This window comes from Ovis aries, chromosome 14 (assembly GCF_016772045.2).
Source record: "Ovis aries strain OAR_USU_Benz2616 breed Rambouillet chromosome 14, ARS-UI_Ramb_v3.0, whole genome shotgun sequence".
NCBI lineage: Eukaryota > Metazoa > Chordata > Mammalia > Artiodactyla > Bovidae > Ovis > Ovis aries.
Window position 1 is genome coordinate 42,077,037 of NC_056067.1, and position 72,089 is coordinate 42,149,125.

At 45.8% G+C, this 72,089-nt stretch overlaps 1 long non-coding RNA gene and 1 pseudogene across 1 annotated transcript; one reads left to right on the plus strand and one right to left on the minus strand.

The window, feature by feature from the left end:
* Positions 1-11,417: 11,417 nt before the first annotated feature.
* On the minus strand, positions 11,418-12,682 carry LOC101116757 (UDP-glucuronic acid decarboxylase 1-like; annotated as a pseudogene).
* Positions 12,683-23,748: 11,066 nt separating this feature from the next.
* LOC132657684 (uncharacterized) lies at positions 23,749-57,404 on the plus strand. Its single transcript, XR_009596192.1, has 7 exons — positions 23,749-23,802; positions 24,231-24,426; positions 29,253-29,403; positions 32,447-32,599; positions 33,369-33,535; positions 34,218-34,266; positions 53,799-57,404. It is a non-coding gene; the product is annotated as an uncharacterized LOC132657684 (long non-coding RNA).
* The last annotated feature ends 14,685 nt before the right edge of the window (positions 57,405-72,089 follow it).

Genomic DNA, 72,089 nt, shown 5'->3' on the forward strand with positions numbered 1-72,089 from the left:
CATTTTCAGACACACAGCAATTATTCATAGTCAAGTTATCCTACCCAAGCTTATCAAGAATTTAAACGGAAAAATATGTACATGTGCCTTCCTGTGGCAGCACTCTATAGATACACGGGGAAAGTCAGGAAAAAACGTTATTGGTCCAAGAGGAAACTTGAAACCGTTGGCTTTTAATACGCAGCAGTTTCCACGAGACTAATATCGCCATCCTGTGAACCTGCCAGCAGATAGAAGTTACCACGTTATTGTGGTCTGTTCCTGAGGACAAATAAAGTATGCCGCTCTTTAGTGTTGTGTAGAGCACGCCACGCTCTAGACAGAAGTGTTTCAAGTCAACACAATATGAAAAAATTCAAAATAAAATGAAAAGTGTCTGAAAACAAACCAACATAAATATACAGCAGTCCTGTTAATTATGATTATTTATGATCCTAAGAACTGGCATCATTACTGTGGTTTCCTTTCCAAAATCTCACAAACTTGTTACTATACAGCAGTTTCGGAGTTCTATAGGCTTAAAAAGGTGGCGTGCTGGAGGCGGAAGTCATTTGGGGCCGGGACCACGTGTGTCCCGGCTGGGGCACCGGCTTGCACACGTCCATACATGTGTGTGATGCTGACACACAGTAAAATCCTCTTGGACCTTGCAATGTCCCCTGCCCCCAACATTAAACTGCTGGTAATGCGTTACAGGCGTCTCTGATGAGCACCACCAATCTATTAAGCAAAGTGCTCCAGTCGCCGGCAAGGGGCCTGAAGAATAATCCAGAAATCCGCCCCCTTGGGGGAAAACAGCCTAAGGAACATCACCGACAACACTGAATATTTCATCAGGGATGACAGGACTTTTCTCTTCCTGGTCCCCCACCCCCAACCCCTCCATCACCCTGCCTGCCAGGGCCCCCCCCCTACTTTCCCAATTTTTTCTCCACTCACTTGACAACTAGTCACGGCCACATCACCGCCGTCCCGCTGTCCTTGCAAGCTGACCTCTGTAGTGTGCGGTGCCCAGTGGTCATGCTGTCCTCGTCTCTCTCCAACCACGTCTGACAGGAGACGAGGCGATCACCGCAGCGGCTGCTGGCACCTGAGACGCCCTGGGACTACACAGGTAAACCAGGGAGCCCGTGTTGTCTCTGGACCAGCAACAGAGGGGATGACATGACACCTCCAGCCAGGAGCCCACGTCCGAATATTCAAAAGTTTCATCATGCGGGTGATGAAGGCGGCCCTCCCAGCCTTCCACGATGAGGTGTGCACGAGGCAAGGCTGGGGGGAGGGGCGTCAGGAAGGAGCACCGGCCCTGTCCTCAATCCAGGGTGAAGAAAAGCTCAGATGTAACAGGGCAGTGATGGCAAGTCCAGTGGGGGGTGTAGCGGAGGGAGGTGGTACTGACCCCACCCACTCTTGGAGCCCCTCCCGGCACACTCCAGCCCCCAGACATGCCTGCAGCCACGTGGGAGCTCAAGGCCACACCTGCCGACTGCCTAGACCCAAGGACACAAAGCAGGGAAATCATTCCTTTAAAAAAGGAGATGATGGTTTTTTGAGTTGCTATATTCTCTCGCAACTCCTTTTTGGCGAAGTGTCGGAGTGCAGAAAAACATGAAGTATTTTGACTGAAATAAACGCTTGCATGGAAAACAGAGAGCCCTGGGGAGTATTCTGAGACTTGAAGAACGTCATACTATTTTAAGCAGGTGACAGTAATGTCATCGTCTGAGAGGTTAGGGTGTTTTCTCTAGACTTGCAAGAGAAGAGAGTAAGTTTGCAGCAAATAAAGTCAAGAAACACACTTCCCAGTTGCACGGATCACTCACAGGCTGCCAGGACAGGCGTCCCCCGCCCCCACCCAGATCTCTCCCTTGGAGGGAGCTAACCAGTCCTGTCAGGGAGAGAGCATTTACTGGCTCCAAGCAGAAAACCAAATAAAATACAAACACGCTTTCAAATCACTCTGGTTTTTCCAACTTTCATTACACCACCCGCATCAACACGACTGCAAGCTGTTTGTTAAAAAAAAAAAAAAAAAAACTGTCTCAGCATCCACTGTGGTTATTGTGGGCCGGGATCTGGGGCAAATCTGGACGGCATATTCCACGTAACCCTGAGCTTAATTTCACGTAACCCTGGGCTTAACTCTTACTCCACGCCATCCTCTCCTCCTTTTCCGTTCCTGCCTTGGTAACACTTAATAGTCAATAGTATCTGGTTGCTACCTACTCGAACGGCAGGCGCTGATGGAAGTCTTTCCTTCTTACACAGCGCTAAAATATACACAGAGTCTTGTGGGAATTTTTCTGGAAGGCCTCGCTAGAACTTTGTCTGCTTCACCCTGTTACAGATCAGGGTTCTTGGCCTTCCCCAATCAATAGAAATTGCTTGGAGTCCAGATAAGAAATTCAGGCAAGGCTTTATTGGGGGCCCTGCTGGAGCAGCAGGGGTGAGAACAAACTCCCGAGGAGGGGCAAACTGGTTCCTTACACAGGGTGAGGGTAGGGGCGTGTCCAGGGGTCAAGTCGGAGGGGTGGCTTTAGGTGTTATGTTCAGAGAGTATGGGCAATACTCTGTTTTTGCTCCCAGCTCTTCAAAAGCGGCAGTTGGGGTTTTTGTCTCTTTGTATCTCTTTGTTATTTTTAGCCCCATACAGTTTCTTTGTATTTTGCAGCTAGAGGACAGCTATGTCCAGGTGCAAGGGTTGCAGCACTATATGCAGCGAAGGGGCCCAGGGCCCAGGTCTGCCTCCACCCCATGCTTCTTGACGTCATTCTGTAGGTGAGAACGGCTCCGGGGAGAGGGAGACAAAATGGGTGGCTGTCCCATTCTCTGTTCTCTTGGGTTCCGTGCTGAGGTCAGACACCCCTCCTGCCCCAGGAGCTGGGGAGGGTGAGGATGCTCACGTCTCCACCCCCGACCTTCCGTGCACAGGTGTAACTTGTCTCACAGGGAGACAGAGCATCCACTCCAGCAGCCATACAGCAGCGCCTAGGGACACGAGGAACAGAGGAGAAGCAAAGGGAGGTGACTGAGTTGGGTCCTGTGCCTCTGAGCTCAGGAACACCCTGAAGATGCTGGGGGACAGGTTGGCAGGAGTCTGGGAGCACTCCTCTACCAGCAAAACGGCTGCTACTGCTGATGCATGAGAACCTGAAATCCTTGAGGCAGGACCAAGCTTGCATGCCCGTGAGGACAACGCAGTCCTCCCCAGGTGAGCACCAGCAACCTCCCTCTTGGGCCACACCCAAGTCCCTGGGCCCCGTTCCTACCCAGCCTTCCCAGGCCCATCCCCCCTTGGCTGATGGACCAGTCCCTGAAATGGGTTCACGTGGATGGGCTGCAACGCTGGAGTCCCTGACGGGGTCATTGTTGAACTGGAAGCCCCTGGGGCTTCTCTGGGATGCAGAGCAGCCCCCACCTCTCGATCAAAGCCCCCCAGGTGGGTGTCCCTCCAGCCTTGGGATGAATCTCTTTCTCTTTTCTGGAGTACCCAGTGACACCATTGACATGACTACAGGAACCATATTATGTGAACTATGAATGCTTCTAACCACTAGGACCTCACTACGTGTGTGCCTAGGGCTGACTCTAAGAGGGATGGTGGTGGGGAGTGCGCGGGGGCGGGGTGGGGGGGGCGGGGGGGGGCTGGGGGTGGGGCCCAAGACCCAGCCAGGGCACTACACATTCAGACCTCCGCCTCCTGAGGCAGGAAAGATGGGGCAGGGCCCAAGATAACCTCCTCAGGCGTAGGCATTAGGCAGAAGGCAAAGCTGCCTCCTTGTTTTGCACTTAATGAGGCCCTGAGGAACGGAAGAACGGTATGGAAAACAGAAACGTGGTAGCAGCTGAACAAGAAACTGACCGTGAGACACAAAGAGAACAGACTTATGGACAAAGCAGAGCGGGGAGGCAAGGAGCATGGGACGTATGGAGAGAGTAATATGGAAACTTACATTACCATACATAAAACAGACAGCTAGTAGGAATTTGCTGTAGGACTCAGGGAACTCACACCCAGGCTCTGAGACAACCTAGAGGCGGGGGATGGGGAGGGAGATGGGAGGGAGGTTCAAGAGGGAGGGGACTTATCTATGTGTGTGTCATGGGGATGATGTGTGATTCTGCCGGATTCATGCTGATGTAAAAAAAGAAGAGAAACTCTGACCATGAAAACCGTGGAGAAGGCACAGGTTGCTGATGATTCTGTACCACCTTTCATGTGTGGGGCTTCACTAGCAAAGGAGAGTTTGAGGGAAAACAGCTCTTAGAGCAGCGCCTGGCAGCGACTTCAGGAGAAGGGAGCAGAGGACCAGGAGATGAGGCCACCTGGCTCCATCCAGGCCACACCTCTCCTCTCCTTCAGTGAATGTTCCAACCACGCCACACCTCTCCCCTCCTCTCAATGAATACTCCACCCCTGACCAAAAAGGCCACCCGTTCAAAGGGCTAAAAATAAGATAAAAATAGATGAAAAAACCCTTGCTCACGAGGACCTCACCCTCACTTTTGCCTCAATAAGCTGCTTCATTTTTCTCTTTGTGCCTCAGCCTCAGTGGGTTTTTTTCTTCTTCTTCTTTGCGTTCCTCATCCAAATTCTTCTTGGACAAGTTGAACAAGACCCTGGACTTTTGATAAAGCTTTTCCTCTATCACCCCCAGGAAGCTCATTCTGGGATGACTCTCCCCAAGCGGGTGCAGAGTGGAACTGTTAGACCCTTCCTGTATTTGATTTCTTATTTTTCTTTCTTTTTGCTTTGTTTTGAGGGGGTTTGTTGTTGTTCTTTAAAACTGTAGAGGCTGCAGATGCTATCTCTTTTTAAAATATTTATTTATTTGGTTGCACCAGGTCTTAGCTACAGCCTCTTTAGTTGTGGCATGTGGGATTTGGTTCCCTGACCCAGGACTGAACCTGTGCCCCCTGTATTGGGAGCCCTGAGTCTTAGCCACTGAACCACCAGGAAAGTCCCAGTTGGTTGGTTTTAAAAGCGGTGTTTCTGTGGTCTGTTTATTTAGAGTCAGACGTAAGCTGTGCGTAAGTTGTAGCTATGTGCATGTCACAAGCTCATGAAGAAAAGGCGCCTGGGAAAGTTTAAAGCAGGTTTTGTCGACCCTGGTCCCATGAACTCTTTGGCTCAGGTGATTCTTTACTGTGTGGAGCTGCTCTGTGCATCGTAGCTACTTAGGCAGCATCCTCAGCCTCTGCCCTCCCAACGCCGGAGCCGTTCATCTCCTAGTTGTGACAATCAAAAACACCTCCAGACAATGTCAAATGTCCCTTGGGGGTGAGGTTCCAGTGGGGGCTGCCAAATGACACCATTTGAGAACCACTGCTCTAAATGTGTGCAGTCAAGACTAGAACCCAGATGGTCTAGAAGCCCTAGTCCTTCCCCTGATGCCCTGGGGGAAGGGCGAGGGCAGGGCTCAGCCTCCAGGCACTCACCCCCAACCCTACTCCCCTGCTATCATCATCCCAGCCTCCACCACCCTGATGCCGCTCAGAGCCCATAACCCCACCCCCACCACAGAAACAGGGTTTTCCTCTGAAGGAAGCTAGCCTTCCAAGGAGCAGTGAAGGAATGAGGCAAAGGCGTTGATAACCCATCTGCTGTCTTTAAAGCTGGGCCGCACAGTTTCACCCAGCATGCCAGGATGACAGGGCTTAGGTGGTAACGACTTCAGGATGCAGTGCCATTCTACTGCTGCTGTGGACTCCCGCTCCCCACCCACGAGGTGGTGAAGGCATCTTCTGCCACACAGCCCAGTCATCAGGCCAGGAGGGGGAACTCGTCAGAGCAGAGTCCATAGGACCCTCCTTGTGCTGTGCGGCCTGGGTCCCAGAGGGGCGCCAGGAAGGTGGACCTGAGACTCACAGTATTCAGTCTAGAGCAGAGGGGAATTTCAGACTCATCTGTGAAAAAAAAAAAAAAAATCCAAACCCTGGCCAAGACTTCAGCCCCAAATCTCTCACAAGGTTGTGGGAGCAGCCCCCACCCCCACCCCACACCCTGACCAGCCAGGTGCCCAGGGTGGGCCAACTGCCCTGGTTCCCCCAGAGAACACTCTGCTCCCAGCCCAGAATGCCACTCATGGCTTTTCTCCCCACGTGGGGCTGTGAGATGGATTTTTATCCCAGTTACTCAGAGCATCCTCCTGGACTGTCTGCCAGTCTGAGCTCATGGCTTTGATCAGAAGGGTGAGCTCAGAACCAAATGTGCTGGTGAAGGGAGCAGCCCACCCAGGCCTCTCGGGGGGACACAGTTGGATAGAGACACCAAAGATAAGGACAAGGCAGCCAGCCACCTCCAGGCAGGGACATGAACAGGTACAAGGGCCCTGGGGCAGGGCCGAGAGTTGTGTATTCCAAGTACAGAAGGACGATCCTGTAGCTGGAATAGAGACAGTTGTCCATCACGTGAGAACTTGCAGGGCATGGTCAAGGAGAGGTTTTCTTTTAAATGAATCAAAAGTCACTGTAAGGGTTTGAGCAGGTAGGAAGGACGCTCTGTTGTCAAAAAGACCACCTAGGCCCCAATAAGCAAAAAGACTCTGAGTGGGAAAGAGTAGATGCAGGGTGACTGGTGCTCAGGTACCAGGGGAGGCGGAGAGACATGGGCATGATAGGGATGAGCTTGGAGAGCAGGGGCAGGCGGTGAGGGCTTTGCAGAGGAGAGAAGAGTCAAGCATGGCACTGCAGTCTGCCACAGTGATGCTGTATGAAAACCCCTAAACTCAGGGGCTTCAGACAGTAAGCATTTAATTAGTTAACAAATCAGAACTGAGCGATTTAGGCTGAGCTTGGCGGGATGGTTCTTCTGGTCTTAACAATGCTCACTCTGACATCTGGAGGTTGGTTAGCTATTGGCTGGGCAAGCAGGCCAGCTGGCTCTCCTCCTCCAGCAGCCTAGCCCAGGCATGGCCTAATGAGGAAGGCCGAGGCAGAAGTGTGGACGAGTCCTGTCGAAAAACATCTTCATGCCTCTGCTTCTATCTTATTTGTTAACACCCTTTGGTGGGAGCAGATAGAAACAGCAGCACCTTGAAGATAGACAGCAAAGGATAAGGACTAAGGCCACTTCTGCAATTGATCTGCCAGGGGTGGCTGTAGGCTGGCCTAACTGAGCTGCTGGAGCTACCGAGAGAAGAATGCACTGGGAGTTTCAGGAATTCTGCTTTGGCTTAGGAGTATGTATGGCAGCTGCTGGCTCAGATGATAAAGAATCTGCCTGCAGTACAGGAGGCCCGCGTTCGACCCCTGGGTCAGGAAGATCCCCTGGAAAAGGGAACGGCAACCCACTCTGGTATTCTTGCCTGGAGAATTCCACAGACAGAGGAGCTTGGCGGGCTATAGTTCATGAAGTCGCAAAGAGTTGGACACAGCTGAGCAACTGACTAACACCAAGGGCAGCTGTAAGTTCCCTAAAGCACTCAGTAAGGGCTCATGGGAGCTGCCCAATGCTGACGGGCAATTCTCTCATTTTTAAACAAAAGCCACCAAGCTGGAATTCCAAAACTTCAAGACCACAAAACCTACTGATGAGCCAGCTTGGCAGAGACAGGCCTCCTCCGTCAACTATGTCCACCATTGTGTCTCCTCTGCGGAATGATGGAAAGTCTACCCTGAGAGACTCTGATTTTATGCTGATCGTTAACTAAGAATATTTCTCTCCAGAGATTTATTACATTAATGAGCTCTGAAATTACTCAGAGCAATTAAGTATATTGTTTTGAAACTCTTTAGAAATCATCAAAACACACTGGTTGTTTTTCAGGGAAACATAAATAAGGGATGCAGTTGGTACCCAGACAAACCCAGCCAGCTTGCCTCCCACTGGCTTTGGAAGTCCCTAGCTCCCGGCTCCTAAGGTAGACACAGGCCTATCCCGCAGAGAGAGACTCTGCCTCCCAAACATAGTGGTAATTTCTTTCTGAAGAAAGGACTGGACTCTGAGTCCAAGTGGCCAGACCTTGGATGGCTCTGCTCCCTGGGGCCAGTATGAGAGCCAGGGCTTGTCCTGCAAACTGCTCCGCACTCACACACAAGAAGCAGAAAGAGCTGAAAGCCACTCACGTGGGTTCAGAAGGCCTCTTGTTCCCAATAGCTGAGTGGTTTCTACATCCCTTGCTCATCTAACACAGACCTATAGGAGCCACTGCCCCTCAACTGCCCGTGACACAAATGGGTCTTCAGCTGGGGCCCCTGAATTGCACACATGACTCACTCCTCCGTAACAAGTCACCATCATCACAATCACTTTCACAGCCGCTTCCCAGGCCAGATGGAGAAGGGCAGGAGCCAAGAGAAGTCCTCGGGTTTCAAGCTGCCTGACTCACACACAGACCACGCCCCTCACTGGCTGTCTCACATCACGCCAGGACTCTATTCACGCAGCATAGGGCCCAGAACTTGGTCCTCCTAAACACCTTGTAACGATAGTTTAGCAATTTGCCAACATTCTCTCATTTACTTTGTTGTTGCTGTTGGAGTATAATTGCTTTACAACAATTACTTTCTGCTCTACCACAAAGTAAATCAACTACACGCGCTCCCTCTTGCACCTCCCTCTCAGCTCCCCCATCCCAGCCGTCTAGGTCACCACAGAGCACCGAGCTGAGCTCCCTGCGCTTTCCAGCAGCTTCCCACTAGCTTTGCATTTTACACATGGCAGTGTGTATATGCCAATCCCAATCTCCCGTTTCATCCCACCCTCTCCTTACCCCACCCCACTCCTTGTCTGAATGTCAGTTCTACACGTCTGCATCCCTATCCCCATCCTGAAAACAGGTTCATCTGCGGAATCTAGAAAAATGTTACAGATGAATCTCTCATTTACTTTTCACAACTATGAGATGGGAGACACTATTTTCCCCTGTTTTACAAATAAGGAAACTGAGACACATGGAAGGGAAGTGTTTTGCCTAAGTCAGCTGTAGGCTTGGAATTTCTATAAATAAACTTGAGGGTCCTCTCCCCACACAGGGAGGCTGTCCTTATATGGACCATGTCGTGGGCTTCTGGTCAATTCAGCCAATGGAAGCCCCCCGAAGAGAGCAGGAGGGTTAGGAAAAGTGGGACCACTCATTCTCCCAGCTCTCTCCTGGCAGGGATGCTCCTTACTGGTGACCTCCTCTCTGCTCCTCTCTGTTTGCAGGTTCCAGGATGCTCTGTCCCCCAACACTCAGGTCTGGACTTCCCCCTCCCACACCCACAGACTCCTAAGTCCCACCTGCTCCTTTACAAATTGTCCTCTTGTTAAACTCCTCTAATTTGCACCCTGTGAGTGTGCCATCTGTCTCCTGCTGGGCCCAAACTCCCAAGTCTGTATTCTAGGGACTCTGGAGAATTGCGTAGGTTCTGGGCCCCAGAAAACAAGAGTGTTGACAGGAGCAAAACAAAATCATCTGTACGTTTTTCACTTTTGAGGCTAAAATGAAGACCAGGAAGGTCCCAGCTCTCTAAGCCCTTTGACTGGGCTTCCAGCTTCCTGCTGGATGATAGGGGTCAGAGGAGCCCTGTTACAACCACCAGCACAGACCCTGGGAGGCCATGGACACAGCCAGAGTCCTGGCTACTTAGATAACAGCCCAGGACAGTTCCAGCACCTCCTGTCAGCTCTGCTGTAAGCTCTGTGGTCCAGGAAGAAGGCCAATACTATGTGCAGAGGATAAGGGGAGACCCAAAACCCCAGATCTGGGGAGCAATCAGCCAGCAAGCTCTTCCTAGAAGCCTACCTGCCAGGAAACTAGCGGACCTTTCAGAACCTCCAAGTCCCAAGTTCAACTGAGTGTGGCCTGCTCACTCTGGGCCCAGGATGGCCAGAGGCCATTGCGTTTAGAAGGGAGGAGACCTCTCTCTCTTACTCCCCTGCAGACAGACCCCTCCCCACAACACCGAGGGGAAGGCTCTGCCCTGGAGCTTAGAAAGATAGCAATATCCTGAGAGACTGGGGTCCCAGGACAGGGGCGGGAATGGGCTGTTTTCTTTGTGTCTTTGCTCCCCTCCCCATCACCCTCTGGTGCCAATCACATCCATCTTCAGGTAAACATAAAATACACATCTGTTAGTTTCTAGCACCATGAAGGGCCCAGATCGAATCCCTTTGCCTACATGGAGCTGGGCAAGGGAGTCCTCACTGAGTCCACTCAGACTTGCTAAGATGCCTCGTGCCGCCGTGTCCACCCCGAAAAACGCCATGAAGAGAACAAAACCTTCATAGTCTCACATATACCCACCTGCCTTCTAATGCCTGCAGGCCTGGACACAGCTCACTTTCCAGACATTCCAAATAACAGTCAAAACAAAGAAACTCACCGGCTTCCCTGGTGGCCCAGTGGTCAAGAGTCCATCTGCCAATGCAGGAGACTCAGGTTCGATCCCTGATCTGGGAAGATCCCGTATACCACAGAGGAACTAAGCTCATGCGCCACAACTATTGAGCCTGTGCCCTAGAGCCCATGAGCTTCAGCTACTGAAGCCCAAGTGCCCAGAGCCTGTGCTCCGCAACAAGAGAAGCCACAGCAATGAGCCCTTGCACCGGCACTAGAGCGTAGCCCCCGCTCACCACAGCTAGAGACAAGCACCAACAGCAACGAGGACCCAGCACAGTCAAAAATAAAAGAAAACAATAAAATTATATATTAAAACTTAAAAAAAAATTACAGACTAGCGGGACAATAACAGCCATCAGAGACCATCTGCACCATTATACAGATGGTGCAGACTTTTTCCCAATGTTTTATTCAAATGGTATATTTAACCACTGTTAACCAAGAATATTAACTTCATCCCACCCACCCCACCCCCATATGCAGCATGACATAGTAGTGATTTCAAATATCCTTAATCGTGATAACCAACAAAAACATTCAAAGTCAAGTTTGCAACTAAGAACTAGACCTTGGAGAAATTCTGCATTAGAAGAAACGTCACAAAGCTCTCGAGCAGAATTCTTTTCTCTGCCTGAGAATTAATGAGGTATGCCACCCACCTGATATTACTCCTGGTCTGCTTTTTCTCCTCTATGCATAGAATAGCGTCTCATTTATAAGTACCCACTTCATAAATAAATCGGCATTTTCACCTCATTTAATGTTCCTTTTCAGCTTCACAAAGAAATCAGTAAATAAAACTGTCGACGACAGTCACGACATAGGCTATCACGGTAAGATAAAAAAAACTTGAAAAAGTGCAGAGATGCATCGACGCTCTTTTACGTAAAAAGATTTTCAAAAGTGCAAGGCAAAATCTGCAGGTTTTTTAGGGTAGTTTTTGGGCACATCCATTTCTTAAAGCAAGCTTCAGTATGAATTCCAGTTTTTTCTTCATAACACCTGTTTTAGTTAGTCTTTCTTTAAAAAAAAAAAAAAGGAATTCCTGGCAAGTGTGAAATAGGGCATCTATGGTCCTGAAAGGTGAGGTTTTCAGTTATGGCTTGCCTGTCCTGTTTTCATCCTTGCTGGCTTTGGTGTGGGGATGTCCTGGTTATTTGCATGGTATTCGAGTTCTGGAAGTAGAAGATGGCTTTGTTTAACCCTTCCTCCAGCGGGACCTCTGGCTCCTACCCCAGCATCAGCTTCGCTTCCTTGATGTCTGGTTTCCTTCTCTGGGGGTCGTCCTGGGTTTCAGAAAGAAACTGAATTTTACTCCCACTGCCAACAGGGTTTTGATGAGCCGAGCAAATTCTAGGATGGTGTGTTCTTCCGGGTTCCCCAGGTTGACGGGACTGCTGACGTTGCTGTCCATGAGCGCCACGAGGCCGTGCACCAGGTCACTGACGTACTGGAAGACCCTCGTCTGTGATCCGGATCTGTACACTGTGAGCGGTTCCCCCTGCAGTGCCTGCAGGATGAAGTTGCTGACCACCCGGCCATCGTTCATGTGCATTCGGGGCCCGAAGGTGTTGAAGATCCTGGCTACGTGCACCTCCATGCCCTCCTGCTTCATGGAAGCATAGCACATGATCTCTGTGACTCGCTCCCTTCATTGTAGTAGGCTCAGGGTCCTATGGGATTCACGTGGCCCTTGTAATCCTCAGTTTGTGGGTGGACTTCAGGGTCTCCATACACCTCTGAGGTGAAGGCCAGGAACAGACGAGCCCCAACTTGCTTTGCCAGCCCCAGCATGTTCAGTGTCCCAAAGGTGTTGGTCTTTAGTGTCTGGATGGGGTTGTACATGTAATTGGGAGGGGAGGCAGGAGAGGCCAGGTGGTAGATCTGATCCACTTCAACGTACAGCTGCTCCAACATGTCATGGTTGATCAGCTCAAAGTTTGCTTGGCCAATCCAATGCTCCATGTTCCCTTCCTGCCCATGAAGAAGTTGTCCACCACGGTCACTTCGTGACCATCCATCATGAGCTTGTCCGTGGGGTGGGAACCCACAAAGCCCATGCCCCCAGTTACCAAAATTCTTTTACAGTTCTTTTCTGATAAAAATTTTACTGGCGAGTATTTCTGGGTGAAGCTCTTTTCCAAATCTCTGATTTTCTCCCTTAGTGGTTCAATGATCTCATCAAGCCTGCTCTCAATTCTGAGCTCCCCGTTTTCCTGAATGGACCTCATGTTAATCAAGTTGTCCCAAACAGAGGCCACGTAGGCGAGCAGCGCGATGCACAGCAGCAGCTTCATCCTCCTGCAGCTGACAGGGGATGCGAGGCAAAGCAGCGGCTGGCTCAGCATCCCAGGCCGTGCGCTGTGGCCCCAGATGGTACAGATTTTACAGATGGAAAAAACTGACGTAGCTGGGGGAAAGGGCTCAGACAAAAAGTCTAGATACAAAGACAAGAGGTCCAACCCCCAACCCAGGGCTCCCGGGCTGTTACTCACTGCAGTCTGGCTATATCCATTTCCGTCTCTAAACTGCCCCCGAACCCAAGGAGGAACAATGCCATCTGGCCTCTGAGAGTTTGGGGAAAGCTCTCTTTAGCACTGGATGCCTAGTGGCACTGGGCTTTCTTTGAGCTGAGTAATAATCGATGTTTCCTGCCATGGTTGCCTCAAGGCTTATAAGCCAGGGCCAGCTGCAGGCCCTGGGCTGCACACCATTTGATTGCATCGGAAGGGGGGGGGAGGGCTGGTAAATGTAAACAGTGCTGTGCTTAGTCACTCAGTCGTGTCCGACTCTTTGCAACGCTATGGACTGTAGCCCACCAAGCTCCTCTGTCCATGGAATTCTCCAGGAAAGAATATTGGAGAAGGTCGTCATGTCCTTCTCCAGGGGATCTTCCTGACCCAGGGATCGAACCCAGGTCTCCTGCATTGCAGGTGGATTTTTTACCATCTGAGCCACAAGGGAAGCCCATATAAATGGTTGTTCGCCTTAAAAAGTGTCCCTTAAAACTTCCCTAGCAGTCCAGTGGTTCAGAAGTCACCTTGAAATGTAGGGGACACAGGTTTGATCCCTGGACAGGCAACTAAGATCCCACCTGCTAAGAGGCAACTAAACCAGTGCCCCAGAACTACTGAACCTGTGTGCCACAACCAGAGAGAAGCCCAGGCAACCCCCACAGAGAGCCTGCGAGCTGCAATGAAGACTCAGGGCACCCAAAAATAAATAAATATGCCTATTCTTAAAATTTTAAAAAAAAAATGTTAAAACATTCTAAGAAGTTTAGAGCCTAACGTGTAGATTTCAGCTTCTCCCACTTTCTACAAACTCTGTTCCAATTAATCGTAATGGTCTTAGTATCCTTACAGATTAACATAGAATAAAGCAATCCTTGTGAAGTCTCACTGAACCACCACAAAAGAAACCAACCAAAGGGGATGATCGGGGCGTGGCCAAGTGAATCCGGAGGGTAGGACCTCTGGTTATTAGAGTGTTCCTGAGTCCCATGCTCTGGAAGCACTATTTGGGAGGGAGTTGTTTTTCAGTTTTCAAAATGAGACTTTCATCTGTCAGGGGAATTACAAAATACCAACTCCAAGAGGTTTTCTAAATTCAGAGAGCTCCCGTTGGAAGCACAGCACCAGTTACCACATCCCAAACTCTGAAGAGCTATGAACTTCATCCGTGAACAACGATCAGTGCAGCCAGGCCAGGAGGTGGCGCTACTGAGGAAAATAGGATCTTGACCATCCTCCCACTCACTCCAGTCCTATGGCCAGTTCCCTCCAGGCCACAAAAACGAAGATTTTCAACAGCATCCATCCCTCTGCCCTATCACCTTCCCTCCCCCACCCCAGCCACACCTCCTCCCTCTAGAAGGTATAACTTTATTGGGAAGGTCCACTGATGGAGCCAAAGAGCTCAAAACAAAACAGGGCCAAGGATCCAAGTGGGGGATGACTCAGACACACATGACCAGTATTGGCTCAAATGATGTGTCCAGTGGAGCCTTTTACTAAAAGGAACTCACCATGGCGCCACAGGCAGACCCTCAGCTGTGGCCAGGCTCATGGGCACCATGATATGACAGAAATAAAAGTAAATTATATCACTTGTCATCATTAAGAAAAATTTTCATCTCCGTTCTTCATTCGAAAAGCACTATATTTAATGAATGAGTACTGAGTCATGACATGTAAATGACTGAAATATTGGAATTATACTAAGGTCAACTAACGTATTTTTAAACCATGAAATTAAGGGATCTATCCATGCCTGTCGACAGTGACGCTCTCAGTGACTATGATCTCTGCAAGGCTGCCCCTGGACACTGGGGAATGGTAGACAGTTCTACAAGACGTGGACCAGCTTCTGTGGAAACTCTCCTGTGATCAAATTAAAGAAATCTCGCTGACCTGTTTGCCCAGGTTCTGCAAGCCTCAGAACACTAGACATATCTAATGAAGGCATGGCTGGTCTTGTGCAAGGCAAGCCACATTCCAAAGAGCATCTTGTACGTTTTTATCACTCGTTGGAGAGGGAACAGTGGCTCTTGTGGTTCTTCCAAAATGGTGGCCCCCACAAGCCGTGCATCAGGACAGCAGCTCTTTGTCAGCCGCATTAATCTCCTCTAATTTTCTCTAAGAAAGTTATGATGCCTCAACATCCAAACTCTGCAAAAATTTTGGTAAAAGATGGCAGAGAAAAGACAAAAGATGCTAAGGTCCACCAGGAAACCTGAGATGAGAAAAGTTATGGTGAGGAACTATCTTTCCAGGACCAGACACTTTCAAGCTAAAGTGGGTATGTTTTCATTTTTGCACCTTGCCGCCATCTTCAGTGTTTTGGTAAAGTAATTCTCCAAACTTCTTCTGATGAAGGACTCCTTTCCATTCTCGGTCACGAAGCTTGGGTGGGATTTACCCTGGATGCAGCACTTAATTTGGACACTAAGTGCCCTAAGTCCATCAACATGTGACTCTACCCTGACCACAGGAAGTAATGACCTAGTTCTGGCTATGTAGTTGATGAGTATGCATAGATACAAAGCTTTTGATGTCAGAAACATTTGCATTCATGAAAGGAAGTGTTTAGAGCTGTTGGGAGGGAGAGATATTATTGCACTGATGAGGAAGCCCATGCCAAGAGACCCCTTGGTGATATCCCATAATCTGCTGGATCAAACCTTACCTGAAGCAGAATTGATTTGGAATTTTTTGTTTACAAAAACCAAAACATTTTCCTTTTTGTTTAATTTAGCATACAGTGGGTGATTTTCTTGACAAGCCATATTCCCATAATGTGAAAGTTTATTTCTAGAATCCTGTGTCCTAGAGTGCAGAGAGACTTTTGGACCCCTCCCTTTAACAGCTAAACATGATTGGACACCAAGCAAGCATTCCACAAGAGCTGATAACAACACCAAAGAAAGGCAGCTGTGCTAGTACCAAGGACAAGGAGCCCATGGTTTTCCCAAGAGCTGGTGGCAAGGGCCTATAGCCATTCAGGACTAACCATTCACCCCTAACTGTTTGTGGTTGACCTCTATTCTTGTTCATCAAATCTCAGGCCATCCCAGGGTATAACATTTGGAAATGCTATTGCCTTGAACTGTCCAAATCCATTGCTGACTAAAGCTTCTACCAACCAAGTGTATTAGCTTCTCTGAAATTCTGCTGGAAGCATATGAGGAAGAAACATTTTCAAATGCCCCCACTCAAGTTTTTCATTAAGGGATTGCATAGCTTTCTCTGAATGTGGTCACAGGCTATGAGGCCACCACAGTCTTGTGTGAAGCTAGACTTGCAAAAAGAGTGAGGAGAAAGATGTGTTCAAGAAGCCCAAGTCTTCAGCTGAGACTGCAGCCTGGAGGTGGAAAAGAGAGGCAGAGGCAAACTGCACTGTTGTTCTCTGATTCCAGCACTCAGATCAGGATACAAACTCGGAATTTCAAGCTCTGCCTGCGTAGAAAGGACCTTACATGGCATTTACTCTGACTCCTCCCCAAGCTTTCCTCCAAGTGGTCACATAGCCTGTGCTGAACAACTCTGGTGATGAGAACTCACTCCCCAAGTCCTCTGGAGGCAATACCGTTTGGGGTTGATGCACCCTGTTCTGGGTACACTGCCACCTGTCTGAAGTTCTCAGTCCTCTGAGCTGCTCAGCACTCGGGGCCTCCTCTTCCTCTGGAAGCTCTTCAAACACAGAAAGCCAGAACTTATGGTTCCCAGTGTGTGTATATTCTGAGCTGAATATTTCCTATTCCCTCCTCACATAACCCTGGTCCTATGTATCTAAGCCTGTCCCAGTCTTTACTGACCACAATAATTTTCAGTGTGATCTGATCAGCACAGTAGGACAGAGCTCCTTCTCATCACCTCCAATGTTCTTTATACTATACTCCTGTTAATACAACCACAAATGCAGTGTGGCAGGAGAGACATACAGCAAGGTCAGACCAACAGAATTCCCTTCCTCATTTTTCAACGAAGGTAACATACGTCCTTCTATTATATTTCAAAGTGTTGCCAGTGACTATAAAACCCCGTTCCTTGCTGTATTCTACTTTTATACCATCCACCGTCCCCAGCATCTTGGGCCGGTGAGGGCGTGTGTGGCAAGGTAAGGGCACACCAGCATCCAGGCAGCGGGGGCAGGGGAGTCTTTTCTCAGCTTCTGAGATGAGTGTGTAAGTAAAAGTGAAGGCTACCAAATTGAACCTGATCTATGTAGGCCACCCATTGTTAATTGTCACCCAGCTATTTTGCTGCCACTAGTCACATGGTGGGTGACAGCCACGGACATTGATGGATTCTGACCCGGACTAGAAATCTGGTTTCTAAAGAAGAGAGAGAGGAAAGGCAGAGGAGACAACGAAGTTAGTGCCCAGCGTGAGGGGAAGGGAATGGGAAGAGGGGGTGGCTCTGACAGCTCAAGCTGAGGAGGAAAATTAGAAAAGAAAGCCAGCTTCACCACCATATGTGGCCGGGACAGCTGGAAGAAATATCGCCCGACCCGAGTCCCTGGCCAGGATTGTGATACATGCCTGCGTACGGCTATCAATAACCCTGCATGATTAATGCTAATGATTTATGTTAATTTTGCCATAAGCTTTTTTTGTGCCAGTGTTGAACTTAAGGATGTCAAATCATTCCTTAGGAGGTTGTTAGAGATTTTTAAAAACAAAGTCTAAAATCTGACGCCTGACATTCCATAGATCATGGTCCCAACCGCCTCAACATACTCTGGGAGACGAGGGTCACCATCCCCTGTGTAATTGCCTTTCGTTCAGCAATAGGTCCTTGGAAAAGGATTCCGCATCCTAAGAAGGATGGCTCCTCAGGGCCTCCAGGTTGCCCCTTTTTTGAGCCGGGAGTATGGATTTCAGGGGCTTCCCAGGTGGCGCTAGGGATAAAGAACCTGCCTGCCAGTGTAGGAGACGTAAGAGACACGGGTTCAACCCCTGGGTGGGGAAGGTCCCCTGGAGGAGGACATGGCAGTGCACTCCAGTATTCTTGCCTGGAGAATCCCACGGACAGAGCAGCCTGGAGGGCTACAGTCCACAGTGTAGCAGAGTTGGACACCACTGAAGCAACTTAGTACACGCACATGGATTTCAGAGCTAAGAAGGCAAAGTCCATCCCTGGTTCCCCAGCTGCTGTCCATGCACCACCATTCACTTGGGAAGCCAAGCAGGCAGACAGGCCCAGGGGACCTCTTCGCAGGTGGAGGCCACTGAGCAGTCAGCGTCAGTGGGGCAGGGGGCGTGCCCAGCCCATGTTGCAGGAATGCTGGGAGTGCAAACACGGTAACACCGTGGAAGCACTTTGTTCTCTGTGACCTCCCCCCAGCACACCATGTCCTGCTGTCTCCAGGATGCTCTGAGTTCCATTTGCTTCCCTGGGACCCAGGAGTGGGGGCTGGAGGTGCGGGCAGATGTGGCCCTGCAGGTGTCACCTGCCTGCCTCCCTCTGTCTATCCATCAGTCATTGATCCAGGTCCCTTTGGTACCTCCGCTTTTCACTCCCAGACATTGGAAACACTCTGGGAGTGTGGCCAGCCCTGGACAAAATGAACAAGAAAGGTGGGGGCAACTCGAACCACTCAGGCCTGGAAACTTAGCCCTTGAGACTGAACTGCAGAGCATAACGCCCAGGAGTGGGAAAGCTGCCAAAGGAATCGACAAGAGAGTGCCAATGCCAGGCTGGTGCAGAGCCACTGGACATGACAACCATCCAGCAGCACCGTTTCCGTGGTCCAGGGGCTCTGACCTGACACAGTGCCCTGTCTGCCCGAACTCGTCTGTGAAATCTTAGCTCCCTCCCCAGCCCCTCCCCAGCCCCTGCCCCACCAAGACTGGCACCACTCACCCTCTGTAGCCCCGCCTCCAGCCATCAGTGTTCCCCCAAGGGCCCATCCACAGCTCAGGGGACAGTAGCTTCTTCCACCTGGAAACCAGTTACTGCATCAGTGGCTGCCCTGCCTTCAAAATAAAACCCTTCACATTCTCCCCTATTAGAGCCACAATCCAAGCCAGGGCCCAGCTCAACCCCATGCTGTGGGGGAAAATAATTCTTTGGTGTGACGGAGAATAAAGTCCAGATCCTTTCTGTCCCCCCTACCACCCTCTCTTGCTAGAAATTCATTATCTATAGCTTAAAAGCAACAATTTCTATGTGGATTTGTACCAAAAAAGGAAATACTCTCTCTGCTTTCCTGGCTTCCCGTGAAGGGGCTCCACTAAACCAGCTTGGTCTGGGCTGGACGGCGAACACCTGTCACAATGTATGGACCACGCCATTTATCAAATAATCTGCTCCAAGAACAGATAGGCACTATCAGCAATCTGGTATTGATCTGAACAGGCCCCTGCTATTGTTCATCCCTGCATCCCGAATGGCAGCAGGAATTAATGAAAGAAACAAAACAATGCATACCAATCACTCAGCCCCACAACTTTGTTTGCTGCGCTCATTAAGTTGCGCCAAGTTTCCTGAAAGCTTGCTTGGGGAACGGTGGTCCCAGGAGGCCAACCCTTTGGACTCCCCAGCTGACTTCTCCTTCTTTCCATCAGCCATGGAGCAGTTGGGTGTTGACGCTCCTGACTGAAATCTATGGAAGTGGTCATGCTAATGGCATGAGAATCCCACGTGGGTGCAGAAGCAGCTCTTCAGGGTCTGGGCAGAGATGGCCTTTCTCTGACTGTCCTGTGCGGTTGTGTTCAAGCTGCCCTTGTCCAACATGGAGAATGTCTGCCTTCCAGGAGCAAAGACTCAGACTGGGGACAACACGCACAGGGCAGGCTGGGCACCAAGGTAGGAAAAGAGGTCAAAATTCAGCCCCTCCGCTAAGGGAAGACTGTTAAGAGAGATGCCCATCAAGCCTCATCTCTGTCTCCTCAACACACAGAGGCTCTCCTGCCTCACCATCACTGCATCCGCACTGGAGCAGCCTTCAAGGCTCAGCTTAAATGGCACCTCCTGAAGCCCTCCCCAATCCCTCCAGTCAGACCTGATCTCTCCCTCTGCTCAGCATTCATCATGCTTTCCTTGAGCTGTAACAAATAGTAAACTTTGTGTCTCATCCATCCAACAAATTCAGAAGGAGTAGGGAGCCAGGCAACACAAGCACATCATTGTGAGTCCTGCCTTCGGAAGGCTGGGGACAGATGCAGTCATCTTTGCAGCCCTGTGTAGTACCCAACATTATCAACAACTGGATGGAAAGGTAGATGGATGGATGAATGGACTGATGGATGGAGCGACTGATGGATGGATGGATGGATGCGTGGACAGACTGATGGATGGTCAGGTTGATGGGTGGATGGATGGACAGACAGGTGGGTGGATGGATGAAGTGAGGCTTCAGGATGATGGGTAGATGGAGGGATGCATCTGAGTCAAGTAAGACAAGAACTCCGGTGTACCAGCCCCTTGGCAAGAGCCCAGAGTGATGGCATCCTGGTGATGACCAGCACTGTGGATTTCACTATTTTTCTCAAAGTATCTGCTCACTCTCTACCCATAGAGCCTGGGAGCTTTCTTTACCTGATGGAGCAAAGAGACTGAGGCTCAGAGAGGATGAGTAATTTGCCTTGGATCACACAGAGTCAGGCTTCAGACAGCAGATCTCCTGTTGCTCACTGGTCAACAGCATACTCCTAATCCTCTCTGACTCCCCAGTCAGGAAGTCTCCAAGGCCAAGGTGGGACCCAACCACCACCCCAGACCAGCTAAGCCAGCAACTGCTACACCTCAGCACACCACATCCCTGTTCCCCTCGAAGGGCTCCTACAGGGCTGGTTTGACTTCCAGGGTGGCGGGGTTTGGGGAGCTGTCTGTGTGTCCCTCAGGCGGCAAACACGACAGCCTTCCCTCTTCAGAGGCCTCATGATGTTAAAGAAGCCTCACAAGAAAAACCACCAAGAAGCGAGGTTTCTGCTCAGCTCCAGGCTTATCAGGAACAGCGGTTCACCCCGGATTCAGAAGATGAAGCTAAAACACTCCGTGCTGCTGACCAAGGCCTCGCTCAGCTGAACAGAGCCTCTGGGGGTGGCGAGAGACAGCTTCAGTCTGGAAAAGCTCCAACCAAGGGGTCCGGCCAGGCCAGCCAGGCATGCGACATGCACGTCTCCGAGGACAGACAGCAAGGCTCCACCCAGGCAGGGCACGGGAAGGTCGATCCAGGTGTGGGGGCCCTTCCCCCTTCACCCCTGTCCTGAGACTCCCTACGGCATCACCTGGACATGGGACCCTCCTCAAGGGCCACGTCACATGTCTGCAGAGCAGGGAGGGAAGGGCGGCGACAGCTCCTGCTTCCAGCTAAGGAAGACAAGTGTGGATGATGAGGCTGGCCGAGCACTTGGAGGGGAAGAGATCGGAAAGGGGAGGGAATCAGAGAGTGACAGGAAAACAAAGCAAGCCCTGTTTCCTGTCCTTAGGGACCCCAGAATAGAGCAGGAAAGGAGAGCCGTAAGATGGCACAGTCAAGCAAAGCCATAAGCCGAACCGCAGGTCCACGCTCAGAAGTATCTTTTCTTCTGGAATTCCAGGGATGTCAGAATGCTAGGTAAGATTCCCCAAACCCCTCCTTCATAAACCTCCAAATATCTCGTGAGGGAGGATCAGAAGGCAGAGCAGGGGCCTCGCAAGAGAGGGTGCCACACACGCACAGAAACGGAGAATGGTGTTTGGGGAAAAGATGATGACCGTTTCCAAGGAGTCCCAGAGCACTCCAAGGATGCATGCGTGGGAAGGGCCGTGGCATGAGGTCCAGACTCGGGGGACATATCCCGTGTCTCAGGGCATCGGGGCTCTCGCCGCCAGGACCCTCTCTGAGTCCACCTCTAAGGCAGTGGGAGCTGGCAAGGGGAGAGCCTACAGCCAGAGTGCTGCTCAGTGTTCTGGAGAAAGACAGTGGGCCAGGCCCCATGCTGTCATCAGCGGCTGAGGGCCGCTACCATCCTGGCCACGCAGCCACTTACGTCAGCTGTGGAAGCAGAGGCCATGGAGACGGGACAGGCCACCGTGCTCCGGGACTCCACCCGGACGCTGCGGGCTCATCGTCGGACTCTCCTATCCATCGGCCCAGCTGACAGCTCTGCTGGCCCCACTGCCCACACGCGCAGGGCCAGCCCCTCCGGCATCCACATGGGCCCCTAGGACAGGAGTCGCTGTCCCTGCAACCTGCCACCCGGACACCCTGGGCCTCGGTCCAGCTGCCCTCTCGCTCCAGGTCAATTGCAAAAAAGCTGACAGAGCAGCAGAGTCGGACTTGGCGGCACCCGAGAGGCGGCGCTGGTGGCCCCGAGGCTGGCTGGGTGAGCCTGGAGCCGCTGTGCCCGCACATTACAGCTGTCTCTCTCTGTAACAGGATATTGCTTTTCAGATGGGTTCTGTTTGCTGCCTACTGCTCGGTGGGATCTTCTCAGGACCTTGAATACCACCCGCCCGCCTCTCCACAGGCAGACATCACCTCTCACCTTGGAAATGAGCTGCCCCTTGTTCCACGCACCCACCCTGGAAGGGCCAATCTCTCTCACCCTCCCTTCTCTTTCGTTGCTTTCTAAAGCCAGCAGCGCATCAGCACGTGCCTTCCCAGGAAAGTAGCTGCTTATACTGATGTAGAGCCTAAGGTGAGACACTGAACAGAAAAATTTTCAAAGCTCTGGCTCCTGCCCTTAAGAATCTAGCATATAGTTGGGGGAGAGAGCCGCAGGCTCACATGGTCAGACAAGGAGAAGAACCCATGCCACAGACCCAGTCCCAGCAGCATCCCATCAGAGATTCCAGGGATACACAGAATGTCAGGTGAGATGCCCCCAAATCTCCCCTCTCTGAATTTCCAAATATCTCTCACCCCGGGCTCACCCAGGCTCTGACCATTCCCCACCCCCACCGCCAAGCCTGGGTCTGGGAAGCCACTGCTTGGCAGGATGTTGACACAGAACTAGACTCTGCAGCTGGAGGCCAGGGAGGTGCCCAGGTGGACCTGCTCATCGCTCCTCGTGGCCCTGCTGTCATGGGAATCCCCCCAACCTCGGCAACTCGAACATTTCCTACTGCTCAACCCCAGACTGCTCCAAAGCTACAGGAACCCACTCAAGGCAGGTTAGATGAGACGCTGTCCAGACGATATTATCCCCATACCCTGCTGTGAGACCAAGACTGGGGCAGCACAGCAAGCACCAGACGCGGGAGACGTCAGAGAGTGGAAAGACACGAGCCCGTGGTCCAGCAGGGTTTGACACCAATTATTTTTTTCACTTTACCCAACACTTTAAATTCAAAAGGTGGTAACTTTTGTAACATCTGGGCCATCACTTCTATGTAAACTATGGAACACCTGAGGATCCTGGGTCACATTCCCACCTGGCAACATGGACTGGAGTAACGCTGGCCCTTCCAGCCCATTCCACGGGTGTCAGCCTCCCACCTGGCCCTGGCAAGTGTCTGGTTTGCAGTCCTGGGGCAGGTATTGGCCATAGATCTCAGCACAGTGAGGAGGACGAAGTTGGCCATAGTGATCCCCACTGTTGCATCACCCTAAAAAATGAGACCTTGGAGAGACAGTTCTCTTTCCAATGAGGTCCTTCTGGGCCTGGCCAGATCATCCTGGACCCAAACTTTGCTGGTTGGGGGAGTAAATTTTTTTCAGAGAGGCAAGGCCAGGACTTTATGAGGCCTTCTGAAATGAGGCTGGCATCCTGGCTCCCGGGGTATTAACGGCAAGTGGGTCCTCAGCTGGTAGCTCTTTCTGGAGGCAGGCAGGCCTGCTTTAAATGCAGGGAGAGCTTGTGATTGACTGCCGAGATCCAGTAAACAAAGAAGGTTAAAAAAATAAAGCCGGGCTTCCTGTCTGCCCTTTGCACACTAACAGCCACTGTTTGCCCAGGTTCCACGTGAGTAACACGGGCGCACTGATTTCTATTACACAGAACATTAATAAGAGAAGGCACTGACCCTCGATTTCCGAGAACCAGGTAAATGACGGGGAGGGAAAGGGGCAGAGAAATGGTAGGCAGTTTACACTCCACGACTTGAAGGGGAATGCGTTGCCTATAAAGATGACGGGTGTTGTAGCACGGAGGAAAAAAACATAATTTTTCATTGATGTACGGCAGCAGGGCTGGAAGGAACACAAATAGTACAGTAGATCCATTAAATAGATGACAAGAAACAGTGTTCACATGCACTGACTAAACTGTTTTTGATTCTTTAGTACCAACATGCAGAATGATCCTTACATTATGTTGCCAGGGAAAAACCTTAAAATGCATTTATTTCATAATGTAACTTTCTTGTATTATCATAATAGAGCCATAACGGTTGTTGCAAACACTATGGGGTCTAAAAAAAAAAAAAAAAAAACACCTAAGGAGAGTTATGAAATTGGAAATTTTTTTAAAAGGGAGAAATTTGGAGCATCTCCAAGATTACAGCTGCCAGTGGCGATGGGGAGAGTGGCCGTGATAGCTCATCTTCGGCCTCTCCTTCTGGCCATCCAAGCTCTGGACTCTGAGCTCCGCCTGTCACAGCCAAACAGGACAGGGAGATCATGGGAAAGACAAGCGGAAGACACAGAGCCATCCGCGTGCAGTTACTCGGTGAGAAGGGGGGTTTGCAGGGAGGTACGACAATCACCTTTTTGACTCTTCCAACTCCACCTCCACACGCTTCCCTCCTACTCGTCCACTACCTCTGGCCCTGCAGCCTGCATATCCTATACAGACAATGGGTACAAACGTGACTCCTCCGTAGCATATGCTAAGCACAGGGCCTGGACACGTGTTTGGTGTTCAATGGATGGTTATTAGCATCAGGATTATTCCTTGTCTTCCACACTCTGACCAGCATGATGGGAGCCCACACCCATGGAAATCAGTGGTAGTCAGGGTCTGAACGAGTCCATCCCAGATTGGAACCTTGGTTCTGCTACATCCTCAGGACCTCGAACATGAAAGTTATCCTTATGGCTATTATAGCCAATACACCTGTTCCAGGTACTGTGCTCAGGTGTGTGGCGTGTCCAGCCAACCTGCAGGGACCCCACCTGCAGTGGGTGCAGGCGATCAGGGAGCAGAAGCATAAACTAAGGGTCAGAGGTAAAGGAGGAAAATGAGGGAATCCTGTGTAAGAGGCAGCGTCACGAGACCTGGGATTAAACAGACACACGAGGTGAAGACCTTCTGGCGAAATGAGCAGGTCGATGAAGATGTCTTGTGCAGGTGGGGAGTGTGTTTGCCTGGAGCAGCCAGAGCCCAGCCTAGAAGCTGGGCAGAGAAAGGCTGGTTTAGCGTGGGGAGAGACTGATTCTAAAGCCATGCTTCTGGTCACTCCCACGGCTGCCATGATGGAATGGAAATGGCAGGTGGGACCAGAAAGAAGAGACAAGATGATTTGTTTTCTTCCTTGGATGCCTGGGTGGTTGGTATAAATGTGGGGAAGAAGAGCCAGTTTGGGGGAGGTGATAAGGTCAGGAAGATAGGAGATGAAATGGAGGGTGATGGCCATGGAAGTCCCACCGTCAGTTTTTCGAGGGAATCAGTGAAAATAAAAAGGGGTCAGTAATAGCAGGAACCCACACTCACTGAGGATCTGGTTCCAGCCAGTATGGAGGTGCCCACTGTGCAGCCAACATCTCATCTTGGCCTCACCCCAGTCAGGCAGCACAGTGCCAACCCCGCTTCCTGACCAGGAGGCCCTGGCTCAGAAAAGGTAGCTAAGTCATCCCACTGCACAGGCGATTGGTTATGGAGCTTGAATTCAAACCCAGATATCACAGGCTCCAAAGCTCACTCTGTTAACCAGGACAGTTTCTTCGCCATCTCAGCTTCTCTGTGTGCAGTGGGGAGAGAGGTGACCACCGGGGTGGGAGCCATGAACTTCACAACATGACAGACCCAACAATAACATCACCACAGATGGGCTATTTGGAAAAAATAAAATGCATCTCTTACCATACTCAACACCATCATGAAAAAAATAATCCTAGGCAGATTCAAGATTTAAATGTGGCAAGACAAAACCATAAAATTCCAGATGAAAATCAGATGATCATTTTTGCAGTGACAAGGTGGGATTTACAAAATCGCACCAGATAGAGCTAGACCTACTACCCAGATTATCACCATCACCTGGTCTTGGCTGAAAGGAGCTTGGTCTTCAAGCCTCTTTTATTAAGACACAGATTTAGGCTTCCCTGGTGGCTCAGAGGTGAAGACTCCACCTGCCAGTGCAGGAGACATGGGTTCGACCCCTGATCTAGGAAGACCCCACACGCTGTGGAGTAACTAGGCTCCTGCACCACAACTATTGAGCCTGCACTCTAGAGCCAGCAACTGCAGCTACAGAAGCCTGTGTACCCTACAGCTCATGCTCTGCAGCAGGAGAAGCCCACACAGGGCAACTAGAGAGCAGCCCTGTCTCGTCTGCCACGAGAGAAAGCCTGTGTGTAGCAACGATTACCCAACACAGTCAAAAATTAACTAATTCATTAAATCATCTTTAAAAAAGTAAAAAAGATGCAGATTCTCCCTGAGAAGAGGGATCACATTCTGCAGAAGTAGCTTATTGGCTTTCTTTCCAGTCCAACAGCACACAGGAGAAGGGACAGGCTCTGGGCAAATATGTCTTGATTGGGATGGGGAATGGGAGCCGGGGCAGAGCAGAGGTTATCCTTGGAGTCCTGAGGTGGGAGGGCAGCCCATGGGATTTCAGGGTTGCAGAGGCTATTTCCCTATAGTCCCCACCCGGATTCTACAAATCTTTGCTGAGGTCCTACTGTGTGTCATGCCCTGTGCTGTAGGTGACGAAGTGGTCATTAACAACATAGATATGCTATCTACACAGGGTTCAGTGCAGGCAAGACACTGATGGAAGGTTGTCTGACCCCGTAAGTTATGGACTCAGTCATGTCCTGGCCACAGAATTCCATGCCTTTCCAGGGACGGGAGCCTCTGTGCTGTGCTGTGCTAAGAGGCCTCCATCGTATCCAACTCTTTATGCCCCATGGACTGTATCCCACCAGGCTCCTCTGTCCATGGGAGTCTCCAGGCAAGAAAACTGCAGTAGGTTGCCACGCCCTCTTCCAGGGGATCTTCCTGACCCAGGGATCGAACCCGCATCTCTCATGTCTCCTGCACTGCAGGCGGGTCCTTTACCACTAGCGCCACCTGGGAAGCCTCTGAAGCCGCTCTACCTGACAGCCTCTCTCTTTCACCAGACTTCACAGAAGCTGCCAGTTACTTCTCCACATTTCAATGCAATCAGATCACCTAACTTGGTATAAAAGGGAATCACAACAGGCCTTCGGCAGTGTAGGTAAAATTATTCATAACCCACATAACTGCTGTGGTTTGGCTCTGGTGCTTCAAAAAGGTAACTTCCACACCAGTTTTCAAGCCCCAAATTTCTGTTGGCTGCCTGTAGAGATACAGAGACTTCATTGCCAATCCACAGTCCAAAGAGCAGAAAATGTTTGTGCCCTGTTTTGGTTTTTCTTTTTCTTTTTTTTTTTTTTTTTTGATTTTCCAATGAACATGGTTTGCACTGAATATCTATATCTATATATAGCTTTGCACTGTTTCTTGGTGCCATATGAGTGGTAAACGCCTCAGAACATCATCGCAGGAAATCCAGCAAACAGCCAGACCAAAGCTGGAGAGTCAGCCATGTGACTTCTTGTTATCTGTCCAGAAGCCACTGTAAATTCACTACAAAAAGCAAGCTCCTTGCTCCCAGGAGGAGAAGTGTCGCCGAAAGAAAGTCAGGAGGATGCGGCTTTATTTAATTGAGAGCTAAGTATCTTCGGGATTGCCCTCTCCTAAGGAAGGGCACTTTGCTGTACAAGCATGTCAATGCCTCCTTGGTGGTCTGTCCCCTGATTTAGCCCAGCTCCCCGCTCTGAATTATAGGTTCCTCTTTGGTTTGCAGAGACACTACCTGCCAAGGCAGTATTTGGGTTTCCAACACCATTCCCCATACCCTCGAGCCCCTCACGCCCACTTCTCCCCCTCAATCAGATACTCAGAGGCCCCCACTCGGAGTCACAGAGACTCGCAACGTATTAAGATGGCAATATCATCTTATTGGCTATTAACACAAATGTGCCAATAAACGTAGTGCATAAAAATTATACATATTCCCTTGGAGTCCATAATCCTGAGCTGCTATGGCTAATGCAGAACACACTTCCCAAAAGTAGTGCTGGAAGTCACAATGTACAAATTGAATTTTAAATAAATTTCCTGAAACAACACCAATGGCTCTAGCCACTCGAGCTATACATATTTGCTAAAAATAAAATACAGAGTAGTCATGCCCATCCCAGACCCTAAGGGATGGGGCTGGTGGGCATGTATGTTACTGCCTTGCCCGTTGTTTTGGGGGAGTCTCACTACACATGCATTTGGGTGCAATTATCAAAACAACCCAATAAATTCCCCTTAAGGGTTTCCCCTAATTATCAGGTATCATCAAGTTCCAAAGAAGTCAGCTTGTCTTCACCTCACTCTCCATCACAGAAGGAGATGCTAATTGCATTATCGCCTTGCCAACACCCTCAGAAATGCCGCAGTGATCGCTAGCCGTCTACCACAGAGTCAGAGTTGGCCCAAATTCTGAACCAAACAGTGAAGTCATTCCCAATCCCACTGTCTGCAAACACGAAAAATACAAGACAGTCACCATAGAAAAGGGGGCTCTGGGATACTTGAAAACAGACCTGCCCCCATACAACTGGGGGTGGGCAACACTCCACAATATGTCCAGCTGGTTGGGCTCTGGGATCCAACACTCACACACCCATACGCAGGCACACGCATGGGCAAAACAGTGGAAAACTGAAGCGCCCCAAGCCTGGTCATTTCACTCACCCACCCCCAGCCCCAAAACTCTCTGAGTCCTTGACCGAGATGGTAGTCCAAGGAAGAAAATCACAGTGAAGCTGAGTTGTCTTATTGAAGGTTTATCAGCATGCCTTCTTTCTTAGATAAGTAAGTGCTCATAGACTCTTTTACATGGTATTTGCAGCAGAGACCAAAACCAAAAATAGTTTGCCCTTATTCACTCAACTTATTTCTTTAAACGCATGAAGTGAGATTGTGATTTTCCTAGGTGTATTTCCCTTGACTCATTCAACCAGGTATCCAACTATCAAAATCCTTCAGTTCTTCAAGTCCCATCTCAAACCCCAACCTTTCTCGGCCCCATGAGAACAGAGGTTAGCTGTTGAACTTTATACTATAGAGTCCTTTCCTTTGAAAGAGTTCTTGAGGAGAGCCCAGTGCTCAAGGGAAAAAAAGGGGACTGGTGCAGATGACCAGACAATTCTCAGTAGAAAAAATATACATATTCAGTAGACAGATGAAAACGCATTTTATCCCCATCATAAGAGAAATTCCAATTCTAAGTAGTTTCATCTATCAAACAGGCAGCTTTGTAAAGATCATCTCCTGTTTGGAAAGGAAGCCTGCCACTCTTCCGCGTGGTTCAGAGGACAAATCTTCCCTGGAGATAAATTCTTCAAATTAAAGGGGCCTCACCATAGAGGACTTCTTCACCATAGAGGAATCCACCGTAAGGTAAAAGCAGAGATGCACCCCATGGTTTATGTTCAAGTATATTTGTCACAACTGCACTGGTAAGGGCAAAAAGTTAGAAACAACTCCGCGTGTGTGTGTGTGCGTGTGCACGCATATATGTGCATGTCTGACTCTTTGCGACCCCATGGACTGTAGCCCGCCAGACTCCTCTGTCCATGGAATTTTCCAGACCAAACTACTGGCGCAGGTTGCCATTTCCTTCTCCAGGGGATCTTCCAGACCCAGGAATGGAACCTGCATCTTTTGCATCTCCTGCGTTGGCAGGCAGATTCTTTACCAATTGAGCCACCAGGGAATGTTTCCCAAAAGGGAAATGGTTAAATAAAATGGTACAAAACCATAAGATGCAATTCTGTTAATTCTTTTTTTTTTAATTGGAGTATAGTTGCCTTACAATATTGTGTTAGTTTCTCCTGTACAACTAAGTGAATCGGTTGTAAGTATACATATGTCCCCTCTCTCTCGAGCCTGCCTCCCAGCCCCACCCCCATCCCACCCTTCTAGGTCATCACAGAGCACCAAGCTGAGCTCCTTGTGCTAGACAGCAGCTTCCCATTAGCCATTTTACACATGATGGTGTATATATTGTCAATTCGAATCTCCTAATTCATTCCTCTACCCTCTTCCCCTCCTGTGGCCTCATGTCTGCTCCCTGCACCTGCCTCTCTATTCCTGCCCTACAAATACGTTCATCTATACCATTTTTCTAAGGTTCCTAAAATTTAAAAAAAAAAAGTTTGTGAACACCATTAAGTACACGGGAAATGTATACAGTATGTTAAGGGGGAAAAGCGAGACATAAAAACGGTATAGTATAGTAGAAACCCAGTTTGGGAAAAAATAATAATAATAATACATCTAAATGCTCATGGGCCTGTGAAGAAATCCATAAAAATTTTAACCATGTTCATCTCTGGGTAGTGGGCATTACAGGCAATTTTTATTTACTTCTGGAAACTTCCCTGTATTTTCATATGTTCACAAATAAATGTACATTTCTCCTCTATTCAGAAAGCAATGATTTGCTTTTGCTCTTAACATTCACTGAGCCCCCTGTGGCACTTGCTATTGGAGAGACTGACAGCAAATTGCCCATTGTGACCCCACTTCTGGGGGAACTCGCTCTGACTTCTCCTCCAGACTTGGTCTCCCCCAGGAGGATTCAGTCCTCCTCCTCCCTTGCTCTTGACCCAAGGTCTATGGGCTCAGTTCCTTATTGCTGTTGTTTGCCTCCAATCTGACCACTTAGCCTGTACCAAAAATTCCCAGACAAGCTGCCTTGCTTTCCTGGGGCAGGCACCCAACACCCACACACACTGTCCACAAGAAAAAAAAAAGTCAGCCTCAGCTGGGCTGTCCTGGCTCTCCTGTGTGGTGTCCCATGGACCACAGTGGTCTTGTCAAAGGAGGCAGCCATGGCTTTGACAGGTACCCTTGGGTTTGTCACACTCTCTATCACATTTAACCATGAGCCCAGTGTTCAACCACATCTAACCATGAACCATGAACTCAAGGCTGGAACTCCCATCAGAAGGGCCTTCCAGGTGATCTGCTCATGGAAGGAGCGGGAACCGGAAGGAAACAGGCAGAGACAGTGGACAGATGGAAGTAGGAGGTTCGAGAAACCCTCCTTGGTCCTGCTGGAAAATTGGCTGCTGTGCACTCAGGATGTGCACAGGCTTCATCCTGGGAGTTTCCCAATATGCACTTGTCATAACATAGAGTGGGGATGCTGCTGCTACGTGCTGTCCCATCAGGGAGACTCTATCCTGGGTAGCCTAGAAATGGAGAGGAGAATCTGCTGGTCCCTTGGTCAGGGTCTCAAACCTTCTGTGGCCCTTGTGGCCTCATTGTGCCACCAAATGATTATGATTCTAGAGATGAGCAGAGATATAGCAATCTATCCCATCACTAGAGTCAAACAGGCTATGCCAGACTCCGGGTCATTCTCTAATGCAGTGCCTTCCCAGCAGGCTAGCAAGGAAATTGTAGCTTTTTTCTAATTTGACTTTGCATAGCACATTGACTTTCAACCCTACCTCCCGAGTACATGAGGATGGGCCATAGCGTTCTGTCCTACAGTATCCACTTCCCCATCCTGCCTGGCCTCTGGAATGACTCTCAGAGCCCTGGATACCATGCCCCTCCCTCACACCCTCCCTCCCCCTCCCGTGGCCAGCAGTGGGACACCAGTTTTTCATGATGGCAGCACAGCCCTGCACCATGCATAGCAGGGTCCTGCCACCAGAGCCGGCCAGAGATGGGAGGGGCCCCCGAAGAAGGGAGAGAAACAGATGACCTTTCCACCCTCTGATGAATGTGCTTGTTACATAATAAACACTCAGCAGCCAGAAGCTCCTCCCCAGACAGCTTTGAAAATGGCAATTTTAGCCCCGGGAGCTTCCAGAGGGGCACAGGTTCGGGCCAGGCTCTCTCTCTGGCTGGTTTGTAGAGGCAAATCTGTCACCCATTCTGACCCACAAAATGTCAAGGAGACTGGTCCATGCAGGTGAGTTCCGGTTAATGGCCTCCTCCAGTCCTAAAGGAGCATGGATGGCAGGTACAGGACCGCTCTGTTCTCCCCAGGGAGCCAGGTGTTAAGGAAAGTGTTAGTCACTCAGTTGTGTCTGACTCTTTGCAACCCCATGAATACAGCCCAACAGGCTCCTCTGTCCATGAAATTCTGCAGGCAAGAATACTGGAGTGGGTTGCCATTTCCTTTTCCAGGGGATCTTCCCAACCCAGGGATCAAACCTGGGTCTTGGGCATTACAGGCAGATTTTTGTACCATCTGAGCCACCAGGGAACCCCAAGACTTCTGACCTAAGAACCAGGAGATAACAGATCACCTCCAACAGGTTGTGATCGATCACTCATGGGAATGCCTGTCTCACCAAGCTTTCAGAGGAAGCTCGCCTGGGACAGAGTTATCGGCATCCAAGGTGAGACAGCAACAGGGTTTCACCCCATCCCAGCAATTTCTGACGAGATACTGCTGCCTTTCAACTGTCTCCACCAACAGGGTCAGCCCTGCTCCCTGGCCTCCACTGAAGTTAGCCTGACACACTGGGAGCCTCGAAACAAATTAAATGAGGCGAGGAGGCCATGCGGCGAACATTCCATTATGGACCCTCTGCTCCCTTCCACGAGTGACTCACACAATCACTTTTAGGAGGTGAGGCATCTTATTGAATCAACACTTAATCTCCGTGCCTTGTCTTGGAGGAGGGGGGAGGGACGGTGGGTGCATTATCCCTGATCCTTCTATTTTCTGAGACCCTCACTGGAGACAGTCTGCTGGTGGTGGGGGCGGGGAGAATTGTGGGGAACCTTGACCCTGTTCCAGGTAAGAGTCTGATTTACAGTTCGTTGTGCTTTCTAACGAATAATTTTTATATAATAATTCCACCAGTGAGCACCAAACCTTCTTCTTGGGAATGCAATTAAGGGAAAAATTAGCAATAAATTGTTTTCAGTACTTAACCCAGCTCCAAATTTATGGTTGCGGCAATTTATTGTTTCAGAGGCCTGAAAAATGGCAATGAATTTTGTCCCATTGGCTGTCATTCACCCTCGAAACGGAAATGTAAATAAAAAACCGTTCAGGGCCTTGGGTTTTCCGGCTCCTTACAAACCTCAAAACCTTAAGCCCCTCCAGCCAGTTCCCACGACGGATCCCCCAGCCTTAGAAACAGAGCGATATGCTCCCGGTCTGCAGGCAGGCGGCTCCTCTCCTTCTGCGGCCCCGCGCGCCGCCCCATGCAGGACGCACGGCGCAGAATGAGTGTAAATGAGAAAACACTGACTTCGCTCCTGACGGCGATGCAGGATGTATCCGTTTACCCTATAAATAAGCACTGATCACCTCCATTTTATTGAACTCATTTTCCAGGCAAGCAGAGACCACAAGATTCTTCAGCACATTTTCTCTTTACACCCTCTAGGACGGCTGCTAGTGTCAACTCCGACAGATTTATAGCCCATTCATTCATGGGAACAAAAACCCTGCCACGGCTGGTCATGGGACACGCAATAGCAGTTAGTTCAGAAGATAACAGCGGCAATACCTCACCTCTCCATTCAGGACTACAGAGCCGGCACCACTTTGGAGGTAATAAATGCTTCTTCTTGGGCGATTGGAGTCGTAATCCAGAAATCGCTGTGGTGGGCCTCCCCCCACCCCCGGCTCCGCCTCCAGGGGAACCTGCTTGTCCCCACTCTACCCCAGCCTTAACTCCAGCCCCGCGTCTGCCCCACAAGGGACTGGCAAGGGGCTGACAGCAGCGCCTTGTGGAACCAAAAAGGACACTCAGCCTCTTGCTTCCAGTCCGCTCGACATGGGCTGTGGCTATTCTGTAGGACTCAAGCAATACTGCAAAGCCGAGAAGGCTGACTGCTTACTCGTGGTGAGTGGCAATGCAGGCATGCACATTTACTCCAGTGTGCCAGATGCCCTCTGCGGCCCCCAGCCTGGGCACACATTACCTCCCCGTATCCTCTCTCAAGCAGCAAATAAGAATGACCAAGGGACCACACTTTCTTAACAGACCCAATAGCGGCCAAGGGTGCTCCCAGGTGGAGCCCATGAACCCAATGAAGAATCAAAGGCAGGTTGGGTCTGACCTTAGAAATGGGTCAGAAACATCAGAGCTGGGGCGCAAGCCCAGTCCCCACAACAGGACGAAGCTGGTCTGACTAGTTCACGTCTGTCCCCAGAGCCTGAAACGAGCCAGGTACAAAGCAAACACAAAACAAGCATATGTTGAATAAACCATTGTTTTGTTTTCTTTAAGCGAACAATCTGGAAAAGAATAAAGACAAATGAGGAATCTGAAGCTTAAGGTAAGGACAAAGAAGCCACAACTATGGTTAAGCATTCTGTCTCATTTTGAAGTCAGCTTCAACCACTTCCAAGCCTCAGTTTACTTATCTGTAAAAATGGGGGTATTAACTATACCTAACTCAGAGTATTATTGTTAGAATTAAATGATATATACAATATATTAAATGATACATAATGCATGAATATACAATAAATTATCATAAATGTTTATATACATAGATATGTATATAAAGGGCTTCCCAGGTGACGCTAGTGGTAAAGAACCCACTTGCCAACAAAGGAGACTTAAAGGGACATGGGCCTGATCCCTGGGTCAGGAAAACCCCCTGGAGGAGAGCATGACAACCCACTCTACTGTTCTTGCCTGGAGAATCCCATGGACAGAGGAGCATGACAGGTGGCAGGCTACAGTCCATAGGGTCACAGAGTCAGACATGACTGAAGTGACTTAGCACAGCACAGCAGATATGTTATCAAATAAGTTCAGTTCAGTTCAGTCGCTCAGTCGTGTCCGACTCTTTGCGACCCCATGAATCGCCGCAGGCCAGGCCTCCCTGTCCATCACCAACTCCCGGAGTTCACTCAGACTCATGTCCATCGAGTCAGTGATGCCATCCAGCCATCTCATCAAATAAGTTAAATTAGTGTAATTGGAGAAACAAAAGATTCACACAAGACAATGTAAGATCAGTAGAAGAGAGAAGATCATTGAGCACCAGATGAGGCTTCCAGGCTCGTGCCTTCAGGTTTTGAAACCTCCCACAGGACACACCTCCGTACTCCGTGGCCTGTTTTCTTTAGAGATGTGTTGTTTGTGGCTGTTATTCTAGGGTTCTGACAGTTAAAGAAAGAAAGAAACTGTTAGTTGCTCAGTCGTGTCTTTTTGTGACCCTATACACTGTAGCCCACCAGGCCCCTCTGTCCATGGAATTCTCCAGGCAAGAATACTGGAGTGGGTTGCCATTTCCTTCTCCAGGGGATCTTCCCAACCCAGTGACTGAACCGGGCTCTCCTGCGTTGCAGACAATTAAACACCAAAGCAAGAACCTAATAGTCTTCCCTCAGGGATCCACCCACCTTCACCCATGGGTCACCCTCCTTGGAATCCAGGTGAGAGAGGAGTGTGAAGAGCCAGCGGGTCCAGGGCAGGTCATTGAGATGGAAGTTGAGAGCTTCCAGAATGTAGAAAGTGCCAGAGAGAGAAACCAAGGTTAAGCTCTGAAGGAAAACGCAAAATTCAGGGGGCAGGGGAGCTTATGAAAAAGCATAGAAAATGACACTGGGCATCAGTTGCTGTAAGTACATTCTTTGCTAATCAATCAGCTTTTATTGTGACGCCTCCAGCTCAGCTCATAACGCAGGGAAGCAGCCTCAGCAGCAGTTTAAAATGTTTCCAGTTTAATAATCCCTGCTAATTGAAAGCAGCTCAGAAACAGGGGTAAGGTTGGGGGTTGGGGACACTCTAGCACAGTTGATGGTAACAGAGCTGTTCCTACAGGGCGCAAAATAACCTTTGATGCTGGAGGGAAACCCTGCTTCCCCAGCCCTAAACAACTAATTCCTACAACTGTCTGCTTTGGCGCTGGATCCTTCCTGTGTTTTAATTGTGTAACGTTATGGCCGCGAATTGTTGTGAAACCTTTTATCTATGGAAAATTAACCACCCCCTGCTGCAAAAACTAAATATTTTTTTTTCTTCAAAAGAGAAGTACATTCATTTTTATAATTGTTCTTTCCTTTCAAATCACCTAATATGACAAATGCTGGGTGACATTATAGTTCATCTGCTAAAGAGTGCCTTTATGAGTTGAGGCTTCGATGCTTTAATGGAGAAATTGCCTGATTTAAGTAAATCATGTCACCTTCACCCTTGCAATCATATTTGTTGCTGACGTCTGCTGACCTAACCTGCAGAGCAAAAACAAAAACCCATTTACATTTCCCGGCTGAGATATTTGGTTCACATGATGTACAAATAGGTCATAATGAAGAGTGATTTTAGCACACGGCAAAGGTACAATTTAAGGATACTTTTGACAGTTTTTACACATACAAAATTATTCAGTGTTGTAATTTAAACGATAGAAGACAGACTTTTAGCACAAAAAGCCTCTAATTCCTCAGCCCAGGTCTCTTTGACTTCCGTGGCAGAGCTACATTTGAGGATGCAGGTACAGCAAAGAGATGTCATCTGTTTGATGTGCCAAGAATCAGCTGGGTCCCTCCCTCTTCCCTTGGGTATACGCAAATCTATCCTAGAACATGGATTCGGGTACCCAGATCTTGATACCTGGTCCTGCTCTCCATGACACCCATTCTCCCCTTCATACAGCAAGGAATCCATACTTATTTGTTCAGTGAATAAATGAGCATCCAAAATTTGGAAAACAAACTTTAAAAACATCAACCACTATGCAAGTATAAATGCAAGTGTGCATTTCTCTAATGACGGAGATTAACAAACATCACGGGAAGCAGACACTCATCACTCAGACCTTGTCCTCCTTGAAACTGATTCTCCTCAGCAAATGTTTATTCAGCCAGTTTTGTGCACAGGGGTAGGGAGAGACATTCCCCTCATTTTCTCTCTGCTTCTTCTCAACCCAGTGGAAGTCTCTGTGTATTAAAAATATAATCACGTCCTTTACTTTTCTTCGAAGGAAACCAAGCTTTTAAGTGCGCTTCTTGAAATCTAGAAGAGGCTAGAGATCTTATCAGGCAGCAAAGTATAGTTCCTTTAGTAACAAAATTTACAAAGTAAAAGCCGCTCAGTCGTGTCCGACAGTCCATGGAATTCTTCAGGCCAGAATACTGGACTGGGTTGCCTTTCCCTTCTCCAAGGGATCTTCCCAACCCAGGGATCAAACCCAGGTCTCCTGCATTGCAGGCAGATTCTTTACCAGCTGAGCCACAAGGGAAGCCCAAGAATACTAGAGTGGGTAGCCTATCCCTTCTCCAGCCAATCTTTCCAACTCAGGAATCGAACTGGGGTCTCCTGCATTGCAGATGGTTTCTTTACCTACTGAGCTATCAGGGAAGCCCAACAAAATTTAAAAGCTATATGTAAACCTATTTGGTTAAATTTTTTGTTTTGCTGAAATAAACTATATATTTAGCTGAGTTTTGCCATATAGTAGCAGTCTATCTAAAAGACACTATAAAATTATAAGGCATTACAAGTGTTATGTTGCTCTAAACAAGGAGACTTTGAGCTTATAATCAGTGCCTCTAAAATAGTAGTCATGCTTCTTTCTCAAACTTCCATCTACCACCACCACTACCCAAGATGATTTGGGGGGAGGGGGGTTGGTGTATTTTTTTTTAATTTTTAATTTATTAATTAAATTTTTTAATTTCTAAAGAAATTAGGAATAAAGAATTTTTAAAGTTTTCATTTTAATCCTTTTAATTTTAATTTAAAAAAATTTGGGATATTTACATTTTATCCTTAATCAAGGACTAGGCTTAGAGAAGTAAATTTCTTTCTTGGAATAACAGATTTATTTCTCCAGAAAATGATACTGGCACCACATCACGTGTGAGCAGTTAGAGCTCTACTTACAATCATGGTAGGAGGTGGGCTGGCTGGGCCGAAACCAGAGATACCCTAGGACTGGACACACTTTGGTGTTCGTGGTAGAGTCAGCAAAAGACTGAAAGACAGAAGCAGTGCCTGGTCCCAGCTCCTCCCAGCCAGACCTCCCACCTCCCAGCCAGACCTCCCAGACCCAAGGCATCCCTGGGAAGCCCTCCATTCCTTTCAGACTGGAAAGAAGATGCTCTGGGAGGTGGTTTGCCGATCATGGTGTCAGGGTCAAGAAGAAGAACATCCATGTCCATAATGACACCCTGGGATTCTGGTGGCCAGGAGCCCCTTCCCAGATCGTCACAGTCACTGGATGACCACACTGCACGTACAGACACATCATGAGACACAGGCTTGTTTAATCTTCTGGGTCTAGAGTTTTAAAGAGTTCTCTGAATTCACCCTGAAGATACAAGGAAAGAGAAGCAAAGCATTTTTTTAACTTTGTATTTTATATTGGGGTGTAGCCAGTTTACAGACAATGTGGTGATAGTTTCAGGTGAGCAGGGAAGGGACTCAGCCGTATATACACATGTATCCATTCTCCCCCAAACTCCCTCCCATCCAGGCTGCCACATAACATTGAGCAGAGTTCCACCTGCTAGACAGTGGGTCGTTTTTGGTTATCCACTTTAAATATAGCAGAGAGTGCAGGCAACCATAAGTCCTCTCTAAGTCTGTCTGTTTTTTAAGTAAGTTCATTTATATCATTTCTTTTTAGATTCCACATATACGGGCTGGCATATGATACTTTTCCTTCTCTGAGTTACGTCATTCTATAACAGTCTCTAGGTCCATCCATGTAGAAGCAGGACAAATGAAACAAGAAAATAAATAATACTAACATAATATAACCCTTAGAATAAAACGTATATCCATAAATCCATGTTGATATCTGTAAATAATTGAATAAATAGACAAATGGGGGAAGAGGACAGCTCTTCCTTACTATAGAATTTTCATTCAAAAGTATAGACAGAATAATGGAAATAGAAAGTCACCATTAAACAAACAAGATGGAGAAGCTCTATACAGTCAGCGAAAACAAGACCAGGAACTGACTGGCTCAGATCATGAACTCCTTCTTGGAAAATTCAGACTTAAATAGAAGAAAATAAGGAAAACCACTAGGCCATTCAGGTATGGCCTAAATCAAATCCCTTACAAGTATACAGTGGAAGTGACAAATAAATTCAACAGATTAGATCTGATGGACAGAGTGCCAGAAAAAATATGGACAGAGGTTCATAACATTGTACAGGAGGCGGTGATCAACTTTATCCCCAAGAAAAAGAAATGCAAAAAAGTAAAATAGTTGTCTCAGAAGGGCTTACAAATACCTGAGAAAAGAAGAGAAGCAAAAGGCAAAGGAGAGAAGGAAAGTTATACCCGTCTGAATGCACAGTTCCAAAGAATAGTAAGGAGAGAAAAGAAAGCCTTCCTAAGTGAACAGTGCAAAGGAACAGAGAGAACAATAGAATGCAAAAGACTGGAGATCTCTTCAAGAAAATTAGAGATACCAGGGAAATTTTCATGCAAAGATGGGCATGATAAAGGACAGAAACAGCAAATACCCAACAGAAGCATAAGAGGTTAAGTAGAGGTGGCAAGAATACACAAAAGACCTATACAGAAAAAAGATCTTAATGACCCAGATAACCACGATGGTGTGATCGCTCACTTAGCGCCAGACATCTTGGAGTGCAAAGTAAAGTGGGCATTAGGAAGCACTACTATGAACAAAGCTAGTGGAGGTGATGGAATTCCAGCTGAACTATTTCAAATCCTAAAAGATGATGCTGTTAGAGTGCTGCACTCGATATGCCAGCAAATTTGGAAAACCCAGAGGTGGCCACAGGGCTGAGAAAGGTCAGTTTTTATTCCAATCCCAAAGAAGGGCAATGCCAAAGACTATTCAAACTACCTCACTCATTTCACATACTAACAAAGTAATGCTCAAAATTCTCCAAGCCAGGCTTCAACAATACGTGAACCAAGAACTTCCAGATGTTCAAGCTGGATTTAGAAAAGGCAGAGGAACCAGGGACCAAATTGCAAACCTCCACAGGATCATAGAAAAAGCAAGGGAATTCCAAAAACACATCTGCTTCATTTGACTATGCTAAAGCATTTGACTGTGTGGATCACAACAAACTGTGGAAAATTCTTAAATAGGTGGGAATACCACACCACCTTACCTGTCTCCTGAGAAATCTGTATGCAGGTCAAGAAACAACAGTTAGAACTAGACAAAGAACAACAGACTGTTTCCAAACTGAGAAAGGAGTACCTCAAAGCTGAATATTGCCACCCTGCTTAATTAATTTATATGCAGAGTGCAGCATGCGAAATGCCAGTCTAGATGAAGCACAAGCTGGAATCAAGATTTCTGGGAGAAATATCAATAATTTCAGATATGTAGATGACACCACCTTTATGGCAGAAAGTAAAGAACTAAAGAGCCTCTTGATGAAGGTGAAAGAGGAGAGTGAAAAAGCTGTCTTAAAATTCAACATTCAAAAAACTAAGATCATGGCATCTGGTCCCATCACTTCATGGCAAATAGATGGGGAAACAGTGGAAACAGTGGCTGACTTTATTTTCTTGAGCTCCAAAATCACTGCAGATGGTGACTGCAGCCATGAAATTAAAAGATATTTGCTCTTTGGAAGAAAAGCTATGACAAATCTAGACAGTGTATTAAAAAGCAGAGACATTACTTTTTCAATAAATATCTGTCTAGTCAAAGTTATGGTTTTTTCAGTAGTCATGTATGGATGTGAGAGATGGACAATAAAGAAGGCTGAGTGCCAAAGAATTGATGCTTTGGAAGTGTGGTGTTGGAGAAGACTCTTGAGAGTCCATTGGACTGCAGGGAGATCAAACCAATCAATCCTAAAGGAAATCAAACCTGAACATACATTGAAAGGATTGATGCTGAAACTCCAGTACTTTGGCCACCTGATGCAAAGAGCCGACTCATTAGAAAAGACCCAGATGCTGGGAAAGACTGAAGGCAGGAGGAGAAGGGGATGGCAGAGGACAAGATGGTTGGATGGCATCACCAACTCAATGGACAAATATGAACACGCTCCAGGAGATGGTGAAGGACAGGGAAGCCTGGTGTGCTGCAGTCCATGGGGTCACAAAGAGTCAGACATGACTGAGGGACTGAACAACAACAAATTAAACAAATATTATGGTAATAATTTTTTCACTTAAAAAAAACACTTTAATTCATTGTCTCCCCTTATATAGACTGTCTTTTCATTTTATTACTTGATTTCTTGCTGTGAAGAAGATTTGAGTTTAATGTAGTCTCATTTGTTGACTTTTGCTTTTATTGTTTATGCTTTTGGTATCATGTCCAAAAAAATCATTGCCAAGACCAATTTCAATGAGCTTCTTCCCAACATTTTCTTCTTGCAATTTTATACTATCAACTCTTATGTTTGAATCTTGCATTCAAGTTAACTGGGGGGCATGGTGTGACATAAAGGTCCAATTTCACTGTTCTGTATGTGAATATCTACATTTCCCAGCAACATTTGTTGAAGAGACCATCCTTTCCTCTTTGGGTATTCTTGTCTCCCTTGCCAAATATTCAGTTCAGTTCAGTCGATTAGTTGTGACCAACTCTTTGCAACCCCATGGGCTGCAGAACACCAGGTATTAGTTGACTCTATATGCCAAAATTTTATTCTGGGCTTTCTATTCTGTTCCATCTGTTGATCAGTCTACTTTTGTGCCAGTACCATACAGTTTTTATTGCTATGGCTTTGTAGTATAGTTTGAAATTAGGAAACATGATACCTGGAACTTTGTTCTTTCTTCTCAAGATTGCTTTGGCTACTTGAGGTCTTCTGTGGTTTCACACAAATTTTAGGATTGTTTCTCCTATGTATATGTATAGTTAAGTTAACTTTGCTATATAGCTGAAACGAACACAACATTGTAAATCAACAACACTCCAGCATAAAATAAAAATTTTTTTAGAAAGAAAACATCCCATCAAATGGGACATTTAAGCCTGTGAATATTTGCTTTTCAATGTGGTAGCAATTGATAAATCTCTGCTGTGCTTTATTGCAATGTCCAAAATACCCACGTATGTGCTTAGATTCTGTAGTAATTTACTAACAAAGGATGCTACTTGGGTATCAGCAGTTCCTCTTCTGGCACTCGGGTCTAAGAGTTAATATTCGTGCAGATGTCACAGTGACCAGCTCTAGGGAGGGACAGGGAAGCTGTTCTCCTGCCACATGTCCTGTCACTGTGCCCAGGTGCTGCTGCTTCTAGGCTGCTGTTGCCCCCAGTGCCAAGCTGAGTCCAAGTACCAGGCCACGCTGCTACCCAGTGTCACTTCTCTGCTCAGGTACATGCTCCATCGTTCCATCAGTCTTCATTTACAAAATACAGTGCCAAGAATAAATTATTAGGAACTTTGAAAAATTTGAAAATTATTAAGAATGCTTCAGCATGGCATTGGCATACCCAGAATTTGATCATATGCCTGTGAAACCAGCTCTGCATGCAGATCTCTATTTTGGAGGTTATTTATGGAAGACCATTTTTTTTTTTTTTGTCGAAATTTATTTATTTTAATTGGAGGCTAATTACTTTACAATATTGTATTGGTTTTGCCATACATCAACATGAATCTGCCACAGGTGTACACGTGTTCCCCATCCTGAACCCCCCTCCCACCTCCCCTCCCCATACCATCCCTCTGGGTCATCCCAGTGCACCAGCCCCGAGCATCCAGTATCATGCATTGAACCTGGACTGGTGATTCGTTTCATGTATGATATTATACATGTTTCAATGCCATTCTCCCAAATCATCCCACCCTCGCCCTCTCCCACAGAGTCCAAAAGACTGTTCTATACATCTGTGTCTCTTTTGCTGTCTCACATACAGGGTTATCATTACTATCTTTCTAAATTCCATATATATGCGTTAGTATACTGTATTGGTGTTTTTCTTTCTGACTTACTTCACTCCGTATAATCAGCTCCAGTTTCATCCACCTCATTAGAACTGAGTCAAATGTATTCTTTTTAATAGCTGAGTAATACTCCATTGTGTATATGTACCACAGCTTTCTTATCCATTCATCTGCTGATGGACATCTAGGTTGCTTCCATGCCCTGGCTACTATAAACAGTGCTGCGATGAACATTGGGGTACACGTGTCTCTTTCAATTCTGGTTTCCTCGGTGTGTATGCCTAGCAGTGGGATTGCTGGGTCATAAGGCAGTTCTATTTCCAGTTTTTTAAGGAATCTCCACACTGTTCTCCATAGTGGCTGTACTAGTTTGCATTCCCACCAACAGTGTAAGAGGGTTCCCTTTTCTCCACACCCTCTCCAGCATTTATTGCTTGTAGGCTTTTGGATCGCAGCCATTCTGTACCTCACTGTGGTTTTGACTTGCATTTCTCTGATAATGAGTCATGTTGCGCAGCCTTTCATGTGTTTGTTGGCCATCTGTATGGGAAGACCATTCTTCTGAACGTGTCAGTCCACTACTCTGCCTTCGCTCACAGATCCCGGAGCTCTGTCCATATTCGCGCACACAGAGCTGCCTCATCCCTTTAAGTTGCTGCACAGAGTTCTATACCGTCACTGCCCTGCTGATGGACATTTCATTGTTTTCAGTGTTTCATACTGTATCACACACTATTCTGCAATCAACATCCTTGTGCATTTTTATGTTATTGCTTCTCTGGGATATATACCAAGAAGTGGAAGTACTTAGAGGTTTGTTTGTTTTTTAATTAAATACGTCTACCTTTTATAGAATTGTTGCTATGGGTCAGGCAGTATGCTAGGTGTTTTTAAAAAAACAATCTCATTTACTGCTCTTACCATTTTATAAGTGAGAAATCTAAGACTCAAAGAAGCCAAGTAAGTTGCTCAGGATATATAGTCAGTGAAGAGAAAATCAGAATTTTTATACCAGGCAGCTGGACTCCAGTACTTGTGATCCTGACTGCTTTGCTGCTCTGCCCATTGTGTGTATTTATGAATGAGTTTGCATTTATGAATCAAAAACCCAGTATGTGCCATTCATTGTGTAGCAAGAAGCTTAATGAAGTTATATCAGTGAATCATCTCAACCAATGAGGTTGAAATGCTTGTCTCCACATATCAGAGAGCAGACTGAAGCTCAGTAACTTTACTCCCCTGTATCGGAGAGAAAACAGAGAAATCATGAGTCGTGTGGAAACATTTAGCCATTCAAGATACAGACATCATCTGAGCAATTAGAGAAAATGTCACATTACATGGCTAGTGGAAGAAACAGGAGAAAAAGGTAAAGATTCTCTAGGTGTTCTTCCAAGAGAAACTTTCAACTATGAAAAGTATGGGAGTATTAAGATGGAAAAATCTGAAAAGACTGCTTCTTGGGTGAGAAATATGATTGACTCATTTTCAAATGGAGAATTAAAAGACCAGCTCAGAAAATATTACCAGGACTCAAAGTTAATGAATGATAAATGAAGAAGAAAAAGAAGGCACTTAAACTAGATATAAAAGTAGTTCAAAGGGAAATAAGAATGGAGACGTAAAACTTTAAAAGAAAATGTCTTCTTTAGGCTCCATGAATATGGAAGGTCTTCAAGGTGAAAGGGCCACAAGATCCTCACCAAGAAAGAATTACATAGGAAATGCTTTAATTTCACATAAAGAAAAAAAAGCCCTGAAAGGAATTAAGCATAAAATGTAAATGAGTTAAATTTCTCTATTTAAAGACTTAGTATGGGTCAAAACCAATATCCAGCTTTGTGCTATTATAAAGGAACACACCTATAATAAAATGTCCCAGAAAGTTTTAAAAATTCATTTAAACATTTATTCATTGAACAAATAAATATTGAGCTCTTCCTACATGCCAAATAAAGTGATGGGCAAAGACTTACCATGCAAACACAAACAAAAATAAATCAGGGATGATGATATTAATATTTCACAAGGTAGAGATTGAAGCAAATGGTCAGTGTGAACATTTTTCTCTCTATCTTTGCCAGATATGCAAGAAAGTAGAGGATTTGACTGATATTATTAATAAACTTGAATATGTCATAATTAATAATATATCCAAAGATCTAATATGATATTTGGACAAAATAGATTTTAATAATATTAGTAAACTTGAATATGTGCATATACCTATATATATTTCTAATAAGATACACACATACACACACATCTGTCAAATCTTACACCCAGATATGGTGTAATATGGTAGCCACAAAACACAAGCGGCTATTTAAATTTAAATTTTAATTTTAACTAATTAAAGTTAAATAAAATGAAAAGTCAGTTCTTTAGTCTTTGTCCTTCACTATCTCCCTGAGCTTGCTCAAACTCATGTCCATTGAGTCGGTGATGTCATCCAACCATCTCATCCTCTGTCGTCCCCTTCTCCTCCTGCCTTCAATCTTTCCCAGCATCAGGGTCTTTTCTAATCAGTCTGCTCTTCACATCAGGTGGCCAGAGTATTGGAGTTTCAGCTTCAGCATCAGTCCTTCCAATGTATATTCAGGGTTGATTTCCTGTAGGATTGACTGGTTTGATCTCCTTGCTGACCATGGAACTCTCAAGATTCTTCTCCAACACCACATTTCCAAAGCATCAATTATTTGGTGCTTAGCCTTCTTTAAGGTCCAACTCTCACTTCTGTAAGTGATTACTAGAAAAACCATAGCTTTGACTATAGGGACCTTTGTCGGCAAAGTGATGTCTCTGCTTTTTAATAAGCTAAGTTTGTTATAGCTTTTCTTCCAACGTGCAAGCATTTTAATTTTGTGGCTACAGTAACCATCCATAGATTTTGGAACCCAAGAAAAGAAAATTTGCCACTGTTTCCACTTTTTCCCCATCTATTTGGCGTGAAGTAATAGGACTAGATGCCATGATCTTAGTTTTTTTAATGTTGAGTTTTAAGCCAACTTTTTCACTCTCCTCTTTCACCTTCATCAGAAACTCTTCAATTCCTCTTTGATTTCTGTCATTAAAGTGATATTGGGGGCATATCTGAGGTTGCTGATATTTCTCCCAGAAATCTTGATTCCAGCTTGTGCTTCATCCAGCCTGGTATTTCAGATTATGTACTCTACATATAAGTTAAAAAAGCAAGGTGACAATATACATCTTTGATGTACTCCTTTCCCAATTTTGAACAGTCCGTTGTTCCATGTGCAGTTCTAACTGTTGCTTCTTGACCTGCATACAGGTTTCTCAGGAGACAGGTAAGGTGGTCTGGTATTCCCATCTCTTTAAGAATTTTCCAGTTTGTTGTGATCCACACAGTCAAAGGCTTTAGCATAGTCAATGAAGCAGAAGTAGATGTCTTTTTTGAAATCCCTTGCTTTTTCTATGATCCAACAGACGTTGGCAATTTGATCTCTGGTTCCCCTGCCCTTTCTAAATCCAGCTTGTACATCTAGAAGTTCTTGGTTTGTGTACTGCCGAAGCCTAGTTGGAAGGATTTCAAGCATACTATTGCTAGCATGTGAAATGAGTGCAATTGTGCAGTAGTTTGAATAGTCTTTGGCATTGCCCTTCTTTGTGATTGGAATGAAAACTGACCTTTTCCAGTCCGGTGGCCACTGCTGGGTTTTCCAAATTTGCTGGCATTTGAGTGCAGCACTTTAACAGCATCATTTTAAGGATCTGGAATAGCTCAGATGGAACTCCATCACCTCCAGTAGCTTTGTTCATAGTAGTGCTTCCTAAGGCCCACTTGACTTCACGCTCTGGCTCTAGGTGGGCGATCACACCATTGTGGGTATCTGGATCATTAAGACCTGTTTTGTACAGCTCTTCTGTATATTCTTGTCACCTCTTCTCAATCCCTTATGTTTCTGTTAGGTACATACCCTTTCTGTCCTTTATTGTGCCCATCTTTGAATGAAATTTTCCCTTGGTATCTTCAATTTTCTTGAAGAGATCTCTAGTCTTTCCCATTCTAATGCTTTCCTCTATTTCTTTGCACTGTTCACTTAAGAAGGCTTTCTTCTCTCTCCTTGCTATTCTTTGGAATTCTCCGCTCAGTTGGGTATATCTTTCCTTTTCTCCTTTGCCTTTTGCTTCTCTCCTTTTCTCAGGTATTTGTAAGGCCTCCTCAGACAACCATTTCGCCTTTTCGCATTTGTTTTTCTTGGGGATGGTTTTGGTTACCACCTTCTGTACAGTGTTACGAAATTCCCTCCATTGTTCTTCAGGGACTCTGTCTACCAGATCTAATCTGTCGAATCTATTCATCACCTCCACTGCATAATTGTAAGGGATTTGATTTAGGTCATACCTGAATAACCTAGTGGTTTTCCCTACTTTCTTCAATTTGAGCCTGAATTTTGCAGTAAGGAGCTCATGATCTGAGCCACAGATAGCTTCAGCTCTTGTTTTTGCTGACTGTAAAGAGTTTCTCCCTCTTCGGCTGCAAAAAATATAGTCAACCTGACTTCAGTATTGACCATCTGGTGATGTCCATGTGTCTTGTGTTGTTGGAAGAGGATGTTTGCTATGACCAGTGTGTTCTCTTGGCAAAACTCTGTTAGCCTCGTTCTGCTTCATTTTGTACTCCAAGGCCAAACTTGCCAGTTACTCCAAGTATCTGTTGACTTCCTACTTTTGCATCCAATCCCCTATGATGAAAATGACATTTTTTTTTTTTTTTTTTTGGTGTTAGTACTAGAAGCTCTTGTAGGTCTTCATAAAACCATTCAACTTCAGCTTCTTTGGCATTAGTGGTTGGGGCATAGACTTGGATTACTGTGATACTGAATAGTTACCTTGGAAACGAACAGAGATCATTCTGTCATTTTTGAGACTGCACCCAAGTACTGCATTTTGGACTCTTTTGTTGACTACGAGGGCTACTCCATTTCTTTTAAAGGATTCTTGCCCACAGTAGTAGATATAATGGTCATCTGAATGAAATTCACCCATCCCTGTCCATTTTAGTTCTCTGATTCCTAAAATGTCAGTGTTCACTCTTGCCATCTCCTGCTTGACCATGTCCAATTTACCTTGATTCATGGACCTAACATTTTGGGTTCCTATGCACTGTTGTTCTTTACAGCATCAGACTTTACTTTCACCACCAGACACACCCATAACACACCCACAATTTCTGCTTTAGCCCAGCCTCTTCATTCTTTCTGGAGCTGTTTCTCCCACACTTACCAACCTGAGGGGTTCATCTTCCAGTGTCATATCTTTTTGCCTTTTCATTGTATTCATGGGGTTCTCAAGGCAAGAATACTGAAGTGGTTTGCCTTTCTCTTCTCCTGTGGCCCATGTCTTGTCAGGCCGTGACTAGCAGGGACATGCCTTTCAGTTGCTCCACATAGCTGGACAGCATGCCCAGCACCCTGGATGTCCCACTCCTGGTCCTTGTTGAGCATGTAAACCTTCACTGGGCACTGAGTGCCAGTCAACGTGCCACCTGGGAGCTGGGGCAAAGGTCCTGCTGAAATTGCTGGAAGGGGGTCCAAGGCAAAGGCCCTGCTGGAGTCGCTGGGAAGGGGTTCTGAGGAAGGCTGGAGCCCGAAGTTGGAGGACGCCCAGAAGCTGCAGGCTCCCCAGCCTCCCTGCTGCTGGCCGTCCATCGGTGGATCTAGCGGATCACAGGCATCTAGTGGTGCTGTGCTGTCCTTAGTTGCTCAGTTGTGTCCAACTTTTTGTCACCCCATGGACTGTAGCCCTCCAGGCTCCTCTGTCCATGGGATTCTCCAGGCAAGAATACTGGAGTGGGTTGCCATGCTCTCCTGCAGGGGATCTTCCTAACCCAGGGATCAAACTCAGGTCTCCTGCATTGCAGTTGGATTCTTTACCATCTGAGCCACCAGGGAAGTCCAAGAATACTGGAGTGGGTAGCCTATTCCTTTTCCAGGGAATCTTCCCGACCCAGGAGTCAAACTAGGGTCTCCTGCATTGCAGGTGGATTCTTTACCAGCTGAGCTACCAGGGAAGCCTTTTATCTAGTGGATCTGATATTAAGTAGTGCAGATACGTATCACTTCTTTCACTGCAAAAAGTCATACTGGATTACTTTAGCTGGATGTTCAGTTTTCTGAAACTTATATTTAGATACAGAAAAAAATCTTTTCACAGAAGGGAAACAAAGTCCAATTGCAAACCCAAAGCATTGTTTACTATATGATATTTTTGGCCAGCTTCTAGGAAAATAAAAATGTATTGGCACTGATTTTTTTTCAATCACATACTCTTCTTTAAAAATAATGTTATTAAAGGCAAGTCAACAACTGAAAAGAAAAGGTTCTACACTGGACAGTGCTGCTATACAGAATGCAGTTTTTAAAATTCTACATAGCATTTACAAAATGCCCCTATAATATAACATGCACAAAAGAAGGATAAACTTTTTAAAATTTTAATTGAGATTAAAAATTAAAAATCAAGGTCTTAGTGCTAGATTTGCTTATTGCTACTGGTGTGTCAATGCATGTAGTTTCTCTCAGCAGACAGAGCTGGGGTTGCATGCACACACAGACACACACACACACACAGACACACACACAGACACACATACACAGACACACACACTACCTAGGCATTACCATTTATTTCTGTATCCACAGATCTACAGATGGATAGATAGATATTAAAAATCATGAGTTCATCTTCTACCTTCCATCTCAATCCAGCACAATAGGGTACATTTCTAATCTCTTCCTTTTCATATCTCCCCAAGAATGAGAAACTTGGTACCCATTGTCTTCAGTATACGTATTCATTTGCTCAACCCTAGAACTCATTGGAAAAGACCCTGATGCTGGGAGGGATTGGGGGCAGGAGGAGAAGGGGACGACAGAGGATGAGACGGCTGGATGGCATCACCAGTTCGATGCACATGAGTTTGGGCGAACTCTGGGAGTTGGTGATGGACAGGGAGGCCTGGCGTGCTGCAATTCATGGGGTCACCAATAGTCGGACACGACTGAGCGACTGAACTGAACTGAATACTCACAGAAGGAAGGTTCAAAATTGTAACTCATTGCCATCACAGAAAGGAAACCAACTAGGAGCCTACCAACTAGTGATCAGCATTTGCTTACAGTTTGTTTGTTTTAAATAAGTCTCCTTGGGAAAAAAACTGAGTTCAGAGCCAGGGCACAGAGAGCATAGGATATACCTGAAACATCTGTGTCAGAAAGTAAAGAAGTACTCAAAGAGTCATGAGGACAAGAACCAGATTGAAGGGACTCCCCACTGCTAAATCCGGGGCAATCTGAACATCAAAATATATTTTTACATAATGACAGCACTGGATTATAATGCACTGAACAAATTAAGTCCATGTTCCATATGATATAAATAAATAAGTAAATTTTAAATTAAGAAGGTGGAGGGGGAAAAAAAAAAACAACTCTTCCTCATAGTACAGCTGGAGAAGGAAATGGCAGCCCACTCCAGTGTTCTTGCCTGAGGAATCCAGGGATGGAGGAGTCTGGTGGGCTGCCGTCTATGGAGTCGCACAGAGTCGGACACGACTGAAGCGACTTAGCAGCAGCAGCAGCAGCATAGTACAACACCATAATTCAGATGCTATAGACTGAATAATGAAGTTAGAAAATCATCAGTGTGTACCAAAACAAGTCAGAGAAATTTGATGAGGAAGTAAATGTTTACATAGTATAAAAATATCTCCCCACAAATGACTTATTAGTTGGTGTCGTTGTTGTTCAGTTGTTAAGTCATGTCCGACTCTTTGCGACCCCATGGACTGTAGCATCCAGGCTTCCCTGTCCTTCACCATCTCCCAGAGCTTGCTCAAACTCATGTCCATTGAGTCAGTGATGCCATCCAACCATCTCATCCTCTGTTGTCTCCTTCTCCTCCCACCTTCACTCTTTCCCAACATCAGGGTCTTTTCAAATGAGTCAGTTCTTCACATCAGGTGGCCAAATTATTGGAGTTTCCGCTTCAGCGTTAGTCCTGCCAATGAATATTCAGGGTTGATTCCCTTTAGGATTGACTGGTTTGATCTTGCTGTCCAAGATACTTTCAAGAGTTCTTCAGTGCTCAGCCTTTTTATTGTCCAACTCGGGTATCCATACATGACTACTGGAAAAACCATAGTTTTGACTATACAGACCTTTGTCAGCAAAGTAATGGCTCGCTTTTTAATAGCTTCTCTTCCAAGGACAAGAATCTTTTAATTCCATTGCTGTAGTCACCATCTGTAGTGATTCTGGAGTCTAAGAAAAGAAAATTTGCCACTGCTTGCACTGTTTCCATCTATTTTCCATGAAATGATGGGACCAGATGCCATGATCTTAGTTTTTTGAATGTTGAGTTTTAAGCCAGCTTTTTCACTCTCCTCTTTCACCATTATCAAGAGGCTCTTTAGTTCCTTTTTCCTTCCTGCTATTAGAGTAGTATCATCTGCATATCTGAGGTCGTTGATATTTTTCTCTTGGCAATCTTGATTCCAGTTTGTGATTCATCCAGCCCGGCATATAAGTTAAAGAAGCACTGTGACAATACTGAGCCTTAACATACTCCTTTCCCAATTTTGAAACAGTCCATTGTTTCATGTCCAGTTCTAACTGTTCCTGCTTGACCTGCATACTGCTTTCACAGGAGACAGGTAAGGTGGTCTGTTACAAAGGGGGAAATGGCAACGTTACAAAGGAGAAACCAGACAGATACCACCTAAGCGAGTGATCAAAGTTAACATCACCAATGGAATAACCAACAGCATGTGCCTCACAAAAAGATGCACTGAGAAGGACACACCATCACTTGGGTGACCCTCCTGCCAAAAGTGTACAACCCTCATCTATATGAGAGGAGCCACAAGACAAACCCCAAAGAGAGACATTCTGTGAAGTAACCAGCTTGTGCTCTTCTAGAATGTCAAGATCAAGAAACACAACAAAAGGCTGAGTTCCAGATTGAAGAAGATTAAAGACTTGACAACAAAAATATAATACTTGATCCTGATTCATCTTGATCCTGCAGAGGGGAAAAACAACAACCATTAAAAAAAAAAAGTATTGGGACAACTGACAAAATTTGAGTATTTTTCAAAATTTATTTTAATTGAAGGCTAATTAAATTTGAGTATTGATTGTGGGTTAGATAATAGTACCATACCAGTGTTAAATTTCCTGATTTTTCCTGCGCTATGGTTATATTTCTAAAAATCCCTCATTCTTAGGAATAACACTGAAGTATTTAGGGATAAAAAAAAAAATGTTTCCAATCTATTCTCAAATGACTTAGAAAGATATTATTAAAAATTCACATATACACTAAATATTCGTGTATGCATACTAATTGATATGTATAAAAGCGAGAGTGAAAGTAAATGGGACAGACTTAAACAATTAATAGAATCCCTCAAACTGTGTCTGTAACTCTTATGTAAGTTGGAAAGTAATAAAAGCTTAGCAAAAATTAAAAATATTGACAATGTAACTTTTTAAGTTAAACTACTAAATAAATTCAAGAATGAGTTCCTGAAAACAAAAAAATCCCTGTCAAATTTGATGAAGAAAAACATTTTAAAAGAACAAACAATTATGAAGAGTAGTTTTAGTTGCTCAGTCTTGTCTGACTCTTCGCAGTCCCATGGACTGTAGCCTCCCAGGCTCCTCCATCCATGGGATTTTCCAGGCAAGAGTACTAGAGTGGGTTGCCATTTCCTTCTCCAAAGGATCTTCCCAACCCAGGGATCGAACCTGGGTCTCCCACATTGTAGGCAGACGCTTTACTACCTGAGCCACCAGGGAAGTCTAAGAGTAGAAAAGGAAAGTAACCACTGCCAGAAGGGTGATGCTATGACAACTCCATACCAATAATTTTTTAACAAAATCCAGACATGGATTTCACCCATTTTCCCAGTCAAGTCCTTTCTCTGTACTAGAATCCCACTCAAGAGAGCACGGGGCAGCAGACGCCACATCTCTTTGGTTCCTCTGGCCTTTGACAATTCTCAGTCTTTCCTCCTTGGTCATGACCTTGAGGCATTCTAGCTAGGTATTTTGTAGAATGTCCTTCAAATATATGTATTTAAAAATCTCAGTAAGATGTATAGATTTCTTGAAAATATATTACCAAAACTTTCAATGAAAGAAGTATTGGAAATTTAAAAGAATAAGAATAAGAGAGAAGGGATAAACTTGGAAGAGCTGGAAAAAACTGTCAAAGAATTGAATGCAAAAAAGCCAGTGGCTCAGTGCTAAAGAACCTGCCTACCAACACAGGAGATGCAGGTTCAATCCCTGGGTCAGGAAAATCCCCTGGAGGAAGAAATGGCAACCCATCCAGTATTCTTGCCTGGGAAATCCCATGGGCAGAGTCTGGCAGGCTACAGCCCATGACATCACAAAGAGTTGGACACAACTGAGTGACTGAGCATGCAACGAATTACGTTTTAAGGGCAATTTCAAACATGAAGGCAAAGACAGTCCCCTGTCATTTAAGTTGCTTCAGAGGAAAGAGAAACTTAGGAATGTTCCCAGTTCATAGTTCAAAGCAAGTATAATCTTGACACCAAAACTTGCCAAAGATGGAACAAAAAAAAAAAAAAAAAAAAAAACTCTATGAACCGACGACTTCCCAAAAAGTCCAATGGTTAAGACTTCTTTGTTTTCTAATGCAGAGGGTGCAGGTTCCATCCCTGCTCAGGAAGCTAAGATCCCACATGCCTCGGGGCCTAAAAAAACAGAACATGAAACAGAAGCAATACTGTAACAAATTCAATAAAGCCTTTAAAAAAGGTCCACATCAAAAAGTCCTAAGAGAAATCTATGACCCAATCTCATTTATTGAATACAGATGCAAACCCCCTAACTAAAATACTGCAATTCAGATCCAACAAGATCAAGGTTTTCTTGCCAAAATGCAAAAATGCCTCAACATTAGAATCATGTATTAACTATAATTCAACTCAACTTTTTCAGCTTTTCACTGGAAAGTCAAAGAGGAAAAACCAAGTAATCATCTTGACGGAACATGAAAGACATAGTATGAATCCAAATATCTTCCTGAAAGCTCAATAAATTTGGAAAAGAAGCATCTTAAAACGATACAAAAATACCTACTTCAAATCACAGACGGCGTCACACACGACAGTGAAAAACCAGCAGCACTGCCACCCGGGTTAGGACAAGAATGCTCCTTATCACCATCAACAGTGTCTGCCTGCTCTAAGCAATTCAATGAGAAAAAGACAAGATACACAGTGCATGACTGTTGGAAAGGTGAAGGCACTTTTTTGGTGTTTATTATGTTTGTTGATCTCGAAAACCCAGGAGAATCAACTGAAAATAAAAGTTAGAACAACTAACAGAGTTCAATCTGGTGGCCAGTTACAGGGTAAATACAGAATTTTAAAAATACACTTTTCTATTTATCTATATGATAAGTAAAAACTAACCATAATTAATGATACAAAACAACCTCATCCACAATAGCAATATAAAATCTGAACACACAGAAATAAACTAAACAATAAATATGGGGAGTTCCCTGCCAATCCAGTGGTTAGGACTCTGCAAGTTCACTGCTGTGGCCCAGGTTCAATCCCTGGTTGGAGAAGTAAGATCTTAAAAGTGTCATGTCACAGTATGGCCTAAATAAAAAATATATATATTTATAAATTACAATGTACTTATAAATACAATGTGATTTCAATCAAAATCTTCATAAAAGTACTATGTCCCTAAAAGTTTTGAAAAAATTAGAATTATATGGGTATATCCTATCATATAATAAAATACATTACAGAACTATGATTTTTAAAAGAGTGTGAAAGAAAGAAAGTGAAGTTGCTCAGTCATGTCTGACTCTTTGTGACCCCATAGACTGTAGCCTACCAGGCTCCTCTGTCCATGGGATTTTCCAGGCAACAGTACTGGAGTAGGTTGCTATTTCCTTCTCCAGGGTATCTTCCCAACCCAGGGATCAAACCCGTGTCTCCCACATTGCAGGCAGACACTTTACTGTCTGAGCCACCAGGGAAGCCCAAAAAGTGTGAAACTAACCCATAAAAAGACAGCTATGACCCAGAAAAGACAGACCTGAACAAGAAGTTTATCTAAAGAGAAATAAAGTGGTCAATGACTATATTTAAAGGATGTTTAGCCCATTCTTTGGCCTTCTCAGGTGATGCCGTGGTAAAGAATCGGCCGGCCAATGCAGGAGACACAAGAGACGCAGGTTCAATCACTGGGTCAGGAAGATTCCTTGGAGAAGGGAATGGCTACCAACTCCAGTATTCTTGCCTGGAGAGTTCCATGGACAGAGGAGCTTGGCGGGCTACAGTCCATGGGGTCACAAAGAGTCAGACATGATTGAACAACACATTCAAGTGTTGGAAATAAATGAAGACCACCCAAACCAAAACAAGAAAGGAGCTTGTTTAGAGCTTATTCAGAGCTTGCTCCAGCAAGGGAGTCAAAGACTCAAAGGCAAACAGAGGAGAGGGAAAACTTTATAGTGGAAAAAGGAAGCCTTCAGGTCCATCCGTAGGCACAGGGAAGCTGGAGGCAGGCTATGTAGAAAGAGGGCATCCTTGGTTATTGGCTGGGGGTTTGGCATATTTTGCTTTTACAATTGGTCCTAGATTGAAAGCTGGGGCAAAAATTAAGTACACTGTCAGTTATTAATCAAATCTGAGGCTTTTGGAGACACAGGTTACAAGGGTTATGGTTTGGCTTCCTGAACTGGTTACTAAGGACAGCAGTGTGACTTCCTTGACCAGTTACTATGGATAACGGGTTTGTTTCCTGGGATGGATGTTGCAGATGGTGGGTAAGAGTTCAGTTTCCATCCCTGACCTGACGTATCCGCATATTCAGTTTCTCATGAGCACTGAGAAAACATGCAAAGTTGTAAAGATATATGAAATAAATTGTTCTGAAGGAGATTACGGTCTGATGAAAAAGACATCCCACTATTCTGTAATTTCCTGGTTACTTGTTCTTGTTCTAGGGTAAGGATGTCTATCTGTACTATGAGAGTGCATCACACTTAAGATGAAAGCCACACTCCATCACCATGGCCTGCAAGACCCCTCAGTACTTGGCTCCTCCCAGTGCCTTCAACCCCATTTCTCCCTACCCTCTCCTCACTCACTGCTCTCCAAGCTGACATACTGCCTGTGGAAAACCAGCCGCCCTCAGACGCAAGCAGAAACAGAGTGCATTGTCTATGAGCATTTTATCATCATGTGCCAGCAACTCTAAGCATGTTGGTGATAAAAATACTTCTTACGCGAAAAATCTTTTGTTGGTCTAGGTTCTAAACGACTGCTACCATTACTTTGAGTTTTACCATTACTTCAAATTAATACACATCTATCATTTTAACATTTTAAATGCACACTGATTTCTATATGAAAATTAATTTAAATAACTCCCAGTTAGGGGTCTTAGAGACCCCTAAGATACATGAACTCAACTATATGCATTTAAGAGTAAGTGACTAGCAGTTCAGAAATGTTGAAGTTCACTCTGGGCACAGGCCTTGTCTGTCTAATCCCTGTGGAATTACATACACATCCCTGCATTTAAACGATAGATTCAAAATAAATAGTGACACCCCTGTGATTGCAACAAAGAAACAAAACTTACATGACTTCAAAACTGTCATCTTAAATGATCATTTGCAAATTCATTTATGTTTAAAGCTTAAAACAGAGGGTTAACTATTTGGTGTTACCTTGCTTCATGAATGCACATTTTAATTCATGCATCATTTATTGAAGTTAAAGAGTGTCTTTAAGGTTGACATTCATGATTTTTTCATTGTTTATTGTTTTTTAAACTAAAAGAGAATCAAGAAAATAAAATCTTACAACAACGGTTCAATCTAGGAGTTTTTATCTTAACGTGAAGTTATAGATGAGGTTAATGGGTCACAAAAATACTTGCCACCAGCCAAAACCTGCCTTTAAAAATGTATGCGGAAACATCAAACTTCAAAACTGTTCCTTGAAGCAGGAGGTGCAGGGGGGCACAAATTAGGAGTTTGAAATTAACATATGCATACATATATAAAATACATAAACAACAGGGACCTACTGTATAGCACAGAGAACTATATTCAGTATCTTGTAATGACTTATAATGGAAAAGAATATATGTATATGTATGAATGAAAAAGAATATATATGTATAATTGAATCACTTGCTGTAGTAACATTGTTAATCAACTATACTTCAATCTTAAAAAACTGTTTCTTAAAGATCCATGCCCAGAGATTGTACAGAAGCCCATTAACCGCAGCAAACAAATGCAAGGAAATGTATAATTAAATAGAAAAAGAATCAAATTTTAAAGAGTGCCAGGAAAAATAACAAAAGACACTGCTCTAAAAGTGCCAGAAAGTTTTGAAAGAATAAAGTTTGAAAGCCGTGATCCTTCTACACCAAGAACTGGACACTCAGCTCTAAGGCAGTGGATCTAACAATGCCATGTCACTCATATTCAACCATCTTACCAGTTTTGTAAAAGAAGAAAAACTTCGAAAGTTTCCACTGAATAAAATAGAAATTTGTGACAAATTTTCCGGTGATGATATTTTACTGATTTTTAACTAGGGAATTTCTATAAATCTATGCCAAGAGTATCCTCATGTTTAAGATTTTCATAACTATTTGTATATTTATTGCTTCATGTGGAAAAAAAAAAACGCTTTAAAATTAATAAGGAAGTCTTCTTCAACCAAGTATGGGTGAAGACAGACTGACAAGTCTGGCTGCAGTGAATTCTGAATATGAATATATGAAAAAGTTGGCAAAGCCATTGGCAAATTTGCAGGAGTCAGAGCTCAAAATGAGAAACCATAATGTTATTATTCACTGCTGCAACAGACCGATATGTAGGAATGTTTTTCCACATTAGTGTAATTTAATAGTATTAGTCTATTATATATTTTTCTTTTTTGTACTGTAATTTTTTTCTGGCATGATTATATATACAAAGTTCAGTGAAAGAAAATGCCTTCACTGTCTACATTTATTTCCTGGTCATTGTTATTATTGTTTCAGTTTTGAATTATTGCCGAAAATCATTTTGGTATTCAGAATATACAGGGTGTTGAAAACAAGCCCCTCTGTGTCCAAAGCACCAGGCTCACTTCTGCTTCTGGATGCCTTCCAACACATCAAGCCTTTGACCAACACTGAGCCTCTGAACCTACCCTTTTCCCTGCCTAGAGCACAAGCCTTCTGTATCTTTCAGTGCAGGGGGCGGGGGGCGTGGTGGGGGGGGGAAGCTGTCACTTCTCAGAGGGCCTCACTTTCGCTTGCTTCCCCTACATGTCTCCCAGTCTTCTTTTTTAATTTTTATTATTTTTATTGAAGTATAGTTCATTTACAATGTTGTACTAGTTTCGGGTGTACAGAAAAGTGACTCAGATACATATATGTGTGTGTGGTCATGTCACTTCAGTTCAGTTCAGTTCAGTCGCTCAGTCGTGTCCGACTCTTTGCGACCCCATGAATCGCAGCACGCCAGGCCTCCCTGTCCATCACCAACTCCCGGGGTTCACTCAGACTCACGTCCATCGAGTCCGTGATGCCGTCCAGCCATCTCATCTTCTGTCGTCCCCTTCTCCTCCTGCCCCCAATCCCTCCCAGCATCAAAGTCTTTTCCAATGAGTCAACTCTTCGCATGAGGTGGCCAAAGTAATGGAGTTTCAGCTTTAGCATCATTCCTTCCAAAGAAATCCCAGGGCTGATCTCCTTCAGAATGGACTGGTTGGATCTCCTTGCAGTCCAAGGGACTCTCAAGAGTCTTCTCCAACACCACAGTTCAAAAGCATCAATTCTTCGGTGCTCAGCCTTCTTCACAGTCCAACTCTCACATCCATACATGACCACTGGAAAAACCATAGCCTTGACTAGACGGACCTTTGTTAGCAAAGTAACGTCTCTGCTTTTGAATATGCTATCTAGGTTGGTCATAACTTTTCTTCCAAGGAGTAAGCGTCTTTTAATTTCATGTCTGCAGTCACCACCTGCAGTGATTTTGGAGCCCCCCAAAAAAATAAAGTCTGACACTGTTTCCACTGTCACTTCAGTCGTGTCCAACTCTTTGCGACCCCATGGACTGTATAGCCCCCCAGGCTCCTCTGTCCATGGGATTCTCCAGGCAAGAATACTGGAGTTGCCATGCTCTCCTCCAGGGGATCTTTCCGACCCAGGGATCAAACCAGTGCCTCTTATGTCTCATGTATTGGTAGGCAGGTATTTACCGTTAGTGCCACCTGGAAAGCTTGTGAGTGTTTTTTACCGTATAGGTTATTACAAGAAATTGAGTATAGCCCCCCGTGCTAAACAGTAGGTTCCACATATAAATTATTGCTATTGTAGCAGCTGGTTACTCTCAAATTCCTAATTTATCCCTCCCCTGCACCTTTCCCCTTTGGTAACCATAAGTTCATGCTCTATGTCTAGGAATCTATTTGTCTTTTAAATAAGTATCTTTTTTTTAAGGCTTCACATATAAGCGATATCCTGTGATACTTGTCTTTCCCACTTGTGCTGTCCTGTTCATCAGTTGCTTGTTCATTACCTGTGTCCAGCTTCCAGCACGGGAACCCCAGAGTGAGGGTCTGTGCTGTCCAATTTCCCTCAGCACAGCAGGTAAGAAGCCTGCAGGAGATGCCTGGGGTTGACCCCTGACCTCTGGGGAGCAGTACCTGACCCGGAGGGGCCGAGGAGAAGGGTGGAATCCACCACCAGTGGGCCCCTGCAGCTTCAACGAGAAGGAAGAGGGATGAAGTCAGGGCTGGAGCGGGGAGGCAACTCCGCCAGGGACTTAGAAGTGGGCACGTGTTTGTCGGGCACAAAGGTGGTCCTGAGACGGTGAGGGCCTGATTGACAAGGGACTTTCAGGTGTTTGCTTTAAGCTCAAGAAAGGAAGGAGCTGTTTTAAGCAAGGGAGTGACAGGATGTGATTTGCCCTCGGGATATATCACAGCGAGGGCAGAAAGGCAAAGTGGCAGAGGTCAGGAGTAAGAAAAGGGAGACGGTCTGGGCTGTCCTCTTTGGATCCTCCGGAAAAGCACAGGGGCTGACGTGAGCCCCTAAATTACCTCCACCCTGTCCTGCAACAGCAGGGATTTGCACTGGTCCTGAAGTGTGTCCTACAGGGAGAAAAAATGGGATGGGTGAGCCGGGGAAGGAGGGGGAGGGGAGGAGCCTCAGTTGCAGCGGGGGCGGAGCAACCGGAGGGTTCACGCAGAGGCTTCCGGAACGCGATGCTGTTACGGATAGAAGGCTAGAGGTTCCACCGAGGCAGCGTGCTTTTGCACGCTTTGGGTGCGGAAGGGCACAGGAAATTCCCTGGGTGGGGTAGGGGTGGGGCGCTGACACAAATACAGAATTTCCAAGAAGCAACCCCACTGAAAGATGAGGGGGCCACTGGTTCTCCTCGATCAAAATCCAGGTTGGTAAGGAAGCCTGTGCAAAAGCTGCCTTGATCCGACCCTGCAGAACCGCCCCAGCTCCCACACACGAGGACAGACAGACAGGGCTGGAGGGAGCCGGCAGACGCTCTGGGGGCGGGGGTGGAGGGGGAACGGTCCCCTCCCCCACACGGGTGACAGACGCTTGCCCAGTCCCCGCCCGACTGCTGCAGAGGTAGGAACCCTCCTGGGACAGGGAGCAAGGGGCACGCTTTAAATCTTTACATGCCACAAGGAAGAAAATCAATTTCAATGCCCAAAGGAGGGGATTACTGCAGCATAAGGTCACCAGCCACTACAAGTCGCTGTATTGTTTGGGAGACTTGGACAGGAAAAAAATGCCCCAACATGAGATAAGGATGCTCCGAGGTATGAAGCATACCCCTCTCCCCAAGAATCATGTGAGAGAGTCCCGGGGGGCCAGACCACACAAAGGAAGAGACTTCTTTGTGTATGCAATACTGTGGTGAGATTCCAGAGTCTGGCTCCTGCCACATCGGGCAAGTCATCAGTGTGGCTGCAGGGTTCTGACTCACAGTTCAGCCTTGAAAGAGCCAGCTGATGTTTGACCATGACTGTTACAGTAGCAGCAAAACCAGTGACCAAGACCACTTGGGTGGAAGGAACATGCTCCCTAGCCCAGGGCTCCAGCATGCCCTGGCTAAGGCCAGACTCCCTGAGCACTGATACCTGAATGCCAGGCTTGGACTTCCTATGTGATTTCTAGGTTCACTCCAGCAAGACTGTGAAGACCCACTTATGGCCAAGTGCCTTTTTTTTTTTTTTTTGAGGGGGGCGCAGTACAACAGCTCACAGTCAGGCAGAGGTCCAATGAGAGAGCCTCTGAACTGTACCCTTGAAGTCCCATTTCTGGGAGTAGAGGCCATAAGCACCTGGAGCCCACTTCTCTGTCCGGCGGGGCAGAGCTAAGTGGAGGGTCAGGATCCTGGGATTTTGAAGATCTATCTGGGGCACCACTCCCTGAGCCATTCGCATGAAAGTCCCAAATCTGTCTGGAGCACCTCAAACTTGTTTCCTGCTCTCAAAGTTAGAGAAACTCATGGGTGGCTGTAGTGACACCAGCTCAGACCAGGGCTATGAAAAGCCATGAATCTTCTGGAAAAAAAGACACTGTAGAGGGACTTCCCTGGTGGTCCAATGGTTAAGAATCCTCCTGCCAATGCAGGGAACACAGGTTCAATCCCTGTTCCAGAAAGATCCCACAGGCCATGGGACGACTAAGGCCATGTGCCAAAACTACTGAAGCCCGCTCACTTAGAGCCCGTGCTTCGCAACAAAGTGTAGCCCTCGCTCACCACAACTGGAGAAAGCCCTCATGCAGCAGTGAAGACCCAGCGCAACCAAAAATAAATAAATATAGCAATGTAGAAAGTACAAGGCCAGGCGGGGGACCTGGCCCACCCCAGGAGCACAGAGAGAGAGCCTCAGTGACTTCTCTCTAATGACACTTCTCACTGGGGTTTCTGGGGAATGGCGTCTGTGATGGGTCAGTGTTCCTCTCGGTAGAGGGGTTCTAGCTGGTGACTGCAATGACCAAGAGGAAGCCAGAGAGGGACAGAGCAGGAAGTGGGGCGGGATCGCGCGCCCTGCACAGCCGCTGCCTGAAAGCCACACCCAGACACTGTCCATAGTCTGAGGAGAATTAAAAGAAAATTAAAAACTGCTGGGATGACTCCAAAAGCACAGTCCATGAAAGAAAAGAATGATAAATTGGACTTCATCAAAATAAAAACTTCTGCTCTGCAGAAGACATTGTTAAGTGAATGAAAAGGCAAGCCACAGATTGGGAGAAAATGTTTGTGAATCACATAGCCAACAAAGGACTCCAATCCAGAAAATATTAAAAACTCTCAAGAGTAGGAAAACAAGCAACCCAATAAAAAATGGCCAAAACTTTTAGCAAACATTTAACCAATGAAGATACACAAATAGCAAATAAGCACACAGAAGTCTTCAGCACCATTAGCCATCAGGAAAAGTGCAAATTAAAACCACAGTGAGATCCATAGCCACTGAATTTTTTTTTTTTCTTTTGGTTGATAATATCCAGAGACTCCTGCTTTATGTCTTACTAGGTGATTGCATTTCAGGCTGATGACAGCAAATAAAAGTTTGATTACCAACTAATTTTGTACCTCTGAACACCTAGTAGATTAGCTAAAATACTAACAACAACAACAAAAAAAAGTGACCGTGTTCGTGCTAGTATGCATACTAAGTTGCTTCAGTAGTGTCCAGCTTTGTGGACCCCATGGACTGTAGCCTGTCAGACTCTTCTGTCCATAAGATTCTCCAGGCAAAAATACTGGAGTGGGTTGCCATTTCCTTCTCCAGGGGATCTTCCCCATCCAGGTATCAAACCTGCGTCTCTTACATCTCCTGCATTGGAAAGTGAGTTTTTTACCTCTAGCAACACCTGAGAAGTGGTAAGGAAGAAAGATGCAGAATAAATGGAATTCTTATAGAGCATCGGTTCAGCATGGTTCAGCCACTTTAGGAAACAGTTTGGCAGTTTGTTATAAATTATAATCCTAAAGAAGTGAAAGATATTCCCACAAAAAACCTGAATCCAATGTTTATAGTGAATTTATTCACAATCTCCAAAAACTTGGAAACAACCCCCATGACCTTCAACTAGTGAGTGGATAAACAAACTGAACCAAGGAACACTACTCAGTAATCAAAAGGAACACATTCCTGAGATGCACAAGGCCACGGGAGGATCCCAACTGTGTCCTGCCACATGAGAGTCAGACACAGAAGGCCCCAACTTGAGCAATTCCATCGACAGGGCATTCGGGAAAGGCAGAACACCGGTCCAGTATCTCCTGGCAGTGGTGCTTATATGATAACCAAATTCATTTAGCACATGAAAGTGAAAGTGAAGTCGTTCAGTCGCGTCCGATTCTTTGCCACCCCATGGACTGTAGCCCAGCCCAGCAGGCTCCTCCATCCATGGGATTTTCCATAGGAATGTTTAAAAAGTGAATGAATTTGTTAGAAGGGCATTTAAAGAAACTGGTGGGGTGAAGCTTCTTCTCCATTCAGTGAACATTACGAAGAGATCCTTTCCATCAGGTTTAAGGGACACAGGCCCAGCACCTGGGAGAAGCCCCTGTGTGGCTGGAGGGTCTAGGAGGACTTAAGACTCTGTCACTTCTACCTTCAGGGAATAGCCTGGGAGAAAAGCAGGAGTGAGAGAACATCTAGCTGGAACCTGGGGGCTTTCACAGAGGAGGCAGCAGGCAGGAGTGAGTATATTTGAACAAGAACAATTCCAAAGCAGGAGGGTAGGGGTGAGATGTCAGATGAGCTGGTGATCTCAGCCAGAGCCTAAACAGGGCCCTGTGGTGGCTTGAGAGCCAGGTGGACCATACATAAATACCCAAACCAAGCCTGGTGAGATCAAATGGTGAAAGAGGGTGGCAAAAGGCTTTCTCACAAAACGCTGTAAATAGCCCATCGGAAAGCAAAATATGCAGGAGAGATCATAGTGACCACATGAGCTGATTTACGGGGAGCCTACTCTGTACCGGGGCTTCCCAGGCAGAGCAGTAGTGAAGAATCTGCCTGCCGATGCCGGAGACACAAGAGACACGGGTTCGATCCCTAGGTCAGGAAGATCCCCCGGAGTAGGAGATGGCAATCTGTTCCAGTATGGATGGAGGAGCCTGACAGGCTACAGTCCACAGGGCCGCAAAGAGTCAGACACAGCTGAGCGACTGAACACAAAACAGCACTCTCTACCAGGCTCTGTTTCAAGTGCTTGATAGGTGTTGACTCATTTAATCTGCCCACCACTCTATGAGACACTTCTGCTAAGCCTGTTTTGCACGGGAGAAAATCAAGCCACAGAGAGATGAAGTAATACGCACAGGGTCACGTATAGCTGCACACAGAGGCACAGGGTAAGTGGCAGAGCTAGGGTTCCAATACAGGCATTTGGCTCCAAGCACACCCCCCTTAACTACATGCTGAGTGACTGTTCTGGGTGATTCTACCTGGGTAGAATGCATGCTGAGATGTATTTTTCCACGCACTTGCCTTCCCTCATGGGCCACCCTCCCACACACCCAGCCTCCTAGGCTTTCTTAAGTTCAAATTTACACCTGCATGGCATTGCTCACCAAGCAAGTACACACAGACACAGGCTCCAAGGTAGACAAGAGCCCACCACCCCCGCCCCAAGGAAACCAAAGGAATCAATAGAGTCAAATGCCGTGGAAGAATCATGAGACCCCGGTTCTTAAAAATCATAAGTCTTTTCCAAAAGAAGCCAGCACATACAAGCAGCAGCGGGAGCCAAATGACGTCTGAGCACTACAGCCAATAAATTAATTTCACGTGCAGAAAAAAATTAAAAGACGGGTTGGCCCTGAGTTTAATAAAGATCCCGCCGACATAAAGATCTCATTACGAAACAGACTTCCCTGGCAAGGGTCTCCTCTGCTGAAACTGTTTTGGATTCGAGCTTCTCCTGGATCTCCTAACAAAGATTCCACATCAAATGCAGAAAAGATGGAGCTGTCTAGACATCCCCTTGCATGTAGAAACCACACAGCCTTCTCCTCAGACACACAGAAATGTGCTGAATAGTGTTCACCATTATCCCAGCCTCTGGAAACCAGCAAAACTGGGGAAGTGTCCACCTTCCTGCACAATGAAGGGCCTTGGCTATTCTGATTCAGACATAATGTTCAGGCTTCTTGTAGGAATTGGTTATTGAGCTTCTTTCTAGGATATTCTGAGACTCTTAATGAACACTAAAGGGGGAAGGTTTTGTTATAGAGCGAGCCATCCCCTGGGAGAAGTGGAGACGTATAACAACTCCTTGATGGAATGCAGGCTGCTCCAAATCCAACTTTGCAGTAATTCAGCCAGGGCTGAGTCGAAAGGACGCAGGAAATGTAAACAAGGAAAGGGGGTGGAGCGCTAGTTAATCTCACTGATAACAATAATATTTACTCTGTGTTCATAAACATTTACCCGGCACCTACTCTGGGGCAGGCACTCCCTAGTTGCTGGGTGCACAGCAGTGGAAAAAGTAGGTGAGCATCGTATGTAAAACCAGACAAGTTCTCGGGAAAACACAGGACCCACTCTGGACTCCAGGCTGGCCCCTGCCTGCCTCTCCATCCTCATCCACCGTCGCTGGGCCACGGCCACAGGGTTCAGCTGCCTTTGGAACACAGCCCAGCTCCTTTCTGCTAGCTGGGCCTCCCTTCTTCTGGAAGGCCCATTCTCCCATCCTCTGTTCAGTTGCTTGTTCGCACTTCAGCAGTCAGCTCAGGTATCACCTCCTCCGGGGCCCACCGTAGAAACTTACCGTCTTTCCTCACTCCCTTCCATGATATGACACTGTTTACCCTGTTTATTTCCTTCACATCACTTACTAAAGTTTTGTCCACTTATTTTTACTTGCTGTCTCTCAAGCTAGATTGCCAACAGAGTGAGGACAGCAATCAGTCTCATAAGCTTCTAAGGGTTTCCCTGACACCTCAGATGGTAGAGAGTCTGCCTGCAGTGCAGGAGACTGGAGTTTGATCCCTGGGTCGGGAAGATCCCCTGGAGAAGGGCACGGTTACCCACTCTAGTATTCTTGCCTGGAGAATCCCATGGATAGAGGAGCCTGGCAAGCTATGGTCCATGGGGTCTCAAAGAGTCAGACATGACTGAGGAACTAACACTTTCAAGCTGTTAAAAACCAGTGCGCACAGAGTGCCTGGTATGTGGTCAGCATCCAGAGGATTTCTTAAAACTATGAAAGAAACTCTTAAGGTTCTGAGATAACCTATGAGGTAGGGAGGCCTAATCTGAAGGGGTTGGTGCGGGGAGGGGGAGGAAGCTGCCTTTAAGATGGGGACAAGTAAACCAAAACCGGAAGGACGATGGGGCCTGCCAGGCACATTTGAGGACCAAGCTCCCCAGGCAAAGGAGGAGACATTCCAAGTCTCTAAGACAAGAAAGCCTTATGCTGGAGGAACTGAAGGAAGGGCATCATGGTTAAGATACACACAATAGGGTGTGTGGCTGGAGAGGAAGGCGGACGTGTGTGAAGGAGGCAGCAGGAAGGCTCTAAATGATTTAAAGCAGATGTGGCTTCCCTGGGGATCCAGTGGTTAAGATGCCACACTTCCAATGCAGGGGACGCGAGTTCAAACCCTGGGCAGGCAACTAAGGTCCCAGATGCCACACAGCTTCCCCATCCCCCCAAAAAACTTTATTTATTTAAAAACTGATATTTGAAAAAGATCACTATAAATAGAAAACCAAGGTGACTTGGAATGGGAATGACTTTTTAGATATACCGCCAAAGACATGATCCATGGAAGATAGACTTGTTAAGCTGGGCTGCATTAAAATTAAAATTTTCTATTCTGTGAGAGATGCTGTCAAGAGAATAAGAAGACAAGCCACAAACTAGGAGAAAATATTTGCAAAAGATACATCTGATAAAGGACTGTTAAGCAAGATATATGAAGTATTCTTAAAACTCGACAATAAAAAGATAACCCGATTTTAAAATGGCCCAAAGTCTTAAGTGAAGAAGAACTAAAGAGCCTCCTGATGAAAGTGAAAGAGGAGAGTGGAAAAAGTTGGTTTAAAGCTCAACATTCAGAAAACTAAGATCATGGCATCCAGTCCCATCACTTCATGGCAAATAGATGGGGAAACTGTGGAAACAGTTGCTGACTTTATATTGGGGGGGGGGGGTGCTCCAAAATCACTGCAGATGGTGATTGCAGCCATGAAATTAAAAGATGCTTACTCCTTGGAAGAAAAGTTATGACCAGCCTAGACAGCAAAGACATTACTTTGTCAATAAAGGTCTGTCTTGTCAAGGCTGTGGTTTTTCCAGTAGTCATATATGGATATGAGAATTGGACTATAAAGAAAGCTGAGCACTGAAGAATTGATGCTTTTGAACTGTGGTGTTGGAGAAGACTCTTGAGAGTCCCTTGGACTGCAAGCAGATCCAACCAGTCTATACTAAGGGAGATCAGTCCTGGGTGTTCATTGGAAGGACTGATGTTGAAGCTGACTCTCCAGTACTTTGGCCACCTGATGCAAAGAGCTGACTCATTTGAAAAGACCCTGATGCTGGGAAAGATTGAGGGCAGGAGGAGAAAGGGACAACAGAGGATGAGATGGTTGGATGGCATCACCAACTCAATGGACATGAGTTTGGGTAAACTCTGGGAGTTGGTGATGGACAGGGAGGCCTGGCGTGCTACAGTTCATGGAGTCTCAAAGAGTCGGACACGACGGAGTGACTGAACTGAACTGAAAGGTCTTAACAGGCATCAACACCAAAGAAGATATACAATGACAAATAAGCATATGGAAAGATGCTCCATATCCTATGTCGTCAGACAAATGCAAGTCAAAACAAGCATGAGCTACCTCTCTACATCTATTAGAAAGGCCAAAATCCAGAACACTGACAGCACCAAATGCTGGTAAGGATGTGGAGCAACAGGAACTCTCACTCACTGCTGGCATACAAAATAGTACAGCCATTTTGGAAAATAGTTCGGAGGCTTCTAACAAAAATGAAAATACTCTTACCATACAAACCAACAGTATCATCCCTTTGGTATTTACCCAAAGGAGTTAAAAACATGTCCAAAAAAGCCTACCCACTAATGTTTATAGCGTCTTTCTTTGTAATTTCTGAAAGATGAGAATAAGGATATCCTACAGCAGGTGAATGGGTAAATCAGCGGTGTTACATTCAGACAATAGAATATTATTCGCTTCTAAAAGGAAATGAGTTATCAAGCCATGAAAAGACATGAAGGAACCTTAATGCATATTGCTAAGTGAAAAAAAGCCAGTCTGAAATGGCTATATGCCATGTGATTCCAACAGAAAAGACGAAACTATAGAGCCAATAAAAACATCAGTGGTTGCACATGTTGGGGGAAGAACAAGCAGAGAACAGGAGATGTTTGGTGTCGATACTCAGTGTGATATTATGATGGTGGATACATGATACTATAGTGATAGTGTTAGTCACTCAGTTGTGTCCAGCTCTTTGTGACCCCGTGGATTGTAACCCACCAGGCTTCTCTGTCCATGGAATTCTCTAGGCAAGAATACTGCAGTGTGTTGCCATTTCCTTCTCTAGGGTATCTTCCTTACCCAGCGATTGAACCCTGGTCTCCCACGTTGCAGGCAGACTCTTTACTGACTCAGCCACCAAGGAAGCTGCATGTTTGTCCAAATCCACAGAATGGACAACGCCAAGAGTGAACCCTAAGGTAAGCTATGAACTGTGGGTGATTATGATGTGTTAGTATAGGTTCATCCTTGGTTTAAAACAAATACATTCTAGTGGGTGATGTTGATATTGGAGGCTATGCATGTGTGGAGACAGAAAGTACCTGGGAAACCTCTGTACCTCCCTCTCAATTTTTTTGTAAACCTAAAACATCTCTAAAAAATAAAGCCAAAAAGAAGAAATCTTTCTAGCTATTGAATAGAGAAAAGATTGTAAAGGGGCAAGAGTCGAGGTGAAGACAGGAATTAGCAACTATAACATTATTCCAGGGAGAGATAAAACGTCCTGGGGAATGGGGTAGAGTGTGATGTGGGTAAAGATGGAAAGAAGTGGATGGACTAGGGTACAGCCTAAAGGCAGGCGCTGAAGGCTGGGCAGGTGTGAGTCTGAGAAAGTGCGGGCATTAAGAATTACAACCAGTGATTGCTTCAGTAACATGACTTGCAAATCATACGTCTATAAGAACACTTACAACTCAACAGTGAAAAGACAAACAACCAGATTAAAAAAATAGGCAAAGGACTTGACTAGACATTTCTCCAAAGAAAATATACAGATGACCAGGACTTCCCCTGTGGTCCAGTGGTCAAGAATCAGCCTTCCAATGCAGGGGACTCAGGTTCCATCTCTGGTCAGGGAACTAGGATCCCACAGGTAGGAGGGCAACTAAGCCCATGCGTTGCAATGAAGATTCCACATGCATCAACAAAGACCTCAGACTGTAAAGCCATCATACTCTAATTTAAACAAATAAATAAAAAGGAAGAAAATATACAGATGACCAGCAAGTACGTGGAGAGGCGCTCAACATTACTGGCCAGTAGGGAAATGCAAATCAAAACCATACTATGGTAACAACTTCATACTCATGAAAATGACTACCATTTTTTAAATGAATTGAAAAAACAATAACAGGTTTTGATAAGGATGTGAAGAAATTGAAACACTTGTACTTCACTCCAAGGAATATAAAATGGTGCAGCCATTGTACAAAATATTTAAACACAGAATTATCTTATGACCCAGCAATTTCACTCCTAGGTATATACCCAAAATAATTGAAAAAAGTACTCAAATTAACATGTGGACACATATGGTCATAGCAGCACTAGTCACAGTAGCCAAAAGGTGAAAAATAGTCCAAATGTCCATCAATGACAGACAAATGGATAAATAAATTGTGACATATACAACCAAAGGAATATTATTCAGCCCTAAAAAAGAGTGAAGGCTGAACCACGCTATAAGGATGAACCTCAAAACATTACATGCAGTGAAAGAAGTCAGACATAAAGCACATATTGTGATTCCATTTCTATCAAATATCCAGAATAGGTAAATCCATAAGAACAGAACTCTGATTGGCAGTTGCTGGGAGTAGGGAGGAATGGTTTGTTTTGCAGTATGGAAATGTCTGGGAGCTACATATTAATAGAAGTGGTGCTTGTGTAACACTATAAATGGACTGATTTCCACCAGACTGTCTTAAATAGCTAATTTTATGCTATGTAAATTACACCTCAATAAGTTAATTTTAAAAAAAAACAGCAACTAGGTTTAAGGATTTATAATGGGTAGATATAGGTACTGCTTTCTGAGGTGGAGAAAACTGGAGGAAAGCATTTGGGGATAAAGATTGAGAATTTAAGTATTGGACATGTTACCCTGAGATGCCTGTGAGTCTAAAGGGCATTTCTAGGAAAACATTTGGAGATGAGAGTCTAGGGCTCAGATGGGAAATCTTAGCTAGAGAATTTTATTAAAGGTGCATAGGTTTGTATGTAAAAAGATTCACCAGATACACATGAGATCAGCTGGGGGCAAGAGTACAGAAGAGAAGAGGATCAGTATTAAGTTCCTGAGGAAGTCCAACATTCAGTGGGTGGGAAAGAGAAGATGCATGGGAGGCTGGAAAAGTAAGAGGGAAGACGGGTGTCCTGCAGGGAGACAAGTGGAAGAGAGGTCAGCTGTGTTGATGCAGAGAGAGAGGAGACTAGAAAGAAGCCACCTCTAAGTTTCCAAGTGTGGCAACGTGGCAGCCACCAGGAGGAGTAGGAACAGAAGCCAGTTCCTAGGAGTTAAAAAAAGAGAGTGGGAAGTAAAGATAACATGTAGACAATTCTTTACGAGTTTTTATAAGCTCTTACCCCCTTTTACCTGGAGAAAGGGATGGGCTACCCACTCCAGTATTCTTGGGCTTCCCTAGTAACTCAGATGGTAAAGAACCTGACTGCCATGAGGGAGATCTGGGTTCGATTCCTGGGTTGAGAAAATCCCCTGGGGAAGGGAGCAGCTACCCAATCCAGTATTCTTGCCTGGAGAATTCTATGGATAGAGGAGCCTGGCAGGCTACAGTCCATGGGGTCGCAGAGTCAGACATGACTGAGGGACTTTCACTTTCACCCACTTTAGAAGGGAACAAAGATAAAAAGGAAATGACTGAGGAACATAAATCAAGAAGGACCCTTTCAAAATTTGGGGAGATATTAAAGCCTATTTTTTTGTTATCAGAGTATACAAATGAGTCCCAGAGTTCCATTCTGAGAGTGAATTTGTAAGTCCAATTTGTCCATAAATCCAACAAAGTTAGCCCAGGTATCCAACTAACACAATCAACTATATAGTACTGTACTATAATAGGTTTATAATACTTTTCACACAAATCACACATAAAAAATAGAGAGACATTTTTAACCTTACAGTACAGTACCTTGAAAAGTACAGTAATACAGTACAGTAGCTGGCACACAGTGGCTGGCATCAAATGAACAGGCAGGAAGTGTTACTGACAGGAGGAGGGAGAGAAGGTGGGAAACGGTAGAGCCGAAGGATCGTCAGCAACAGGAGATGGAGGGCAAGCTGCAACTTCACTCACACCTGACACTGATGGCATAGGTTCTGGTTTCTTGCTGGAACCAGACGCACGTGGACATCTTTGAAAGTTGCAATTCGAACGTTCATATGCAGCGGACTTACGTATGAACTACTTACATGCAGCTGATTTACAATGTTGTGTTAGTTTTGGGTGTTACAGCAAAGTGAGTTATAGATATACATACATTCATTCTTTTTCAGATTCTTTATCCACATAGGTTATTACAGAATATTGACTAGAGTTCCCCATGCTGAACAGTAGGTCATTGTGGGTTATCTATTCCATATACAACGGTATGTATGTTAATACCAAGCTCCCAATCCATCCCTACCCACTAAGATTCCCCCTTGGGAATCATAAATTTGTTTCTGAAATTTCTGAGTCTGTTTCTGTTTTATAAATAAGTATACTTATATCATTTTTTAATTAGATTCCACATTTTTACAGCCTATTTAGAAACTAATTTGGACCATCTAGTCAAGAAGAAGAGGTAGGAAATTGGGAGAGAGGAGCTGCGTGGATGTGAACAAGCAGAGTCCTTAAGAAGTTTAGAGGGAAAGGGAAGAGGAGAGGCAGAGAAGGGGTTACCTAAGCAG